Here is a 72,089-nt window from a genome sequence, read left to right as displayed (position 1 = left end):
CGTCTTTATCCTACTCATTAAATAGAATTTTCTTGTTCTTTAAAATGTACGTCTTTATTTATACTTAAATATTTATATTATAAATATTTTTTTTTAATCAGATTTCAGCCATCAGACACGGATGTCATATGCTCAACAGAAAAACAGCATGAGAGCATCATCTTAAGGAAAAGTGTTCAGGGGGAAACCAAAACTTAGAGCTCAAACTGCAAGGCTCTCTAAACTGCTGTGAATGTCAGGCAGAGTTAGGACAGACAGCAAAGCTGCCAGATTTCACCCAGTTTTGCAGGGGGGTTCTGCTAACTTCAAGATTATTCTACAGGCCCATGATACCAGCACTAGATCCACCCCTCTACACTGCCTGAGAGAGGATGGTTGTTTTCTTTTTTCCTTTTTACAGAAACCTCTAAGTAGCAGACAAAGCTACTGTCTAAAGAATGTTTTTACAGCAGTGGAAATAATCAGTGCAAGGCTAGTTTTTAAAACCTGCTCCTAAAGTGCTTGGAACATTAAACAATTATTTATGAACACTTGAAACATTAGCTGTTCCACTTGAAACCATTGGCAGGGCTTTAATAACAGCCCAAGCAATGCTCTGGAAGCAACACCAAGGACTCTCACTAGTCACGAACCCTTTATTTCATTTTTAAAGCTGCTGTTGCTGTGCACCAAAATTAAAAGGTTTATCACTATGATTAAAACAAAACCTCATCACCAGCATGAGCATCTATTCCCTTCAGTGCTCCACTGAGACATTCCCCTCGCATTTTGACTATTCGGCACGGCTTTGCTTTTACTCTGCTTCGTTCTGAAATGAGTTGTTCCTGCAGAAATCTTGATGGGGCACGGCCTGCCCATTCTCCCAGGACTTGGGTGGATTTTCACATCAAGGAGGCCAATTGACACCAGGTTAAATAGATTTCCTAATCAGGATTGCAAACCCTTTGATAATGCAAGTACCCTAAACTTGTTTTATTTATTAAAAAGATTTTTTTTTCTTATAAGAGAGGGAAAGGGGAATTCAATGACAGATTACTCAGTGACAAAAAAGACCAAGTTAACTCAAGTTTGTAGGTGTGCCTTTTGTTTCTCCTACAATCTACCTTTCCCAGGGATAACCAGGAGTGTGTTCATTTTCATTAACATGAAGACCTTCCAACCCAAGGCAGAACTGCATTTCACAGGGTGCAGCAGGAGAGCGTATAGTCCTGTCCCTGGGGCAGTACATTTGAAGGGAAAGGAAAAGAGGTTTGCCCACTTACAATGCAGAAAACGTGGTACAGATCACCTGAGAACCAGGTATGAAGATGGATGCCCACCTCTGGGAAGGGAAACCATATCCTTTACCAACCCTGCTTTGGTACTTCCAAGCAAAATGCAATCCAAAATCCAGTCATTTTGGTATCCAGCAGCCTAAAACCGCCCTACACAAAGAGCTTGGGAGGAGACATTTCACAATCCTCTTGTAAATTTAACAAGTTTATACTTAAACATTTGTTTTTTGTGTGTTTGTTTTTTTAATCAAGGATATTGGAAAGCTCTGCACCTACTCCTGGCTTGGTAGGACAGACACCTAAGCTGTGCAGCATTAGCCAGCTACCAAGCAGGGCACATTTGCTATTCTTCCTCTTGCAGTTATGACATTGCTCATGATTAGGTTTCCTTTATTTCTTTTATTTTTCCTCCACTTGGGGATGGAGGAAGGCAGAGAGCAGAAAGATGTTTCCCACCTTGACAATAGGCACTGGTGGCCTGCGGTTAGGGAGCCAAGCAGTGGTCACTTGGCCACGTGCACAAAAAACGAGGCTAACAGAAAAGGTCACGTTCAGCTGCGTCTAAGGAAAAGCAGGCAACATGGTGTTAAGAAATAACTGAGGCAGAAAAAGCATAAAGAATCTGAAAGACATGAATGCCTGAGGAAATGCAGATTTTGGGGAATCTGTGAGTAAACAGGCATATGACTGACTGAGCCAAAATATATACAGGATTTCACAATATTGAAATCATGTATCTTTGTGTTCTTAAAAATAAATTAAAACTATACCAAGACTTACACATGGGGAGCTGACGCATACTGGGTGCTACTAAACCTGCAGCCAACGGCCTCATCCTGCAGCCCCCACAGAGGCAGACCCAGGAGCCCACGCACAGTCCCCGGGAAGCTGAACCACAGCCTCCAGTGGGAGCAGAGGGAAGCCAGCTGTGAGTTTTAAACTTGCACATGAAGAGCCCTCGCAGTGTTTGAGAATCACACAACAGAACGCGCTTTATCTGTTGTGGACCCCGTGCCCTCCTTTTAAGATGGCTGTTAACTTGCAAGAGCCACAGTGGCAAAGGAGTGTAAAAACGATTTGATCACATTCAGTGATATTGCTAAGAGCAACAAGGAAAGAGACGTTTGAAAAAGTGGCTTGCAGTCATTTATATACCTCCTTCCACACGTTAACCATTTTTACTTGCAATAACCATGCATCAGTGCTCCTGCTGCATTACCTTATAACTCCTTTTCTTCTTTATGGTCCTTTGTGGACACATTTTCACCTGCTTAAGTCTCTGCATATCTACTATGAAAAGAATGTCACACACACACACACACTCTTTCCTCAGTTATAAATATATTAGGGACATACAAATGTCATCACAACCTTTGAATGCAGCCTCACTGGCTCCTGCTACGGAGAGACATAGAAGAGCCAGAACCTGGGAAGGTTTCTAGGTCTGCTGCTCTTCTTTCATCCAGGTAATTTGTTACTCAGAGTGTGTTGATCTTATTAAAAGAACAGTTTTTTCCTTTATAACTGCTCACTGCTATGCCAGTTTTCCCTGGAGAGGCGTAAAGCCCACTTTGCTCCTACTGAGAAGGTGAGAGAGAGTAATTTTCTTGTTGCAACTCTGGAGTTGAAACCCTGGACTTACAAGGCTGCCAACAGCTGCACAAAGCAACACTGAAACTTAACCAGAATAAATAAGATTGGCAATTTAGATCTGGGGCAACATTCTTGTAGCCCTGAATCAACAACCAAAAGACAAGCAGCTGTCTGTGTTTCCTCTCCCTTCCCAGTATGGGTTCATTCACACCTTCCCTCTGAACAATTCTGTTATCTCTTGGAGGTGTTGGTCTCAACTCATCTTGCTCTTTCCTGACATATTTATACAGATCACAGAAGTCACTGCAACACCTTTTAGGCTATGAGTCAGCTGCAATTACTCTTGCTGACTTGGAAGAGATTTTGAACCCTACATGATATTCTCCGAAAGATCTCAGCCACCCTCTAAACACCTGCAATCATCACTTTCTCAAGAGACCTCTGCATCCAGAGAGGTATGCTCTTTGGAAGTCTGGCCACAACTGCCCCAGCTGGAGATGTTGGCCTCAATGCTTGTGAAAATCCCTGCTCTAGGCATGGAAAAATAAAACTGATAAATCTGAAATAGGTTCAGACTGAAAAAGCAGCTTACATCTCTCTCAGGTGCCTCTAAGCTCCCTGGTGCACAGATCTTACACAAGGCATTTTGGAGTTTAAAGATGCTCCTTCAGGATGGCAAGCAGCATGCAGTGACATGCTCCTTTTTCATGGGGTCTCTCTGGGGTGGTGTCAGTCATATCTTCTAACACCGGATAGAAACATTGCTCTGAATTTCATCAGGGTTTTGGGGAAACACGCTGCAACAAGAGACTGGATTCTTATCTTTCCCTGTATCCTTTCTGCAGTTCTTGAAAACAGATGAAGCAAGCTTCACCTGTGAGAAGCATTAAGGACAGCCGAGATCCATGCCTATGTGTCTGAAAATGTTGGATAAAGCACCTACACAGCAGCCAGAACTTCCTTCTGTCTACATGCATTACATGTCCTTAAGGACTGCCCACTGCAGGAGGTTTTCCTGACAGGTTGGACTGAAAATGTACGAGTGGCTGTGCAGCAAACAGCTTTATCAATGATTTCATTTCCAGTCTATAAATACCAAAAGGCTTTGTGATTCAGAATGTTAACACAGAAACAGTCTTAGGTCCAGAGAACTTATAACCTAGAACAGAAGGTATACAGAAAACAAAGGAAATGTTACAGATGCTTAGGGTGAAGGAGTACAGAATAAATTAAAATTAACCTAACCTATTTTAGGACACAGATTTCTAGCTGTGGTTCAACTCTTTCCCAGCTATCGAGTTGTAACTCACTAGTTCATTATGAAGAAGGCAAGACCATCATCTTACTATGTAAGCCTGAGAAATCAAAATACCAGCAGCATATGAAGTAGTTGGATTTCCAGTTATGAAACACACATTTGACTCTTTAGAATGCTGGAGGCTGAATAAAGGTTAAAAACTCAGAAATAATATTGTTCCTGCAACTTTTGCAAAATCTTTGAGAGATGAATTTAGCAATATGTGGCTTTTAATGGTGTTACATTAAACAGCAGGATTTCCATATGGCGTGAATCTGCTGAATTGTATCGAAGATGAGGATTTTGTTCCAAATTTCTATGGCATTCTGTGATTGTGTCATTAGATACCCGCAAGCCTTTGCTACAATGAAGAGTACAGAATGTGCCAAGTAAAACAATCTTGAGCGTGCCTTCCAAGGGAAAATACTGAGACTAAGGTTTAAAATTTCCTAGCCCCATTTTCTTTGAAAGGCAGCGAGTTCTTTTTGTTAGAAAAGGGTTAAATGGAAATGTGTCATTTTCATAATAATAATGTGTTTTATATTGAAATTTGTTCTTCGCGTCTTTTCTTTTCAGTGTAAGTGTTGGTGTGTATGAGTGATATGAGGATAAGTTTGTGAGGGCAATTACCCATTATTGTTGAGTAGCTGAGTAGTCCCCTGAGCAAACTCATGCATAATTTGTTTGTTCATAAGATACTGTAGAGCTGAGGCTGCAGTATCTTCTGTGCCCCAGCTTATGGGAAAATGGAAGCTTTTTCCCACTACTCTGCATTTCTTACCCTATTGTTTGAACTCTGATCATCCTTCTTGCCCCTCTATTATGGGCACCTTCGCTGAATAGGAATCGCATATCAAGTGGGTGAAGGTCAGAAATACATCATATAAAAGGGGAAACAGCAAATTCCTTTTACAAGATTCATTATGATAATCATGTCCAAATACATTATTAGCAGCATTAAAGAATCCTTTTCTAATTTATTTTTGTGCCTCTTCCTATCTGCATATCCTTGTTATCTAAGAGAAACAGTGTGGTCTGCAAAGTTGAGGTTACAAACGTGCAGTGGTCTTGGGAAAGACAGGGCTGGCTTGAGATACAACTTCAATGTTAAATAATTTTCCACTTTTTAAAAAAACTCTAATCTTTTCTTACATGTTTTTCTCCCCTTACAGCTCTCTCTTCTCTTATCTGTAAGAGGCCTTGCCCTTTTCCTCAGGTAGCAGCATCCCTATTACCTCTTTCCCTTACACACGCACGAGAACAGTGATTTCTTGCTTTACTGATCAGCTCTTCTGCAGCTTCACCCTGGAGATGCCCCACAATTTAAATGTTGCTGTCTGCAGCCCTTCTCCTCCAAAGAGCTGCATGTTTAACATTGTGCTAGACGGGCAATGTATTTTGTTCTTAAAATTACTGTAATGGGAATGTGAGCTGTTCAACGTGATCCACTAGCACTAAGAACTGTATGCCTGGATTTTTAAGGGTTTCTCCCCCACATCTCTTATTTTTAAGCCAGAACACTTCTATGCTATATCATCCTGCCTCTCTCCTTGTGGTAAACAAGATAACTATCAGGAGATACGGCTACCTGCATCAAGAAGTCAGTTTGCTACATTAATTAATATTAGTGTTACCCAGAAAACGCTTATTTTTTCAATGAGGGTTCACAAATTTTTCATCTGTAGGAAGTCAGAAGTTGGAGGTACCACCAGAAATGGTAACAATGACACATCAGCGTGCCCATTTGATATGTTTAGCATGCCATATTTTGGAAAAAATTGTTTTAGGATTCAGGCATTTAAAGTATTTCTACCAATATTGCTGAGAGATTACATACAAGAAATACAGCTATAATTCTTTGAGTACAGAACAAGACCATTTCTGTAACTGATTTTAGGTAAGATTTTCACAAGAGACTAGTTTTACAATACCTAAAGAGATGTTACCAGGAGTTTTATCCTTCCACAGGAGCAGTAGTAGGCCAACACAGAACATCAGATAATCCCAGCGTTACATTGTTGTATTTAGACAAAGCATTATCACCTGGAATAAATTATATGAATTCTATTTGTGTTCTACCTTTATCTAGTATATTTTTATCATGACAAACATCTTTTTCAAAGAAATGGTACAAACAGGAGGATAAAACATGGATATCCAAGTTTCAAAAATAGGCATAAAAGAGAGAAAACTTTTTTTTTTTTTTTATGGAAGATCACTCTTTTTAAAATGTTTTCAGGGTATTCACTCCTGCTGCTGAAGCAGGCAAGAAAGTATGACCACAGGATAGCTCTAACACAATTCGCAACAAGTTTAGGTGCTTCAGTTTGAAGAAATGCTGTATCTATACACGCATCTGTTCCTACATCATTGTTCTTGGGGTATGCCAGCATAAAGCATTTGTCAAAGCAGCCCTTAAACTCCCTCACACCTGAACAGTATGAGCTGAACCATTGATTCAACAATATACTTCGACAAGCAAGCAAGCGAGTTCCTGAACTCATTAATCAGCCTTTACCTGCAGCTTCTGGAAATATGCTAAATATCTTCATTCTCCATAGAAATCAATCCTCTAACAAATTCCAGCACAGCACTCTCAGAGCATCTCTTGCCTGATGAAGTTTCAGAATAAATAAATTAGTGTTCCAGGCTGATTTAAATGACAAAACCAGTTATTAATTTTGGTACAATCTTTGGATGAGCCCTCCAAGACTTTATGACACCTTCCTTCACACGTGGAACTCTGCCACCAGTGCTTTTATCTCCTCTTTCACTCTGGCTGACGTTATTAGTATCAGAAATGCTGTTTGGATGGAAAGAGGAAATGGAGATGTAGCTAATTTCTTAAGAAGTGGGACCATTAATCCTGTCAGAGGAATATTTGGATCCTAAGGAAGAAGATATTCTCAGGCTGGTAGCTGTCTGTTATAGATGAGCATGAACAGTGTCTCCAAGACAATGGCACCAATGTAATGCACTCAGGTGCAAGGTGAAGGCACCATCTTAGAGAAAAGGAGAAACTCATTCTGGGAATACATGGCACACCTGGGTTGGTTTAAGAACAATTCTCCAGCCTATGCTGGAGAAGAGACTTTCGACTTTCAAACACCATGAATAGGAAGGCAACTTGTTATGAAGGGAATATCAGTTTTTAGAATGTGATATATTTGAATTGAAGGAAGAGGTGGCAGTGGCTGTATGATTTCTTAGTCCTTGTGCTAAGAGATGCTAGGTGTGTGATTAAAGCAGTACACAAAGTCAACACGGCAAGTGTACCAGAGCACTCCAGGCTCGGGATAGCTTTGATGTCTGAGGCTCAAGAGGAACTGGGCTGCTCATGAAGGACGGGCTCTCTTCTCTTTGAGAAGAGATCCATTGAGATCACAAGAAAGTAGAGAGGTAGTGGGACAAACAGGCCAAACTGGTAGAAAACAGACTCAAATGGATAATGAGATACTGAGAAGATGGACAATTTTGCCCAGCATCCTATCTGGTGACCCTAAACATTGCTCTGGGAAGGAATGATGATTCCCTCTTCAAGAGGGAAGAAGCCTTCACATTTCCTGTGTCTATGCCTCTCTAGGACTTTGTATTACACGTAACAGTCAAAATTTAGTGGCAGTAAGAACAAAACCTGAGATGTGAGACACCCTCCTCTGTCTTTCCCCGTTCACTGTGTTCTTGTCTTCTCTTCTCACTCTCTCAAAGCATTAATTTAAGCAAATAAATGTCAAACAGCTTGTAAACATATATGGTGTTAGTAATAGTAGCCCTAGAGTCTGTATAGATTTTTCCTAACTACTTTAAAACATATGATCAGTCTCTATTTTACAGATGGGAAAAATAGAAGTATTTACCCTGATCACTCACCATGCCAATGGCAGAAGAGGGAGGAAACAATCCCATATTTCCAAAGTCCTTAGCTGGCAATTGGTACTTGCAATACCATGTCATAGCTCTAAACCATTATTAGTTATTATAATTTTTACCGTATTTTAGCGTGTTAGTGTATTTTTATTACAGCAAATCCCAAAGAGTGCAGGGAAGAATGCTCCAATCTGCCAGAAAGACTTGGTAATGAGAAAAATAAAAATATTTACATCGTGTAATAAACAGCCATCTCTAAAGACCAGAAATTTCTGTGCTGCAGCTATGTGGGATAAACAGCAACATCCTGATGTCTAAGACACCATACCTCAAAACTTAAAAGTAGTTCCTGATGTCCCATATAGTTCTGTTCCTCAGGAAAGAGCTCATAAGAGCAGAGAGAACACCAGGGAATCACTTGGAAAATATGACTTGCAGTTAAGCCCTTGATCAATCAGTGTAGTATAGGAGCAGTATCACTCTTCGGAAGTTAATTAGACACTAAGAGTAATACTCTAGAAAGCTTTGAGAGCAGATTGTGTAAAGACAGCTCCCCATATAAATCATTACTATACCTCAACTCTGAATTTCCATTAATTATTAAAGCTTTCTAGGCAAGCTAAGCAGATACTCTAAGATGCATATTTCAGAAATTTCCACATGTTAAAAATTAAGTACTGCCAAACAAGCCAGGCCAGGCAATGAGAGGCAGCCTTTGGAGGCCCTCACCACAATGTTCTCCTGTCACTCATTTCCAGCGGCTGTGTCAGGCTACACCATGCAGGCCCAGGACCCAACAGGCTGCCTCTGGGCACGTCACTGCCCTGTCCAACCAAGGTGTTTTGGTTTCTTTTCCACAGATTTGGGAGACAACCTGGAGACACGGGTGCAGCTGAGTGCGTTCACACTGCTGGGTTCTTCAGTGTACTTGGTGTCAGAGTTCTTGATGATGACACAAATTAAAAGAACTGGGGATATGAAATAAATGAGTGGACACATTGAGGCTACGGAGAGCAGTTTGTGTGAGGAATTAAGGCCCAAATGGATGACAGGAATGAGGCTCTTCCGCTCACTCCTCAAGTTTGCCTATGTTTTTTCTTGGTTTGGTGATCAGACACAGAAAGAAATAGAGCTAGACCAAAGACATAGTTTGAAAGACCCCTCCTGGCATTCTCTGGAGTCAAGGGAAGTCACATTTCACTGACCCTTGGCTTTGTTTTGGAGTTTAATTAGAAACAGAAGTCAACTAAAATGGTCTCATTTGGGATGACTGCATTAAGCCCCCTCTAAGTCCAACCTCACAATAAAGTACTGGGGGCAGAGGTCTTGTTGCTGTTTTTAATTAGATTAATTATTTTCAGTATTTTAAGCTAATACTACGAAAATCACAGCAAGAGAGAGATTTACATCAAATGCTAAAGGTAGATACTTCTATTATTTCTGCAGTAAAACAAAAGGGAAAAAAATCAAAGGATCTTATTTAGACAATAGCTCACTCATTCTATTTTGTGCGTCTTTTTTTTTTTTATATATATTAAATACAGGAGTTGTTAACTTTATTTGTAAATAATAAATAGGCTTGTCCTTCTGTTGGAGCAGACTAGAGAAGAAAGATCAGCAATGAAAATGTTCAGAAGAATAGGAGAGAATTGCAGGCTTTAGATTTGCATGCAAAGCTTTCAACGTGTGAAATGTACCCAAATAAAGTGTCTCAATTTTTGATTATTCAAATCAGGATATTGCAATATTTTTGGACATTCAAGACTTTGAGCTGTTTATTTATTCATTTTCTTTCTTTACTGTTTTTGTCCCCTGAGAAACCTAACATCTGAAATACAGCAACAGTGCAGAATATTTATTGGAGAAAACAAGCACTTAACAGGATTGCAAAATTCCAGGTTCTCAAGAAGAAAAAACAATAGGCTTTTAGACAAAAGCTGTTGATAGTGTACTACTTTCTGATGGTACTGATATTTTGCTTTTAAGAAGAAACCTAAGCATAGTCAAGTAAGAGCATTAGACTTTGTTTTTCCAAACTACACTACAAGGAGACCTTTGCAAAAGTACATGAGAAGGATGGATGATGCTTTGCAGCTAAACCAAGGTAAAGACTGAGAAATGGCCACTCTCCAGAAGGGTTGGGGGTAATAAGGTGGTCTGAAAGCCAGGTGGCTTAAAAATCTGATGTTTCCAAATGTGAAACAGGAAAAAGAGGATAGTCAATGATTCCTAATCAAGGGAGGAGAAGAACTGGGATGGCAAAGTAGAGAAGTCTGAGTAGAGAATTCAGGTGGGACTGGTGCAGAAAAGGAGAAGAGTCCATAGTGGCAGAGAGCTGTCTTCTCAGAGAGACACTGCCCAAGGTGAAAACCAGATCAAAAGAAACAAGTGTGTGAGGTCATGAGTATAGCTAGTGAGGTGCTTGGGGTGCTTGCAAGGGAGAGACAGAAGAGGAGGAAGTGTGGTCCTAAAAGGGCAGAGAGTCTCCATGCTGTGGCCTCACAGAAAAGCCGTTTTTCTAAGTGTAGATTTAACTGTTATTTGACAAATTTTTCAGAACGGCCACATCCTTCCCGCTCCTTGCATTTTCAGAAAAACACGCACATTGCTTGCAAAACACTACAAAACCCCGTCCCCAGGCTTTTCAAAACAGAAGCTGTCTTGCACATATCCTTGTCTAAACCCAAGGTATGGTCTGAACTAAAAATTTAGTAGCTTCAATTATACAATCACCTAGCATGTTAATGAATGAGGGACTAGAAATAAGGTTGCCTGAGCAACCTCATTTCTGGCATTGCTTAACATCAGAGTACTTGACTAAGCAGTGGGAATAATTCTCTTTTAACACCAAGTGGGTTTCCTGGACAGATCTAGAGAGCACACTGCCTTCATATGCTTTTAGAAGTAAGAATAGTTCTTTTTTTCAGAAGTATTTACAAGCATACCTATCTCATTTCTACTACGTGAGAAAATTTGGAAAGAATAACCCCAGTGCAGGGTCTGAGGTTGCCATGGTGCAAAGCAGCACATCCAAAGCATTGCCTGAGCTTGCACCAGGACGAGTCATCCCACAAAATAGCCCCAAAGCACATTTCCACTCTGCTCTGGCTCTTCCCTGGTTTGTCTCACCAACAGAACCTCATAGAGCACTGGAGCAGGCTTGGTGGATTGGAGATGAGCTGACACTCAGGACAGGTTTTAGTCACTTTTGTCTCACTTGCATACTGTTAGGATTGATGGCAGTTTATTTTCTAATGTTCAGGTCTAAGGTTGATTGCAGATATAATTTTCCTCTATTCTCAGCTGCATGCTTTCTATATATAGCACTACTTTTTTTTTTTTTTTTTTTTTTTTCCTTCCAGCAACTTTGACTTTTTTTCCCCCTAAGTTCAGGATGGAAAGAAATGCAGTCTTCAAAACAAAACAGGAAGTGAGCCTGTTTCAAATAAAAATATGAATTTGATCCTCTTTCACCTGTGACACTTTCTCCACCCTCTTCCAGCCTCCAGCTTGTTATATATTTGAAAGAATTTGGTACTTAAAAATACAGTGAATATGTACAAATAACTTTAATCCCTATGATTGTTTTTGAACTATCAAGCTACATCGAATCAGACAATTCTTCTCTTTCATCTACACTCCAGAGAACTGCGCTTTTTTCCCTGAAATTCTCTAGCATTTGAAAAGAAATGGTCCTAGTTTAGAGTGATAGCGCTCCAAACACTTCTTGTGTTTTCCATTAATTTTCAGTTGTATTGGTATTCTGTTCCAATTAGTCTCTGTTAATGCTTCAAAGCTCTATCTTATCTGTAGATAACATCAAAGATGAGAGCTTCCAGTTTTAAATTTGGTTTGTAGTTATTTTAAAGATACAAAGGCATCATTTGTGAATAGCTGATCAAATAGAATAAATACTTTCTTGTTTGGGATCCAAAAGGGCCAGAAAACCACTTTTTATTTTGAAGTTCAATTTCATTTAGACATCAGGCCTGATTTTCAGGGTGCTGAACTCCCAGAGCTCATGTTGACTTCAGTTATCATTGTATGTGTGCAGACAGGAAGCAGATTTCCTCTTCCACAAGACTTTGAGACTTCACAGTTTTTCTCATTTCACTAGTTCAAATCACAGATATTTCAAAGCATCTTACAGAGGCATTAGCAAGAAAGATCCCAACTCCCATAATGACCAAGCTATCGCTTCCTTTAGGACAAGAAGTTCTTAATCTCTCCTGTTGGAGCTGTTTCACTCCAGCTAGAAATGAACACAATCATTCAGAAGGAGTTTGAACTGAGGTTTCTTGTACCCCAGGGAGATCCTGAGAGTTCACAAAGTTTTTGTTTTTGTTCTACTGCTGCCTTCTCCCTAGCCTGAGAAGTATTTAAACAAAAGTAAACTTAGCAAGAGAACAGAAGAAACTCATTTCACCAGTGGTTAGCTTAGAAATAGCAGGGCTGAGTGCAAGGCACCTAGAATTTCCCTTGACATCTTCCTGAAATAAGCCAGCTGTTTAATCTAATCTTTCTGATAAGAGTTATGCAGACCCAAAAAAAGTCTTCCCCAGCTGTACTCAGCACCTCCGAGAAGATGACCACATTTCAACCACTGTTGGGAAGTGGCTTACTTAAAAGCATGAGAGAAAACTGTCTGAAATGTTTTCCCTTCTGTTTGAGAAGCGCAGTGCTTTCACTGACATCTCATCTGGGATAGTGCTGTTTAGGGAGGTGCTGTCAAGCTTTGCCAGTCAGCAAAGGAATCTGTAAGTGCTCAGATTCCTCTTCATTACAAATACTTGCCACTAGCTTTTTATGTGTGATGGAACACGTACCAAAACACTGTTGTGCCTACCTGGCTTGTAAACAACCTTGAAGATGGTGTGCACTCACCGCCAGCAATCCCAGTTTGCACCCTGCAATTACTGAGAGCATAAGGGATTTTTCTCCATGTCCCTGCATGCCTGCTTATACACTCAGAGGTGTCATCTTGGCATTCAAGGAGCAGTCCCTCTTGTTTTTCTAACCATGAAGAGCCAGAGATTGAAGGGACTCATGGATTCTGGTAAGAAAGCAAACCATGGGGGAATATATATACCATCCATGAAAGTGTGGTTTGGAAAATGTAATGCTTCATATTTCTGACCTACTCCAAGTGCTTATGTAGCAGCAATTTCCACAGGAGCTCTGCAAACATCCACCAACACAACCACAACACATTGGGGCTAGAAGCACTTTAGAGGACAGGGTGAGAATTCAAAATGATCTTCACAAACTGGGGAAATAATATGGAGAAGATTGGAATGGAGTTCGGGAAGCACAACTGCACAATGTTATGCTTAGGTGCAGATAATCGGTTGCATAAACAAAAGAGAAAACAACTGGTTATGTTGCTATGCTGAAGAAACTAATCTGGGGAAGAGGATGTATTATAAACGACACATGAGTAAACAGTTTCATGCTGTCATGGAAATGACATATACAGGGATGGACAAAGAGGAACAAAGACTGTAAAACATGCAAGTAACCTCACTGCTTAATCCCATGTTGGCAAAGTCTTAGGAGGAATACGTGACCACTTTTGGATACCACATTACAAGGAAGGAGAAGATCCAACAAAGACGACAGGATCCATCATAGACTAATGAAAGTGATACACACACAAGTGTTGGAAAAACAACAACATCTCAGAATATGAGCATGCTCCTTTATCTGATGAAGGGCCTTTTTCAAAGGGGTAGGAAGCTCAGCTTTGCACAAGCAGAACAGAAAAGACAAGAGGTGAAGGGCAGCAATAAACTGTTGCAATGAAAATACAACCTACATTTTTCACATCTGCTACACAAACTTCCCTTCACCCCCATGAAAGTCCTGTAGCTATTGTTGGTCACACATATCTGCCAGAGGATACATCCCACCCTTGAACGCCACATTCCTGTCTCCCTTACACAAACATGCACTCAAAAAACACAGCAGTGACACCATGAAGCTTATTTTCCATCTCATCTTACTCAGTCTTTCCTAATTTTTGCTATAACGGCCCAAAAGCTTTCAAACATCTGTCTGGAAAGATCTCATTCAGCAGGTCTCTTTGGCCTAGGGGGTCCACCCAAGGGATCTGTACTTCCACCTGCCTCACTAAATGCACAAAAACTAAGCCTTTTAAGAGGGCAAGCTGTCCCCTGACATTTAAAAAAAATAATAAATAAATAAATTACTGTGTGTTTAAGCTACTCTCCACTCAAATACAGCCACCCATGTGCCCACCAGTGCAGAACCATCCATAAGGACAGCGTACACAGAGGTAACAGATAACTTGGTTCATGACAGACAAAACAACGTGGAACAGCACAGGAGGATTTTCTGCTTGAAGCCAGGGTACACAAAGCTTCACACACCTCACACGTTACTATAAAAACATTATGAAACCTGGGCCTTCATTTCAATCCCAAGAGTTTATAGTGGGTAGGAGGGAAGTTGGCCAAACAATATTTATGCATCCATAGCCCCTTCCCCAGCTTGGACGAGGTTGGAGGCTGGGTCTTTCCTAGGTCCTCCCTACCCTAGCATCTCACTATCATTTGCTCAACTTTATTCCACACCTGATATTGTCCCCTTCATCACTTTTTAGCTCAGTCCCTCCTACCCTCTAGAAGGATGAAACCTGTAAGCTCTTTGCTGTCTTCAGACACTTGGCTTTGCTGGGGAGTGAAGTGGTTTTGTTGACATGCAATATCTCTTTTTCTTTCCTGTTCAGCATGGAGTATTTCTAATCTTACTAGTTTGTAATGTTTCCTCTACATTATTAGTGACCTCTGTGTTCAACAGCCTTTGCAACACTTCAAGATTTTATTCCTTTCCCCAGTCTAAACCTATTCCCAGGCATTCACCAATCTAGAGTGGCAAGGAGTGGCAAAGTGAAATAAAGCCTCATGTCTCCCCTTGCAGGACACAGTTACTGAAAAATTATCCAGAGTGTCCATGAGGCAGAGTGATGGGGAGTAAAATCTGACTGTCTTTGTACTGCTCAGAGCCTCTGCAGCATATAGATCATTTGTCAGTGCCAGTTTGAGGTAGTCTCTATAAACAGGCTGTTTTGCATTTGAAGCACTCACAGGACATGATGGTTCGGCTAAAAAACCATGCATTTTACATGTAATCACCAGGATAATTTGGCTGTATATCGTGTTCCCACAACTTAATATTCTACCTACAGATGCATGATCAAGAAGAGATTCCTTAACTTTGACAGGGCACATCACATTATACTCACTTTATTATTGGAAATGATCACCCCAGGGTGCAAAACGGAGCAAAGGCAGAGTTTCATCGTGGTGTGGTTTTTTTTTTTTCCTTACACATTTACTGCAGTGTGGGGTATTCCAAAGCTACAGAGCGCCACTTGCCAGTGGACAAGGGGCTACATTTTACCTGGACTATGCAGAAGAGAAATAACTGCTTAATCCAATGTTGTGCTGTGGAAATTGTGCATGATTCTACTTCCTGGAAATGAAGTGTTGAGGCACACAATCCATCTCTTCAAGTAAAAAGTCACTTTAGGTAGTGAAATATAACTCTGTAAATGCTGTACTCATGGATATAACCAAAAACCCTCCTGGCTAAATCTTCGCATCCTCCCTTAGGGCAGCACTTGATTCTGGACTCCTGACCTGATGTTAAGCACACAAGGAAATCTTAACAGCTCTGTTGCTTGCATTTTCCTCTGCTTTGATGGTTACTACAGTCTATTAAAGTTTCCTGTTCTCCAACTCTACAAAGACTTGAATGCACTCTCCTAGTTGAGCAGACCAGAAGAACACACTCTCAAATTTCAACAAAAACTTGATACAGTACATTTATCTGGCAGCTGATTGACATCATACCTATTTTGGCATTATGATTTTTTTTTATTTTTATTTTTTTTATCCTCCATATAATTGCCCTATTTCACAATCTGGAAGAAACAAGTGATGGCCCATAGCTATTTAACAGCTATAAAGTAAAACCTATAAAATAAAAGTGAAATGAATTATCAAACCATAAACTAAAGTTCGGTGTTTAAAATGGGCCGTGGCTTTAAAAATTCAATTACAGCTTTAATAGAAACAAGTTTACTCAATATTTTAATGATCTTCTTGCATAATGTTTTTTTTTTCTCCTCCTTTTCAAAGTCTGGCAATATTGAGGATGCATGGTAAGCCTGCCTTTCCTCTAACTGCTTTAAGATTGATTAGGAAACAGAAATATTGATGCATTTATCTGAAATAATTAAATGAGGGAAAAAAATAGCACACAAATACACCTCAGTAGAAAACTAGAGTTGATCAAGATTAAAAAAGGTTATATTTCATGTTTCTGGATTGAAAACATTAGACCATTAATTGAATATCAACAATGGAGACCACTCCAAATAGAAAAGTCATATAATGTTTTGTCAACTAGCTGGTGAGATCTTTCCCAAGGTTCAGATTCGGTAATTTCTGAGAGTTTGCATGTTACCAACAGGCGGAGGAATCCTACAAGGCATCTTGTCTGAGAGTAGCAGATGAACAGGTTATCTCAGAACAGGAACCTATGTTATTCTTGCTGAACCACAGATTTAAAGCCAGGTTTTTATTTGGTTGATTTGCTCAAATCAGTATTGTCATGGCTTGGGGGAGATGCTTAGAGATGAGCCATTAGCACATTGCAAGTGGTGCTGGTTTCTTGCACTCTTGGAGGCTGTCAGGAGTTCTAGCTCCTGCTGGTTTCAAGAAAAGCTTAAGTTGGGAAAAAAATAAAAATAAAAATCTAAGGAACAGCAACTTCAGGAGCTGTTCTTTCAAGCAACAGCAGCTATCAGGGCTGTGGCTTTGGATGGGCTTTTCTTGGTTGCTTTACTATGGGAGACATTAGGATTTTGACAAAGTCTATAGAAAAACAAGAAAGGGGTGCTGAGTGAACGTATAGAAAGAATTTTCTCTCTAGTTTCCTTTGGAAACAAGCCATTTCTTCATTTTAAACAGTGCTTCTGAAATGCCAATTAACATCAGGTCCAAGACCTATAGGTCTATGCTGACCCATACAGAGCCCAGGTGATTTTATTAGGACCCACCCCCACCAGGAGCTCTACAGACTGTCCTGGCAAATACAGCTGCAGAATCAGCACCACTGATAAATTTATAGCATTACAGGTGCAACAATATGGAAAAAATAGGAAAGTGTTTCTGGGAGAAACAGGGGAACGGCAATTGAAAATACATGACTCTCAAAGCTGCATCCAAGGGGAATGGAACAAAGATCTTAAAATATTACCCCTAGATGTTTCCCCCCTGTGGTTGCAATTATTCCCAAAGTACCCTGCTTAAAATAGGTTTTCAAACCATGCAAGACTAATCATTGCAATTTGGAGATGTAAGTAGGCACTTACCATGCAATTCACAATTAGCTAAAGATGGTAGAAGAATCTCAGGCATGTTGGCACAGGAGAAGTAGGAAGAAAAAAAAAAAAAAGAAAACATTTTTTCTTGCAAGAATGACATGTGATGGGAGAGTAGAGGAAGATAATTGTCATAACAAAAGGAATATGTTATTATTTATTGGCCACACTTAAGCACTGGGATCTTGGATTATAGTATCTGGTGACAAACACTGCTTGAAATTTTGTAAATATTGCTTAAAAGGTAAGAGAACTGAGTAATTCCGAATGTACTCTGCAACTAATACTTTTGAAACTCAATTTGGGAAAGCAGAGTGGCATTTGCTTTTTTGTCCTATAGAAAAAGTAGGACAACATCTGAGTACCCTGAAGTTTTGTTCGCTTTGGGCTTGACCCTGCTCTCACCAACATTAGAGCAGCATTACTATAGCAAGTTTATAGCAAGTATTAACTATAGCAAGTGAATTTTAACAGCCAGCTAGTAACAGTTAACTATTTAATTTTTAGTGTCCAATAATCACCTTGACCTCCACATTGTTGACCATCGAGCCCACCAGCACAAGCACCATCCCCACTTGAGACCTCTTGTCCCTGTCCAGTGCTTGTCTGTGCCCACCTGCCCTCCTGGGTGAGGATGGATTTCTGCCTCCTGAGCTCGAGGGATTCACAGCACTCAGCTCCCCACAGGATTAGATCTTTTTCTTTGCCAATGTGGCAGCTGTAAATAGGCACTCAGGGTCTATTCATTATTTTAACTTGCATTTAGCCAAAACATTGACACATTTATCTGATTTGTCACTATTAATTTCCTGGTTCCCTTTTTACTTTCTTTCTCCCCTTGCAGATCCACTGGTTTACGAACTGCAGTAATAGCCTTTCCAAACCAATTTTTCTTTCACAAAGCTGTTGATTTTCTACCACTCCACTAGTGCTGGGACGCTGATTACCCCCTTCTTCCCTACCCTACCCAGCTCTAGAGGTGCATGCAAACAAAAAGGGAAAGAAAAAAAAGAGAAAAAGGAAAAGAAGAAAACCTCAGCAATAAGTTGGCTGATTCTGGCAGCAAGACAAATCTAGCACCACACAGCAGGCAGGAAGAGAGTGCACTGCTCATCCTTTCGGTTTTGTCAGTGTATGGGAATGCTGGACATCAACACACAGCGAGGGATTCGGCCGAAAGCACTCCTCCTCAGCATCTGAACCCTGCTGCTTTCACCCCCGTTTGGAAGATACAGGTAAAAATAGAGAAATGCTTTAGCTAACTGGATTCAGTGAAAATATAAAGCAGTTAGAAGAAGCCCGGACAGCCTAATCTTATTCCTAGCAAGCAATGGAAGTAAACCTCAGTGTACAGGCTGATAGCTACTGTATGCATAATACCCCCAGGTACTGTAACTTGCATGTGATTCTTCTCGTTACAGCAAATAAATCGTCGCAAGTGGCAGTAAAGGTTTTTTTGGATACACTTGGTTCGAGTTGCCTTTATAAATATTTATCATTATTTACATAATTATACCTCTCCGACAGCAGGCTTTACAGCAACTTTGAACCACAATAAACAGGCAGGCTGGATGCCTCCTCTGTAGCCAAATCGTATCTGTTCTGTGTTGTATGTGCATCTCTTACCAGCATGCTACGACTGTATCACTCACTCCTTTCATAACGTAATTTATAGTAACCTTACAAAAGAATCCATCTACAAACAGCAACCATGTAATATTGATAAAGCATTTAGGAACAGAACATAAATTTAATGACTGAGATATTATATAGTATAAATAATCTGCAGGAAAAAAGTGTGTCTGTGTAAGTAAACAATCTATTATAGCTGGAACCTAAACAGAGAACACAGTTGTCAGAAACTTTCTTTAAAAGAAATCCTGACATCCCCAAATTCTTTTCTCCCCCACAGATGTCAGAAGCAGAGACAGAGAAGGTAAAAATCAAACCAGCAGAAAGTTTTGAAAATGACAAGCAAAATATTTCTTGGCTGAAGAAAGGTAAGCTGCATTGCTGAGTTATTAACTACTGGTTTGTGTTTGGAAAGATACACAACAAATTTTGCAGTCTAAATTATGGCAAGGAATTTTTACCATATTAATTCCATAGTTTAACACCTATGAGATGTACATGTACATTTGGTTTTGGTGCAGAATGGCCTAAATTACCAAAATTTAGAGTACACTGAAAGCTCATTTTTCCAACGTTTGCATTCCTTTGGAAGCTTTATTTAAGATCTATTACAACACTAATATGTACAGACCATCCTCATTCCTGATGAAAAGTTGCTATTAAATCAAACCACTACTGCATTGGATTCACATTTGTTGGGTGTCCTCAAATTATTGGGGTAAAAATGAACCCCAAATCTTTGGATTTGGCAGCATGCTAACTTAGAAAAAGTCGCATCAGTTGTCATCAGTTTGTGGAATATGGACTGCCAGAAGTAGAAGTATTATAGAAGATGTTATAGAGGGAATTTCCAATTTTAAAGGCTGAAAATTGACCGGTGTTAAGTAGCTTGTTTGCTACAAATAATTGTCAAAGAAAGGCATTTCAAAAATTACGTTCTACTTGTTAAAATATTTTAGAAGACAGGCACGTGATTGTAAAGGTTTTCCTATTGCATACCGCTATATGCATAAAAAGGGAAGGTTAAAATATATTTTTTGCTGGAAAAAAATATTGGTAAATTAATATGTTGCTTATTACAAGACCCTTTATGTATGTTTGTTGGTCATAGCAGAATCACTTTATTGCATGTCATACATGTGCACACAAGAGAAGTATATGAATGAGGAGACTTTCAAGGATACAAATTACATATCTACAGTTAGGTGCAAATTTGGGTTTTAAAATGAAAACAGTTGTATTCTAATCCTAACTGATGTGTATTGGAAAGACTCAACAAGTGACCTCATTTTGAAAACATCAACTAGGAGGGTATTGAGGAAAAGGCCATTTATAGCAACTGATTACGTCATCTGTAAAATGCGCATCACTATTTTAAACTCATGTTGTTAATTATATCTTTTAAGCTGTGATAGGGGCTGCATTAAAATAGACCTAAATTAAGGTCTCTACCTTGCATTTTTCATTGTTTATGCAGCACTTCCACAGAATGAAAATTGCATGCCTAAGTAGAGCTCACTGGCCTTGTTTGGCTGGACAACCAAAATCCTCCACTTGCAAGGTGTCAGCTGCACCAGTAGAAACTCTGCAAGATTTGCAATTTGAGCATCACAAAGAACGATATAGCTGATTGAGATCTGGGTCTGATCCTACAAAATAGCTTTGTACTTTACCTTGTAAACAGCAAGCACTTAACTGAAATGAAGATTTATTCCATCAGAATAGGGTACAGCACCAGAGACTGCAACTTTACAAAAGGGGTATAGAGGGTTTTAACTGGTCCATGGTAAGAGTCTCTGAGCAGGGTAGGCATGAGCCCTCAGAGCCCCATATGGTTTTTTATCCTCTGCACTAGACCTACTCTGGTAGCCAGTTACATCTCTCACACCTCTATATTCCTGAGTTCATTTAGCTTGGGTAATGCTCATGCTCCATCTTTTATTATTAATCTCCTTCTTACAGGGGCCTACAGTTCTGCATTTCTAGCTCATTAGCAATATATATATATTTTTTTTTCTTGAAGGCAGTAATCTCCTTCAGAAATCAAGCCAAATGCTGTCTCTTTGCACCCCTTCTCTAAAATGCAGAGAAATGGACCTTGAAGGCCTTGGACAGCAGCTGAGTCAGTAGGTAGCTGAAGTGTCTCAGAAGAGAAAGAATTTTTCCTTGAGATATGAAAATGGGCATTATTTTATATTATATTGAAATTGGGTTGTTTAAAAAGCATTATTGTGTCTTTGCTTTACGCACTTCTGTGGTACACATCAGGTTCTTAGAAAAAGGTAAACCATACTGTCTGGAGCAGAAGCTCAACTTCTATGTTTAAGTGTTTTAAAAATACATTGCATATAGATTTCAGGCATTCCAATAAACAATGAATTGTGGAAAACAGACTTGTACTGCTTCCGTCAGGCACAGTAAGAAGACTATATGTTCTTTTAGCATCCAGTTTTAAAGAAAAGTTATTTTTGTTCATGGTTTTTTATTGATTATTTGTTCCTTCTAAAAGAAACAATCATGAACCACATAGTATCAGAAATAAACATAAAAATACAGGCGAGGCTGTGGCTTTAGTATCTTTTGTAGACTTCTGTTTTTTCCCAATGCTTTGCAAAGTAGTAGTTCATGGACTAGTAGTGCAGTGGGTCAGAGTATGTTACCTGTTGGTTTCAACATTAGAAGCTGTTAGATCAAGGCAGGGGGAAGGGATTTTAATTTGGCTGCCAGTTATTTATCTTCCAAGTTTTTTGGAAGAGGATTTTTTTTTTTCTATCTTCCAGCCCCTACAAACTGAAATCAAAGCCTCATTTTGAAGGAATACTTTCACAAAGCAAAACAGACACCTAACCAGCCATGTAAAAAGTATTACAGAGAAACATTGAGCTGTGCTTTTAGGAACTTCCTTGGGCAGGAAACCCCCCCCAAAATCCTACTCATGCCTCAACCTCTAAGCCATTTGCACCCAGTGCTGCACTCATTTCTCTTTTCACAAGTGCAGTGGAAGACTCCAGGGAGTTAAAGATGATGAGGGGAAGAAATAATGCTGCTCAAGCCAGAACAGTCTTGGAGAGAAACATCTACATAATTGTGGCCCTAGATTATATTTTTAAAATGAACAATGACATATTTACCCTCTCCTTTAATTTCTTGCTTATAAAAGCCTTTTAGGTGGAGGGCCTGAGGTCCTTCACAACATATAGGAGAATGTGGAACTACAGTGATATAATAAAACTGTACGCACGGAATCAGACTGGCAGATATGTGGTCTGGTTTTGCTAGGCTATCGAAAAGACCTAAAACATTCCTATAACATCCTAAGTCACCTAGCAGTGAAGTCTGGATCTGAACAACACCATGAGACACACCCTGGTCTGAGGGCCTGAATGAAGACAGAGGTGGTCACAGTCCTATCCCGAGAACTAGCAGGGAAAAGAATTTATACCAGCAATCTTTTCTGATAGTATCAACCTTTTCTGAGCCTGTTTCTCTGCGCTGTTATTTCTGAAGATGACACAAAGAAAACCTATTTGGAGAGCATGCATCAGATCATCAGGTGCATCGGGTACAAAGCAATGAGAAAAAGGCAGGTATTGGCCTTTTTTTTTATTTGTCTGACCTTAGCATTGGTGAGAACCAACTCAAGGAAAGCCAAGACACATGAGTAAAGCCAAACAACTGTTATTTTCTGCAGCAGCAAAGACAGTTATCTCCACTTGCTTCTTCACATGGAGAAGAGCTCTTCACTGGAGAAGGAAAGCAGGTTTAGATGGTGGTACAGATCTCCCCATGCAAATGTCTACACAACTTCAGGTCAGAGTGAAACATGGGCTGATTTGCAAAGAAGCACTGGCAAAGTTATCTGCATTGCTACCCTGAGAAACTAACGCAGGAATCCTCAGTGCATGCACTATTCCTGCTTATACTTGTTTTGCCCTGCCATACAGAAGTTATGTAAATGACAAAGCGTAAAAAATAATTATGCATATATGTAAAGAACATTCAATCTAACTCAAAGGAAACATTAAGAAACGTCCTCTGCATGGGCATGAATCCCCTTCTGCATCACACCCAGAAGATGGGCAAGCAGCAGACCGTCACACCCCAGGCAAGAACCATCTCTGCAGGCTCCTAATCCAGCACAGCTCTTAGAGGAAGCCCTATGAAATCTGGAAGCCACACAAGACATGCCCTCAGAAATGCAGTGCCCAAGGATGAGTAACACTCCCAAGGGACTGACCAAGGGATGCTCCTAGCTCGTGCATCTCACTCACAGCCACAGATGTCTCCTCCACGTGGACCAGGGCTCCTTCCACCACCGTGGTGATCCTGCCAGAATAGCAGCCATCTGGTGGGAAGGGAGGTCAAAGCATCGCTAAATTCACACCAGCTTCAGCATGTGGCTTTTGGAGATCCTTACAAACATTTAATCTCTCAGCATCACTTGATGATTACAGCCATATGGATACATGGGAGCAGGCAGGAGCTTATCTGACTGATGTTAGGCGGTAAAAGGTGGCACTGATTTTGCACAGGGGCCAGCAGTGGTTTCTTCACTACTTTTGCATCCATTGCTAAGGACTGAGCACAAGGTAGAAAGTGCGAGGGCCTCATACTGCCCTCCTACGGTTACATCCCAAACTGTCCCTGGCAGCCCAGGAACGCAGATCCAAGTTGCACAGAAATGAAATTTCATTTCGGGATATTCTCACACAAAGCCCTCCTGTTTTATGCTGCCCAGCTGTGTACACAAATGCCCTCCATATATAACTTCCAGTGAAAAGTTAATGAAATGGCTTCCTTGCTCTCCTGCCAAAAATATAACTGAAATGCTAATTTCAAGACTTTCTCCAAAATAGCCCCTTTCTGCACTAAAATTCTCATAAATCAGAAACATTTTGTCAAAAATAAGCCTGTTTTCATTGTCTTGCAAAGAGTAAGGAGTCTAACCCTGATTTCTTTAATCGGCTGCTCTAGCCAGCAGATTTTCGCTGTAGGCTAAAATTCAGCCCTGTATTGAGGGTCAGTGCAAGGTCAGCACTTAAACCATAAAATAAGGCTTAAGTGGTAAATAGAGCCTCTGTTCGGGATTATATTTCACCCCTCCAAGGACCACAGTTCATATGAAAAGGGAGATTTACTCATATCAGAGACCTGGCTGTAGTGACATTATTCACATTATTCAAATAATCCCTTACTCCAGAAATAATCCCATTGGGTGAGGTTGTGCCACCCTTCTGAGCGACACATCCCAGAAATCTGAGGTGGGAGTAGGCAACTCCTAACTGCACCCTCCCCATAACACCCCATAGCCTTACCCAGGGATATATTCCTGGAGGAACTGCAAATAAACTCATCTCTTGCAGCACTCAAGCATCTTTTCCGCAGCATACCCTTCTCCCTGGATACCTAGGGGTTTTAAGAGACTTTTCCAAAAAGTAATGAAGCAGGAAGGATACCATGCAATGAGACTGGTTTTGCACAGGGGGAATTAGCCTCCAAATCTCTCCAGGGTTTCTCATTTCTTTCAAAACCTTCCAGCTTTCCCCTGATTTTCAGGGGCTGGAGTAGCCAGCATGAGGTTTGCGCTTTGGGTTCAGAGAGATTATTCTCAGCAAAGTGTTCCAATCCAACTTGCATCACTGCATTTAGGTAGCTAAATGTCATTTCCATAATTTATTTCTAAACTCAGAAGTCAATGAATGTAATTCTACATACACACTTGGACATTTGTTTCCTGCATTTTGCTGACTTGGGTCCAGAAGCTTTTTCTCTTTTCTTCAAACCTGAATTAAGTCATTGGACTGAAAAGCTTTATAGAATACCAATAGCAAAAAAAAAAAAAAAATAGCTCTCAGTTTCATGCAGCAGAAAACACCAAATTCTTATAAAATGAACACTGTTATCTAAGCAGACTGTTTCCAGATAAGAACCACAGACACACACACAGAAAAACACTTTTAAAAACTGATGACAAGGACCCCAGGGGGCTCAAATGCCTGGAAGATGCCTTGTCAGCTTCAGGACTATGACCAAATGAATTAATTGAGACAACCCTTCCTTTAAGTTGTAAAACAGCAGATTTAAAGACTCTCTTCCAATGGAGAGGAAGTATATGAAACCTGCAATGGTCCCAGCTCACCACTCCTAATTATGGTTTTATAAACTGAGTGGTCCTTGATCTTTGAACTGGAAAGCCCTCAGAGATGTAAGACTTCAAATACTGCCACATAGGTGGAATGAATGTACAGTAAGGAATGGCATTTCTTTAGATGGTAAGGTTATCTTAAAGTCACTCTCCCAGGCTAGACACTTGTTGTAAAAATGTAGATGCAAGGTTTATTTAGGGTTGTCTAAATTTTGTGAATTTCCACAAATGGATGAAAAAGATTGTTGTTTAACTGCCAGTGCTTAGGAAGACCTGAAGATGTGGTATGGTGGTGGTTTTTTTTTAATTCTATCATTCACCACATAGAAGTCTTCCAGAAGAATCCTATTCTTCATTACAATAGGGCAAAATTTTCAGGATTTTCCCACTGGTTGAATGAGTGCAGCCAAAAAAATTGTAACTCCACATTAAAAACACAGGTAGTCAGTAATTAGTTTATTTTTAGTAGTACGTGTGTTACAGCAGAACCCTCATTTCTCCTCCTATATTCAGGACTAGACCATCTCCTCCTGCTCCATCAGGAACAAGGGCTGGTAGAGGTGCCCAGTGCAAGTGGAGCATTCAGGCTGCCCCTCTCCTCAGCACCTCCCAGTAGTTTTCCCTACTTTGACTCCTCTTGTTCCCACACCTCTCCCTTCAGCTTACTGCTGCTCCCTGTTACTTCATCCTCTGTGTGTTGAACCTGGGAGTCTGGTGCCTGCTGGGCAGAAAAGCATATGCAAAAACTAGGTGCTAAAACCCCTGGTGTCAGTCAAGTTTCTTTATGACTCTTACTACAACTGAGATTCATCTCTTTGAAGAGAATTGCACAAGGCTTCTTTACCACCTAAGAGATACTTAAGTGGCACAGAGATCTTTGCTATCCCCCTAAACTAGATTAATTTTTATTTTATAGGAGTGAAACAGTCTCTTAGGGTCTCCTGATTATATATAGTCTCATTCTAATTTCAGTCTTTAATCTGAATAAACATGTTAGAAAAACACAGACACAATTAACTTAATCATAAATTCAGATGGATTGTTTATTATCTGTCTACTTAATGTGCTTATGATTGCAGCAGTTAAACATGATAATGTTTTCTCTCACACATAAATGAATATACACAGTGCAGAAATATGTGCAGGAAGAAAAACTTCTGCCTGAATATGTCAGTAGGCTTCAGGGATAAAGTAGATGCAGTGCTCACTGTTATGCTCTGCAGAAAAACACAAACATTGCCTTGATAGTGTTGAGACATCTGAGAACTGATTACTGACAAATTATGTTTCTTCATATCTTTGAAAAAAGATGCCTAAATGCAGTTTCAAAAGAAGGAAAATGTTATTGCAGCACCAAAGATGCAGGTAGCAACGCCATTCTGCTATACTACCGCACCTGTGTTTAAGAAGTAGACATGTAGATTTGGGTAAATAAAGTTACTTCAGTTCTTCAGAGCAAAATACGGGTTTAATCTCTATCCTCCTACTGAAGCAAGCATCAAACATCAGATTTACAGAGGAGAGCTGTCTGTTATGCAATCTTCATAGACATAGTCGTCAAAAAAAGATTAAACCCTTTTAACACCGTTGTCCCTTTTGGTTGCATGTCCATGGCAACTAACGTGTGGCAAAATACAATCACATCCTCAAATACTTAATGTCAAAATTATAGTTAGAATCTGATTCTTCTTCCTGTTCCCACAGGATACTGAAAGTAAATAATTTCAAGCATGTGTTCAGTTAAATCTGTGATTATTACTCAAGTAGGCTCTTCTCTGTCATTAGGGTAATTTTTTTTAACAGCCTCATAGTATAACACAGTGAAGTTACACTTGGCTTTGAAATATTCAACTTTTAGCTAAATTTAAAACGCTACTTTCCCCCCCCTCCCAGACAAAAAACATTTGTTTCTGTCGTCTCACTCTTGATTTTCAGATAAAGCAGCACTCACCCCCATTGTTACTGTATATCACTAAGCCAAATTCAGCCAGGTATTTCCTACCTCTAGCCTTCCTAGGGTTTCTGACCTGTGTGTTGACAGTTAGAATAAAAAGTGCACTTCCAGGTTAACTCTCACCACATTTCATGCTGGTTGTTTGCATGATTCTCACTAAATACATGGAGCTTAGAAATAACTTGAGGAGTCTTCGAAAAATAGAGCCCATCCTCAGGCAACAGAAACTTTTATAGGACTGCTTCTTGTACATATTTTTATCAGGTGCACTTCTTTCAACTTTCCATCCTGGGAGCTACACTCACATTGAAGCCATTGAATGTTCAATGGCCAAAAACACACTAATTTTAACTTTGCTTTCGATGATTAACAGAAGCCCAGTGTACCAGGAAATCCATATTGCTACGTGTATAACTCCAAATTGACTCTAAATTTAAATTTAATGCCTTATAGTACTGTCATATGGACATATCTATGCTGACTGCAAGTCCTAAACTTACATCATGGTTGATAAATCAGTCAGTACTCCTGACTGAAGAGAGGCCACTTTTATAGTGCATGGGCAAAAGAGAAGAAAGGGGAGGATAAAAGAACAGAAATTTGGAAGTAAATGCAAGCCCCTTCAATTTCCCTTCACTTCTTCTCAAGGATTGCTGTCACATTAGTACAATAAAAGTATATAAAATTATATAATTTTTCCATCCACTAATTAAATGGAACAAAGTTACATTACTAGATTTTTAAATCTTTGAAATCCATGCTTATACTCTGGGGATAATACAATAAAAAACATGGTAACAGACAGAAGAAGTCAAAATAACCACAGGAAAAAAACCTATGGCACCTGGTGGTCATTCTGGTTAGACAAAGTTGTGACTGAATGTATCGACTTCAGATATTTTAAATGTTTAATATTTTAAAATACTACTGCAAAACAAGACAAAAGTCAAATGTGAAGTCCATTTCAGTTTCCAGCTAAGCAATGATTTTTTGTTTGTCTGTTTCCAGTTTATTTATCATTTAAAAGGAAAGTGACCTATGAGCTGCAGATAGTCACTTTGGGGGAAAAAAAAGTTTAAATTTCTTATTTCCAACAGAACAGCCAGAGCTGTAATGACTTGGGGTTTTACTTATTGTCATTTCTAGCTGGAAGCATCATCCCAAGGTGTTTACCAGAGACAGGGACATTGCACAGAACCCCAGAGGCTGTCTCCAGAGATTCTCTGTTGAACCCACTCAGATTTGGGTCAGGCTTAGGCTGTACCAAAAAACATGCATGCACATACCAAAAAAGCATGCGCAAGCAAGTAGGAGGCAAAGGAAGCAGAGAGGCAGATGTTATGAATAATATTCCTATTACAAAGATAAGCATAATCAAAAAACTGATGTTATATAAATACACTGAGCCTGCTTCACCTAAGGTTCTCTGAAAGCCCCTTCTGCAGATGGACACCCTGAATTCAGGATGATTTTCCTCGACTCACTCTTTGTCTCTAACTTTACATTCAGACGTCCCAGCAGAGATGGCAATCATCATGCAAAGAAAATAACTATGCAAAGAAATAGCAGAGGAAGCTTCCCCAGCTCTCACTTGGAGGGAATCACCAACAGCTGGAGAAGGATAGTGAAGTCTCCTTGCTTTAAAAAAAATATTCATGAAAAATAAATAAAATATAAAACTAAGCAGCGGTTTTTACAGTATGACACAGCAGTATTACTTGCATTAGGCCAATTTACCACTTATGATAGCAGTAATAGCACTAAAAGCCAATAAAAGCGGTCTGTTCGTTCAGAGATTGGCTTTTATGGCTTATTCTAAATATTATCAAGTGAATAAAAAGCTGTCATTATAGTGTCTAAAAAGCCTTCGTACCTTGTAAGCAAACAGTGTGACTTTGACAAATAATCATTAATATGCCTGTGTGAGACCAGGGCTAAAAGAGAAAGAAAAAGGAAAACCCAATATTTCACTTTACATAAGTCATTAAGATCATTTCAGTTAAATTTCATACAAAATAAAACAGTTTTATATGTAAAACACCATTGTTTTCCCAAGTGTTTTTTTTCAGTATGTGAATATACTTTCACGAAACAAAAACTTGTCAGATAGCTGAGCAATGAGTGGCTGAACTATGGTGATAGTCTCAACAACCTTGGGAAAACAAATAATGCAAATAATGAAAGGTAGCACCTTCCAGGTCAGCCAGGCAGGTGGCATCACCCTCTCACCCTGCCTGCCGTAGGCCCTGACGAGCACAGCATCGTTCTCCCTCTTCTTGCTTCAGAAGAAGACATATTCCCATACCCCTGGAAATGTGTGATTTACGTTCTGTCTGATACTTGGCCAGTTGCTCTTCCAAGAAGCTCAGAGGAGCAAAACCACAGCTCTGGCAGCTCTCAGCTGCTCTCCACCCACCTGGGTGTCAACAGCAGTGCCCAGAGACAGAACTGGGCTCTGCAAAACATAGGCAGGGCAGGCACTCGATGGATAGGATTTCCTTGTCCATAGTGAACAGAGAGCGAATCCTTCTCAGAGGAGGATTGCATGGCTCAAATCAGCACAAAATGTCATTTCTAGTCTTTGAACCTCTCAAACAGAGGTTCAAAGAGGTTCTTACACCTTTTTTGGTGTAAGATCACTAAGAGGATTTGAAAGCCCCAGCTCCTCTCAGCACCCCAGTGGGACTGCAGTATGTAGTGCTTCCTCAGCCCCCAGGAAAACCAGAGACTTCTTCGCCATGCTTGCAAGCATCCAGGCTCTGAAGTCAAGACCAGGGTATGCAACTGGGACAAACTAAATGCCTTGGGTGAGGCACAGCCACCTGTCAGGTCTCACGCACTGAATACAGGCCCTGGGCAGTCAGCTAAGTGTCCACGGCCTTGCAGCTCAAGTGCTGCACCACAGTTTTCTTGGCTATTTCTATTTACAGTTCTTGGGGCCTCACTGGAATGGCAAGCTAGCACGCTTGCAGTTGATGGCGTTATGTGATACGCTGTGCAGCTGCACCGAGCACACAGGCTAGCAGAAACATGTGGTGCTGCACTGCCAGGGGAATTATTCCACCTAACGCAGCCCTTTAAGGGCCACGTGTGCTTTGCAGACAATTTATGTGAGCAGAAAACCAACAGACCTCCCCTTCCAAGCTTCCAATTTCTTTGGCTCTTTTTTTTTCCTCCCCATAGATTAGAGATCTCTCCAGAAACATTGCAGTAACAATGAGGTGCAAAGATCCCAGGTAGAAACTGCTGCACAAAGTTTTGCATGAGCTATACTGAAGGACAGTAGGAAACCATAAGGATCCTCCACCTGCTTGCATTTATCCAAGGAAAAGTGAGTACAACTCTAAGTCTATAACAAGTAAGGCTTCTTCCCTTAAAAGAACAGTAATTATGGATTTATTTCAATGAAAAGAGCAGGTAAAAGCGGTTTGCTCAGATACTCACAAGAATTAGATTTTGGTCTCTTTGGACCTTGTCTTTCAGGCACGGTGTCTGGCAGCTATTGAGCTCCCTTCCAGCCCCATTACACAAACTGAGCATCTGCTTTTCTGTGCCCAGGCATAATCTGGTTCAACAGAGGATCAATTATTGACACTTGGAGAGCAGAAGCTGCACACTGAAGTGAATAATACCAGTGTATTATTCTTCTGCTGCCACCAGTATTTCACAGCACTGATTTCAATCTCAAGCATCCCTATAAAATGGCAAGAAAAGATTTTACATGCACAGAGTTTTGAGTGGCTTGGTCTGTTTGCTTTTCAAGTCATGGGTCTGCAATGTGTGTATTCATCACGCACAGTTCTATATTATTTTTCCCCAGGGTTTAATCCCCCCATATTTTAGCTCCACCTTCCTCTCTGTCACACACAAGTCCTTTATTACTGCTGAGGAAAATCAGAGCAGAGGACTCTCTGGGTTGCTGTGCAACCTGAAACAATTTGTGCAACACTGACACAAACCAAGGCAAACATTGGATACCAGTCTTTTAACCAGGATTTCAAGAGCAAAGTCACCAGAATTACTCATAAGCTCAAAGTTAGGCTTGTGCTTTGGCATTTTGCTGAATCTGCTTCTTATAGAAGAGGAAGATGAAGAATGCCTTGGCCTAGATTAGAGGCCACATCTTGGGTATGTTGTTGCCCTGTTTCTAATTGCTAGCATAGCCAAGAAACTGTATCCTTTCCTCCACTTTAGAGACCACCTGCAGAAATACATTTTTCCCCTCAAACTCTACACAAGAGCCCAAAACTTGGCTTTAATACAACACATATTTTCCATTTTTTTCTCCCTCTAATGAGACACATTGATATTTTTACCTGCATGTACTGTGTTTTGTTAATGGGAAATTTTTCAAACACTATGTGGTAATGGACTGTGGGATATGGGATTATATATTTATTATTCTCAAGAGCACTCTACACTGTACCAGTAAGTTACAAGCAGGCTGGCAGAACAGGGTTTGAATTTTGGCAGAAGACCTCTCCTGAGTTTTCTGCGATTTGCCCATTAGGCTGTGTTTGGCTCTGCTTTAAAAGCCTAAAATGATTAAGCTATGGTTGCTTTGGTCAACTGTGCTACAACCAGGCTGCACTGAGCACTTTGTTCTGGACTGGTCATGTCAAAACTAGGGTGAGGTGGTGGCCAAGGGCTGGCAAAAGAGGAGCAATGCAAGAAGTTCATAAGCTTCTATTGACAGAAAAAAAAAAAAAATCTGCTCCTTTAGATTGTATTTATACACAGTGGTGTCTAAATCTGCATTTACAGAAGCATACAACAGTCAAAATACACCCTCACCTTCTCCTTGCCATAACAGGTTAGCCTAGGTTTTTCTATGTGCTGGCTTTTACAGAAGTAAAAGGCTTTTTTTTTTTTTTTTTTTTTTTTTTTTTTTTTGCACAACTGAAAGACTGTCATTTTAAGATAAAAAGCCTGCTTTTCCCCCTGAGGGAATGTTGGAGAAAAACTTTCATGGATTTGCCCTTTGTAATATTCCGGTTTGTCTGGAGCAAGAGGAGGAAATAAAAACCTAATGGAAAGAGACATTTTTTTCTTGGATCAGAACTGAATACTTGGAAGAATCTGCTCTCAGACTACACTCATAAATGCCTAGTAGAAGAAACAATTGTTAGGTCAAATGAGTCACAAGGTCCAGCTTCACTAGAGCACTCAATATTTACCTTTCCTAATGAGGCTAAGGTGAAAAACACGTTTACTTTTTGTTTGAGAGTCTTAAATCCTTTTCAGCCATTAACCATTTAAATAGCCTACTCACTTCCTGAAGGTATTAATAGAAGTTGAGGTGAATCAGTTACTTCAAAATGTGAAAATTCTTGGCTAGATTTGTACATCAGGTTCAACACTTAGTCTACAGCAAATTAAGTGAAAGCTCAGCCCAAAGCCTTTTTAAACTCAGAACAGATCATATCCCAGCTTTGCAGGCTGGTCACCAATTATCTCAAGGCATTCTATGGGCTCAGTAGCAAAAACTTCTGTACCAATGCTAACGTAGATTTGCTAGATGCAGATAATACTTAGATATTCTGAATATCCAGCATTCTGAGTAGCTGAACATCACCGACTGATCACCCTTGTTTGTGGTTGCCAGTGCAGAGTACTTAAAAATGTGCTTTGCATGTTTCTAAGAAAAAATAATTGTAGCACCCAAAATTTACTAACTGTAGGTGATAATGAAGATCAGAAAAAAGACAGAACTTCTATTGACCTCAATGACAGAACTGTTGAGCCCTTAATGAAAAAAATCAGTATTGAATTATTAGAATATGGCTTTCTCTGATTCAGTCTTATGGAGTATCTGCTTTATTACTTACCCAACTCTCCTCCAGAAAAACAAGTAGCAGCACCTTCTTTTTTGGCCTGTGATAACCTAGTTTGCGCAATGCCAGCCCATTCAAAATCTTCCATTTAATTTTATGAACTTTGCATTGGGGCCCCAGGATTGTTGCTTTATTAAAAAAATAAATGAAGTTTCACTCCACAAAATAAAGCCTTCTTAAACCAGCAGATGTTAATAGCCTTGTGCAGAAGTTTTAAGAGGTCTCCAGGACCTGCCACACTGACCTTCTCCTATCAGTATCCCATTGGAACACGGCTGCATGAAAACCAACAAGTAAAATCAGAACTGGATCTTTTGAGAACCTCTAAATCCTTAAATTCCTTTGACTTCCAGAAAAGTGACAGCAGTTGTCAGCCAGGTACAACACTGCATTGACCTGTAACTGGCCTTGCAAGGTAAGTAGATGTACCCTACTAAAGTTAGCCAGTCCTAAAGTACTTATGAGGTACATTATGGACACCATACATAAAGTCAGTATTTGTCCTATGGTGAAAGCTACCTAAACTACAGCTGGATATGAGGTATATTTGCTTGGCCTAAACAGTATAGGCTATGCCATATCCCATGACCGTTGGTAATATTAGTGTGATCTTTTATCTTCTAATACATATTAATTTGTAATATACAAAACCATTCAAATAAATAACTGTGCAGACTGAATAAAAAAGCAATTTAAACTTTTTTTCCTTAACTGGAGACACTTTTTACAAATAGTTCTTTTAAGTAGTCTTAATAGTATCTCTTTAATATTGCCATTAAAATTCACCAGAGTTCAAGAGCAGAGCAAATTTACATCTGTTAAAATAATGGAATTGACACTGATATTACATCATTGCTATTTTAAATAATCATTCTTCATAATTCTAACCTACTTGCTTTAAGTTGCAAATACAGGGCTTGTTCCTACTTCGATGAAAGTCAACGGCAAAACTGCCTTTGGCTTTCAGGGAGCAGCACATAGCTTTAAATGTGGGGGTCTCTGGTTATACGTGGTGGGGTTTGACTGTTCACTTATACAGGGAAGAATAATTCACTCTGAAGGAAAAATTACTGAAGAAAGTTCTATGAACTCTATCAAGCCCTGGTCAAATGGGATAATTGTACTGGACAAGCCTGTTCCTCCAAAATCAGCGAACTATACTCTACTCTGAATTCCAAGGGAGGTACAGTTCTGTTTAGTTTCACAAGAAAGCACAGTTTTATATAGGTGTGCAACTTTGTGGGTTTTGTTCCTATATTTTGGGAAGGTTTGTTTTAAGAGAAGCATAAAGGGAACCCTCAGAAATTCACCTTCTCTTGGGAGAACATTAGCAGTTTCACTGAAATTAGGTAAATATTTTTCTTTGAAGGTTTCAAACTGAACCTAAGGAATTAAAAAGATACACCATACACAGATGGAAAGCCACCTAGAAAATGAATCCACATTGCCCTCTCCCTGATTACAGGAGAAAATGATGCAAGGCCTTTTCAAAAATTAAAAAAATAAATAAATAAATAAATAAATTAAAAAAAAGGAAGATGATTATAACCAATTTGAAGAGTATTTAAAACTGGAGAAAATATGGATTTTTCTATCCATCTAACACCCTAAAGAAAGCTTACCTGCGTGATCATCAGGAAAAAAATGAGCCAGTATCCATGCTGTAGCTTATCATCTGCAAAACCACCATGACTCCATTGTCTACACAGACTTACATAGTTTTCAGGGACAGGAACTTCTCAACTGTATCTGCACTGAGCACCTAGTTTGACAGATTTTGGCCGTGGCAGAAATCACCGGTCACTACAGTTAACTTTGGACTATCATACTACTAAAATGTGTCTTCTAGGTTTACTGGACAATAACCATCACTTGAGTCTTCACCATAACTTTTCACTGCGGTACAGGGCCTGTCAGTTGTTATCTGGGAGCCAGAGAACTTTATTAGCACTATCATAAAAACTGAAACAAGGTCAATCCCTTGTTTTATTTATAATAAGCCGTGCCAGGGATAATAAAACATCTACCGAATATCTATCAAACCTCAGCAAATTAAGAGTTGAAATAACAATTGCCTTGGCATCTTTAACAGTTACACATTTTTTAAAAAGAGACATGACAACAAAATGCAACCCTTTGCTCTGAAAGCATACACAAGCAGCACCACCAAGAACAGGGAGAAAAGATCAAGTTATTCCAGAAAAATCAAGTTTTGAAGACCCTGCAGTGCTGAGTGCGTTATTCCACTTGGAATTATTTACCCAGTTACATTTCTTTCCACTTCCACAGCAGGACACATTTGGGAGCAGAAAAAATTTAGTTTGGATGGAAGGCAAATGTCTTCCGAGAAAGGACGATTAGGCAATACTCTGCCTCAGGAAGAGTTTCAGGCATTGTCACTTAGTGGTGTCTCAGAAGAAATGAGAGAAGACACCTAAGGGGTTAGCCTGCAGAGACTTTCATGCATGCAGGCTGGGACTAGCTGAGCTCGAGGTCCTTTCCAGGCCCATCATCTGTGATTCTTCTTGGCATCATTCTTCGCCTTTAAAATATTGCGTCTTCCCCCCAACTGTGGCAGTAACACAACATGATGTACACTGCAACCCAGCCTTAAGGATAGCCTAGAATCACACAGTAAGCCAGTGCTGTGCCCATTAAATAAGTTACAAATATGGCTTTTTGTAAGCAATTTACTTTTTTGTAGCTTCCCAGCCACAGCACCGAATGCTAATAAGGGAAGAGGTGTACACCTGATGTGGAGAACAGGTTGTTGGCAGAACACTCATGGAGGAAAGCAGGAATATACAGATATATCATTCTAACCTTATCTACTCAAGTGTATATATAATACAGAGACTTTTTATATTATAGTCTAGGTTCTTCATTCCAAAACTATTATTTCCTTCCACTAAAACCTGTTAATGTGAAGCTTTTACCTAGCTGCATAAATCTTCATGGAAAGAAATATGTTTCTGTCATCTATTTTTGACTTTCCATGCTGTGACAGTGAAGGTTGGCCTGGTGTTGCTAAATATGCACACTGCTCAGGTAGCAGAATAGCTACTGCAGATTGCCTGGCACCTGCTCGAGGATGAGGTGAACAGAAAGTATTTTTGTTCCATTGAGAACATCTTGGCCAAACGATATTTGTAACAGACAAAAAAAAAAAAAAAAAAACAAGGAAACTAAACTGAGTGGGAATGGAATCTTTTAATATTTGGGGATCATGAAAGGGTGAAATCAGTTCTGAACCTGAACAGGTTTAAGATGCAGTAGGGGAAAAAATGGCAGGTGTTGGGGAAAAATATCTTCCTTGGAAGAAGTATTTTCAAAACCTGGTAGTTAGATTTTGTTAGTTCTAATCTGTTTTTAATGCAAAAAACTTCTGAAAAGGAGATAAAAAAGCACAGAGCATCAATGCCAACAGAAACATATTGTAAGTATGATGCATTATCAACAGTTCTACCGCTACTGGGTTAAGAAAAAAATAATGCACTTAAAAGCATCCCCTTTTGCTTTCTAATATATCTTTGGAAACATCTGTGTTTTATTTTATTGTTTTTAAGTATAGCAGCTACTAAGAGAGAAACTAATTATGATTTCATTCTTAAGGACCTGGATTTCCTCTTGCATGTATCAGTCTAACTCGGGAGTAAGCCCATTCAAGCAAATTAAATGAGGTTGGTGTGAACGAATTTAAAAGTGATCTGAAGCAGGCCCTCAGATATGTATTGATGGAGTGAGTCATTCTTGTTCTGGTCGGTTGATTACATCAGTGGAGAATTAGTATCCATCACGCAGGGCCTGACTCTCCTTTCTCTTATATTACCATGCTTCAGATCATTGTGTGGAGCTCAATGATATTTTACTCCTAAAACCAGTAAGTTGAAAGAACTAAGCACCCAGCCCACTAAGCCTGAAGTGCATTGACTGCAAAAAGCCACCCCCAATTAAATCTAGGGATCATATGGTCTCCATAGTCTGTTTACCAACTAAAGCTTCCATGCAAATTGTTTTAAGACATTTTACTCATTTAAAATTTTAAGTAACTGTTGTCATAAAACAACACATATTCTTGCCTGGCATCACACTCAAGAAGCAACTCTTCCAGCTGTTTCCAGTGACAGAACTACATAGATACTTAGGAGAAACTGAATTGATACCATGAACTTGACTAGTCCTACTCCCTCCTCACCAAAAACAGTTCTGTAAGAACCCTTGAGCAGTCCAAGCCCCTGAGCATTTTCTCATGATTTGTGCATCATTTTGTTCTTTCAGGCCCACACCAGGTTTGGGGATGCTGGAACCTGTGATCCTCCCATATTGTCTCTCAGAATAGGCAATACCAGGAATTCAAGAAGCAGCCCCTGGGAAACCTTTCTGTGGATTGCTGTTAATACCTGAGCTAGATTATAGGAGAAGAAAAAAAGACTGGAAAACCTTCAGCCATCATTGGGCTCCCTGAGAAGGTTTTCCCTCTTGGCAATGACTTTATAGCTAATCAGAAGTAGAAAACCAAAGTGGCAGCCTATGAACTCCCCAGACACCAGGTTTTTACCAGGAAATCCATTCTCCAGCCTCACCCCATACCTGTTTCTCTACGGTTTCTCTAGGCCTCTCCCCCCATCAGAAGCAAGGCAGCCTGCCTTCCCAGTATGCCTGTGTACTTCTCACCTCTGGGAAATGAAGACTAAAACCTCCTTCAAAGTGGAAAAAACTGAGAACAGCTATTTCTTGGATCCAGCTCAGCCAGTCCAGAAACTGTCTGGGAAGCATAACAATATATACCAGCTTACTCATAGAGAAGCTATATGAGCATCCCACAGAGCATCCTAGTTCACTGCTATACTGTCTCTGGTCATGGAGTAGTCCAGCAGGGACACTGAGCTGAGGAAACCTGACTTAAGACACTTCCAGTACAGACATTTTACTTCCTACCATTACACCTTCTCAAGATATTTAAGCACCAAGCACTGTAGGTATCATGGTTTCATATTCATATTACAAAAAGCTAATACTATCTAGAATTTCTCTGCATTAAATGGTGTATTTTATCTTTTCCAAGAAGTAAGACTTCTGCACCATAATGTATCCTACAGGCAATTCTTTTCATATCTAAATCCCAAGGATGTTTGGGAATAAAAAAGGAGATTATATTTATTCAGAAATTAAATGAGATTAATAATTTTAAAAGTAATTTACAAATAGCAATCAGCCTCTGCAATGAAGGTCAAAAGAAAAAGGACACATTAGCAATTGAATATCTTCCGTCCCTTTAAAGTTTTAATACCTCATACCTGTTAATAATAGGAAATATTCTTCTTCAAGAGTAGCATTTTCAAAAATTGGTAGGATCCTTTTGCTAATTCTAATCTTCTTTTAATAAAATAATTTGCTAAAAAGGATTATAAAAAAGCATGAAAATGGAATGCCAATAGAAATGTACTGCCTATACAATAAATAGTTAATGTATTTTCTAAATGAATGATTTAAAATAGCTATTAAAGTAAAGAGAATGAGCTTATGTTTCTAGTAATGACTTCTCTGCCTCAGAATGAAATCTGTAAATCCCCGATTGCAATTTCACGTCCCAAAAGAACAAGCAGTCCTGGGACCAATGCTTATTGCCTTTATCGTTAATACTAGCATACCACATATGTGATTTTTATATCACTGGTTTGAATATTTAGATTTATACTTATGTGTGCTTTTTATTTTAAATCTCATACAGTTATTCTGTCACGAAAATAAAGCTCTCTTTCAACGAGGCTTTTTTGTATGTACATGCATACATGTATACACAGACATTCAGTATAAGTACAATTTTATTCATAAGAGTGCATAATGATTCAGGCTGTGATTGTTAATAAAAATGCATTTCTAACCATCAAATTTGAGTCTATTATTCTAAGTTAATTGCATTTGCCCTAAAGAGACTTGCGACTGGCTGTCAGCCTATTTGTGTCAGTTCCATTTTATTCATCAGTCAATCTTGTCTCCTCTTTTTTCACATCCCATATATTGATCAAATAGATTTGTTAGCATGCCTCCGCAGCCTTAAAAAAAAAGTTTGTTATTTGTCAGGTTTATTTGATTACTATATTAGTTTGTGTGTTATCTTAATTGTTATTTCAATAGAAAATAAATGGCCTTTGATAGCCCCACAAGATTCCCATTAAATATAATCCATATAACAAGTTAGTGGATGGAGTGAATGCGGTAAGAAAATAAACACATTAAACCTATTTTAGAAGGTGGTATTAATCTGCAGCTGTACTGTACTTGATCCAAAAGACAGGAATAGAAATAACTACAGTGTGAAACAATTTTGATAAACATCAGTGCCGTATCATTGCATATTATGCTATGTATAAAATACTTTAGGAAAAAGAAGTGTGATATAAAATAAACTGAGGTCATATCTGGAAGAGTGGGTTTTGTGGTTAAGTGTGAATTGGAACAATATTATATATGGCTTTAGACACTAGAAATTAGGCTAGAGAAACTGTAAGTAAATGCAGGTAGAATTGTGTTACGTGGGGCAAATTGTTGATCAGGACAGAAAAACAGCTTTATAGGAAAGTACTGGAGAAAAAGATGAACAATAAGCAAGATACATTGTGTAAGGTAATAAGAACTTAGCCATATTTAAAAAAAATAGAAATCAAAACAGCGTCTTGTCTTTACAAACACTTTTACCTCGACCTCAAAGCAGAGGACTATGCAACCATTTCCCCACCCATATGATAGTCTCAGAAAACTGCCTCTGATACCTTCACTATCAGTGAAACTACATAACCCTGGCTTGTTGCTTAACTTTGAATCTGATCTCCCCAGGTGGTACCTGAGATTACATACTTTCCAAAATAAACACCACATTAAAGTCAGCAAGAACACGTGCTTGCCAGTTCATTTTAAAAATAATACACATGGACTCTTGAATCAAGATAGTTGCTCAAGACACAGGAGTGCTGCTCATAAAAGGCATTAGGAAACAGTCTTTTGTTTTACTTAAAGGCTCAAGGAACACTGACAAAGCCCCAGTTTTTCAAAATTGAAATGTGAGATTAACAGAACTTTCCAATCTTCTTATGAAAATTGGAAGAATTTTTTTTTTTTTTGTCAGGATTAGTCTTTTTGTTATCTAACTTCAGTCACTTACACGTTTAGCTTCTGGTATGGGCTAATTTGTTATTATTATGCTGGTAGCCAACTGCTAGGTGGTTTCACGATGGGGAAGAGGGACAAAACATTTCTTCACAAGAGCAACTTATTCCCAGATTAAGTTTTTTCTGTCAAGAAGTAATGCCTTGCCAGCAAGACAGGCTTGTCTCTTCCTTTGATTATTGTAGAAGTTTAGGCCAGGCTACAGCTGCTATGATGAACACCACCCTGAGAGGGACGTATCCCATTATAGCAGAAGCATTTAAAACGCCTGTATCTAGCTGCAGACACTTGAAAAGCCCAACTCCTAGGTTATTATTTTTCATCTGGAACCTCTTTAACTGTATTTCATACAAACAACCACGCTAAGGCTTCAGATGACCTAAAATAATGCTCGAATTTGCAACTGTCATAGAGCAGTTAGCAATACCCCTGCGATTCAGAAGCACACAGCATGATGATAGCTTCAAGCCAAACTGTTATGACCAGCTAGTATAGAATATAAACAGGAACAGATGAGAAGAATACAGCCTCAACATTTGAGACAACAAAGAAAGAGTGAAATGATTGCTACATAAAAGACATTTCAAAGACCTCCCTGAAAAGCAGGCATAAAAATCCCCAATAAAAAGGCTCAGCAAGAAAACTGTCACACCCCCTAATCCTCAGCAGACTTTAACAAGATGTTTGCATGAGCCAGAGATTGTCTCCTTCCCCAGAAGACAAAAGGCACAGAAAACAATACTGTCTAGCATAGGATTAGGAGGCAAGAGATAGATAAAAAGGATTCCTTAACCTTACAATTAGAAACCCCAACTCTCCAGCCAAAGGGATAATCAGAAACAGACGGCAAACCTGTGTCACAATAATTGCCACATCTTTTTTTACTCTTTGAAAACTGATATATTTTCTGATTTATTTTTTTTTTTAATTTATTGCCACCCCAAGAAGGGTTTTGATGGCCACTTAACTACAAGACAACTGCTGCTACCAAACCACAATTCAGCACACATGGCAATAACCTTTTATTTCCCATTCTTTATATTTCCATCACCTCCAACCAGGCAAAAATTAGATTACCAATGCTCATACCAGCTTTCCAGTAAATATACAGCTAAAAGCAAAATTACATGTAATACACTTGTCTTCTACCAAATGATTGGCGTACTGTGCCCTAAACCAGACACACAGAGAGGTTCTTCATGCAAACCTGGCATAAGCACTTGCTCTGGTTAAAAAGGAAACAACTTAGTCGTTATAATGAGCATCTCTAGCTTTATTTGGTATTACTAATGCCTTTAAACAGAAGGCGGGGTACTGGCAAGAGCAGAAAACAGACTTGGAGGAGGAGAAATCCTGCAGGCTGAAAAGAAACTACAGTCTGCAAAATTTGACCCTCCTGCTGTAGTTAACTAGTGACCATAAACTGTAATGGCCATGGAAGTTAACTGCATAAAAGTTTAAGACTTTTTCTGAAGCTGAACAAGGCAACCACAAGACATTGACAACTGCATTTACGGGCAAATATTAACTTACAGTCATGACTTCAGTGCCAAAGCAATCATATATGATTAGGAAGTATACATGTCCCTGCTTTGTAGGGGATAATTTGAGGCACACAGGATTTGAATGATTTGTCCAAGCACTTCTGAGGGACAGTCAGGGTTTATGCAGTCGCCAGCTCCAGTGGGCAGTTTGATATTGCTAGCCTTTCCCAGTCTTTGGGTGCCATCAGGAAAGGAAAAGCCAAGCAACTTATTTTTTTTTCTTCAGGTGCAGCACACTTGCAAACCATTCATCTGTGCTCTTGTGATTCTGTCTGTTTGGGACCTTAAATTTCCTGCCTTAAGTTCAGCGGCCTTGTTCCACACAAGTTAGACACTACCATAGAGCTGCCTCATATTCTGGGGGAGATTAAAAATCCCCCTTTAAGTAAACTAGTTGAAACCACATAGAAAGAGGTTGTCAGAGATGCCACCTTAACCATTTCTGGACCTTGGTACAGGCAAAAGCAAGTAACTAATACATCCCCGAGGCAGGAAGAACCAGCACACTAGGCAGAGCAATACAGGATGCCCATCAGTGTAGGGTAGGAGAAGAGGGTCATGTGGTTTATATGGTATCAAAAGCAAATTAATCTCTTCAGCAACACAGTGATCCACAGACTCCAGGTCTTGCTTGTGGTGTGGTGTTGGTGACCCATGCCATCAGGAGCTTTGCTGCTGTCCTACAAAGACCAGCTATGTTTGAATCAGGAACCTGGAAACAGGGCTGTGGCACCCTGTCTATTGTCTCAAATTACTTCCAGATCAGTTTTTCCTCATTTTACAAGTAAGCTTCTGGTTTCCACTATTACAAGCATGACCTGAGATTTACAAGGTAGGTTAGTGTTTTTCCCAGTTCACACATACAGACCCAGATTTACTAAATAATAGTCTGATTTATTTTTTTTATGAGTGACAGCTGTGCAGCACAAATTCCCATACCCTATGGCATAGCAATGCCACCCAAGTATACAGCCCCCCAGTCAGGTTGTTACTTATGTTTTCCCCTCCAAGCAGAGGAGAAACACACAGTGTCACAGACACCATTAAATCTTCTGCTTTGGCATCATTATTGATTTTATCAGATATCCAGATACTATGGTGATGAAAAACAGTGCAAAACTCTAATATAGCTAAAAACCTAGGAAAACTCATTCAACACAAAACAGAAAAATAAAGAGAGGTGATCTAAATTTGAACCCCCAGTATATCACGCAGCCTTGACTCAGAAAACTACACAGTATGTATTAGAGCTTTTTGATAACTTACTCTGCTTGATTCAAAAACTTCAAGTCCAGCATCTTCATATTTACCATTGACAGGAACAGAGTTGTGATGAAGCACACAGTAATGAGGTCTATGTTCAGGTTCATTAGCAGTGTTTTCCTTGGTTGTAATTATTTTAATGAAGACTTTGCCTAATTAAGATTTTCATGACTTGGCATAGGAAGCAGATACAACACCTGATAACAGTATGCCCTGAAGTTAAACATCTCTATCAGCTTTAATGGGCATTAGAGTGGTCCCTAACAGCGTAAGGCAGAGCCTTTTCGCTGAACAGGTGAAGACAACATAGACATGAGCCAGCAAAAAGACATAGCCAAAAACATAAGCTTTACTCACTCAGATTCAGAGATGAACACTGCACCAGCCAGTCAGGATCCTCAGAGAGCTGCTGCTCCTCTGCTTAAGATGAGTTGTGTTGGTCATACGAATATTGGTGTGTCCCCTGAGGAAAAAAATAAACCTCAGTGAGGGGTCACAAGATGCTAGATTTTTATGGGGAAGAGGTACTTCTCAGCTTCTATTAAGAACTGTTTTTCCTTACTTGTGAAGTCAATTAGGGGATGAAGTCTCCAGCCCCACTAGCTTCACTTCTCACTTTTCTCTGAAGAGAACACAGCACTAAGAAGTTTAGAAAACACTGCTGCCTATGTGGGACAGCAAATGCACCTCACTAGCTGAGGAACTTCTCCCTCTTAGTGAAGCCTTCCTTTCCTACTCTTGTTTTCCAGAGCTGGACAAGCCCATCCTACAGCCTCTTGGAGATTCAGGTAAGACTCCCTGCCTCCTCAGCTACTTCTGCCCACGATATATGGTACCACGTAAACATAACTACTGAAGTGGCCCTTTTCATGTAAGAAGATGAGCTCGGTTATCCTAATTCCATGGGGAATACGAACAAAGTATTGTTTGCCTTAACATTGACATGCTGCATTTCAGATTTAAGCTCATTTTAGAACAAGATTATTTTTATTAAGATGAGTTAAGGAAATATTTCAACATTTACCACAAAACAGCAGAACAATCATAGAAGTGCCATGCAGTTGGCTAAGCCTACACAGTTTAGAGTACAGTGGTGTCCAAGACTGCTGATGCAAGCAAAAGGCCTACACCCAACAGCTCGACATTTCTTTGTGCTGCATACACACACACTATGCAAACTTTCTCTGGTCATTAGAGGACACTGCTGGGGCTTTGGTGGGCAAGGTCAAGACAACGTTAGTCTGGCCTGATAAAATATGAGGAGGCAAATCATTCTGTGCCACTCAGAAGTCATTCAGATGGTACTTTTGGCTTTTCCGCCCTGCTTTTGTTCTGTCAGTCTGAAGAGAACAGCTCGTGTGATGTAATTTAGAATGGAGCTTTTTTAAAGCTTTCACTCAGGAAAAGCTTCAGGAGCTCTGGGGGTATAGCTTAGCTCTGAGAAATAGAAAGAAAGCAAGTTTGCATTGACAGCTTGATCCCAGAGAGAGGTGGCTGCCTGCTTGTCTAACAGGTCCTCTGGGTCTGGATGAGGCAGAGACAGAGGAGCAGTCATATTAAGTGAACGTGCGCTGCCAATGTTAAAGGAACAATTACCATTATTCTGCATAGTTCACTGTTTGCTACTGCTATTTCCTTCAATAAAACCTCTTTTCACTTGCCAATTGGAGCTTGTCATGTAACAATATTTCTTATGCACAATACACATACTAAAATGCCCCTGTGTTTTTAATACATTTATAGTTGTTAACAATAGTGGTATAGTGACAGAAAAAAAATGTACTTGCTTTGAATACGGAATAGACTGGAAAAAAAAAAAAAAAAAGAACAAACTAGAGGCCCTGCTCTGAAGGATTAATGGGTGTTAGATTTTGCCTAATCTCAGAGTTAGAGCGGTGACATCTCTTCCATCTCATTTACACCCAGTTTTTCCTCTCAGGGCCTGCGCTGTGACCTCCTTGTTTAGAAGGGGTTGTCCACCTGTGAGACTTTTGATGTGAGGAAGCACTGAGGAGGGAGATTAGCAACTCCAGTGGGTGCTCTCACCCGCCCCGTGTCAGGCAGCTGAGCGATGCTGCCCATCGGCCTTTGGCAAGCTCAGTGCCCTGCAGGTTGCCCAGCCAACCCTTTGGTCCTTGTGCATGGCCCAGTGGCCACCGCTCACATCAGGCACTAACAAAACTCCTTGGGAGTACAGTTTCTTATAAAACCGGACAAACAGCTGGTGGTAGGGAGAGTTTGGCATTTCACTGAGATTTCAGGAACTCTGCAGCTCTCCTCTGAAAGCCTGTACAATGAAGACATTGTGCTAGCATTGCACTTGCCAATATTACAAAGCCAGGCAGAAATGACCACAGTGAAGGTGCCATGGTGAGAAGAAATTAAGTGCTTGCTCGTGACCAGGCTGAACCTAATATTTCATGCACCCAAATGATCAAGCAGCTGTTCGGAAACCTTTGGAGCACAGTCATGAAGGAAACTTTCTTCTGCCATAAGATTCATGGTTTCCAAGAACACTATTTTGTTCCAAACAAGTTAATATACACAGGGAGAGACATCTTGAATTTCACTGGTCTCTCCTACACTATTCAGGATTAGTGGTAGGCTGCAGTTTTAAAAACATCCTTCCACTGCAAAATGAGATGAGTGTATTTAATGCTGGGAGCAGAGCAGTTACCATGTAAATCAGAGTTTTTGCTATGAAAGTCTAGAAGACATGACTCTCACAGATTGCCACTCATCATTGTATTTAAAGAAAAAAGAAAAGTTTTTATAACTTATTAGAAGGCATGTTTTTTTATAGTTATATACTATCACATGCCAATTTACCAAGAGCAGAGCTTTAAAGACCCTTCTATATTAAATGCTGCATCTTCAGTGATTTGCAGCTCTTTTTGACAGTGCTTAAACTCTCTGGGTGTATTTTAAGAAAACATGCTGCTTTGATGGCATTTACCCCCACCAGCATGCTGACAGCCTCAGAGCTCCTCTGGCATTAATGCTGTGAGGATATCTTTGTGACCATAGCTCTGTATAACACCTGCTTTGGGAATAAACTCCAGGCAAATAACTTCAGCGTCATTCAGGAAGTGACACGGGTGACAAAGACCATGGGACATTAAAGAAAGTCACCGCACTGTCTTTTCAAGTTCACAAATTCTGCCTGGAGTTGCCTCTAAGATTTCCGCTTCTCATTAGAAAGAGCTTACAAAAAATAAAACCAAAAAATTAAAGTTCTTTCCAAATTTAATTGCAGAGAGTGTTAGGTGGAAAAAAATCATTTGTAATAAGAACAAAAAAAAAAAAAAAAAAAAAAAAAAAAAGATAATATAGAACAGAGACTTTATTTCTCTTTACAAAAGTTTTGCAATAATATGCCACACCACCCAGAAGAAACAAAAGGGTAATCTGGGGCTTAAATTCAGCTTTAGAAGTTGCTGCTCCCTCAGCACATAGAGGTGTATGTGAAACACCACAGGGTCTGGCTGCTCACTGGCAGAGCCTCAATTACTATAAGGAATTTTTATATACATTCCCAACAACCAGGACATGAATAGAGATGCGAAGCAAAATTTGGTAGGAAGGAAAACAGTGTCTGAAGCAGAATTGGAAGATCTGGTATAGAAAGAAACCCTGGGGGCTCTGGCACAACTCTCCCGGAGGATGGCTGTATCCCACACCCTGCCCCGCACAACCTGCTGAGGTTACATTTCTGCTGAAATTCATACCAAAGCTGTGAAGTTCCTGTGAAAATCCAGTGATAATCCAGGGCATATCAACTGAGGGCTCTGGAGGGCCTGGCACCAAGCTCTGACGCAGAGCGCAAAGAGCGCGGGGCTCTGGGCAGGCACCTGCAAACCATCCTGTGATGGTTTGCACAAAAGCACAAAAGCACCTGTGAGTTCTGCTATTATGTTCGTTGTGAGCATGAATTATGTCTGGTGTCTAATGCAGATGATGATGTCTGATGCAACAGGCACTTTTCAATTTGCACATAAAAACCTTTTCGTATTTTTTGGTCCCCCCCTTTTTTTTTTTGCAAAGTCCGTTACAACAATTCACACTGATCCTTTCAATTCTTTTTTAAGCATCTTTAAATCCACCCCAGCCCCCTCCCCCCCAGCTGTACACCCTCACTTTTTAATAGTTAAAAGTAATTTTAAAGCAAAAAAGAGCATAAACAATATACACTGACTCTTGACACTCCATTGCTTTTTTAAACTAGAATAATAAAAATTTGCAAATGAACAAAAGAGTGGGAGGAAGATATCTGATTTACAATGTTTTTGAGATAAAGAACACTATAAAAAAAGATCAATGTGAATAATAAAGCATTGTTAACTGAGTCATGACATTTCTATTCTCAGTGAAGATTTGAACAGTAGAGCTCTGCAAATGAGCACCTTGTGCCATTTTCAAAGTGGGAGGAAGACATATAATTATAATTTTTAAAGTGAAGAGAATTTTTTTTTTTAAATCTCTGTTAAAAAGTTTATTGAAAAACATATCGACATATCAATATGACATAAATTACTTTAATTTTATTAAACTAGGAGGGGGGAAAACCTCTTTTTGAAGACTGGCTGCAGAAAGCATTCCTTGAAAAGAATTTTCTTTATTAAAAACTCTTTTGCTAAGATGAAACAGCACCGAATGTCAGCACTACCGTATATTTATTCTGTAACTCTTCCAACAGCTGAGATCCATAAAAGAAACATATTTTCAAAACAGTTTTAACCTCCATTGTCTTGATCATTCATATTAACATTTTTCATGTCACCTATTGAAATCCCTTAAAGGAACCTTTTATTCAGTCAAAATTAATGAAGCCATTTTCTTAAACAGCCTCCAAAAAGTAAAAAGGACGTAATGTTGTGCATTTTACTTGACATACGTTTTCTTCCATTTCACTTATTTGTGTGACGAGAGCAAAACTTCATGTTTATGTTATCAATTCTGCAGAGAAAAGTGATTTTGAGTGAGAAGAAAACTAACTCTGCTCTTGCTGTGTGTGCAATTTAAATTCAGAGCAAAAATACAGCATTGATCAGATTACTCCAATTGAATCATTTAGTGCTTTGGCATTCCTGAAGTTAGGGCCCAGCTGTGAAATCATAGTTGGGGCCAAACTTTGCTGTTAGGTGAGTGCACATGGCTCCCATTTTCTTCAAAGGGAATGACACACATGGCCAATATTTAACTTTCACCTCTTCCATTTTTCAGCTAGCAAAGCCAGAACCAGTGCAGGCAATTTAATAGAATTAAGAATATACTCAAGATTTTCCAGGACTTACTAGTGATTTGGACTATATAATTCAATACACCTCAAAGCGCAGATGCTCAGCATATTCCGAAAATCAGGCCATCTCGTATGTCTTATTTTAAGCAAATAAAATCATAAATCATTTTGAATATTTTGGCCATCTAGCAGCAAACAGGGTGCAGGATACCTCTTCAAAATCATAAGCTCCAATTCCTGGTCTGGCTGGGATGCCTAAGAGACTTCCACTTCCCAACTCACTTTGGGCACTGGGTTTGCATTCATTTCTCCTCTGCCATTGCCAAGGGGGCTTGACAGCAGTGATGCCCACCTGCAGCAGCTGTCTCCTTAAGAAAATGTAGGGTACAGTCCTGTGAATCTCCTGGACTGCTGGCTCAGCTCTCAGGACATTGAGGAGCAAGTGCCACTGAGGGAAAAAAGGATGCATCCCAAAGCAATATGTAGCTGCCCCAAGGTACATGCAGATCTTCACTTCAGCTCAAGATCAAATGGAAAACTTTCCTTCCATCCTTCCTGACTCTTCCCTTAGCTTTCCCCCGATTCCATCTGTTCCTCGCCCATCTCCTTCATTCCATGCTCGCCTCCCTCTTCTTCCTGTGTCCATCTGTTCCCTCCTTCCTCAACGCGAGTCAGGGAAGGGAAGTGAATTCAGTCATTCACTGAACAGATTTCAAGATGAACCCCCTCCCTCTCCCGTTCTAACTTCATTCATCATGGTAAAAATTATAATGAATAGAAATGTTGAAGGTGAAAATTTATTAGGGATTGTGTTGCTTTCCTATATCAAAAGCAGTTAAAGCCGCATATAAACATTGGCTTCATTCATTTTTTTTTAATATATGGTATAATTAGCAAGAAATATTAGTGGAAGTGCTCGGTATGCAGTCCATCAACACATGCCCGTCAGAGTTTAGGATCTGGGCCAAAATTTTTTGCTAGTCCTGTGATAGATTTATAATAAGCCTATCGAAGGCTTTACAGTCAGCTGGGTCACTAATTCATGAAGTTAAAACGTATGCAATGAGGTCAAAAATTCACTATTGATAAAATGCCCCCTTCGGGGATTGCACCATTAGCTTTGGTACTGCAAAAGAAAAAAAATTTAAAAGGTAAACCCAAAGCTTCTGTGAATTACCAGTCCATCATCGTAAATCAGAAGAGAAGCACTTGCACAAGTTCGTGATGCCACATGAAGCCCAGTATATATTTGTAGCCTTGTGTACCATTTCCTGTTTCCCTATAGCAAAAATAAACCACCCCATCCCACTTTGCCTATCTGATCCCAGGAGGGAGAAGGAAGTGGGATTTAATCCTCCAAGCCCTGTGCAGGTGGCAAACGTAGCTCAGCACCCACAGGAGGGCCTTGGGCATCTTGTGCAAGACAGCTAAGCCGTGGAGGCTTGTGTTTGGAGGTGCATTTTCCTCTCCCTTCCTTTGCTGACCATTTGGGAACTTTATTTAAGGTTTCTGGGGTGCTTGGGCATGGATGATGCCTCACAGTTCATTGCAAAATGTCCAGCCCCAAAACTTTCTGTACCTACTCCAAATGGGAACTTCTGCTCCTGACAGTGATCCTCTGTCCCATCTCCTCAGCTAAAACTCTCTCTCTTATCAATTTTTCTTTTGGGTTATTTTATCAAAGCAAGGCATAGATATCAAAAAAGCGTACGTTCCACTGTAACCTCCCCTCCCAAGGACGCATGCTTGCCTCTATTTCTCCCCAGAGCAACAACTTTTAAAGTAGATTACTTACTTTCAATGGCTGGTGGTGATTTGTGTGCTGAACCATGTTTATTTACAGTGTGCCTCTGTACTGTTGTGTTGTTTTTCCACCAAGACAGCTGCACCAGCTCCCTGACTCTCCCAGTGCTCCCCAGGGTGACGCTGAGCACCGAGAACTGCCCAGGTAAGCTGCTGTCCCTGCGCACCTATTGCACTATGTGTGCATTCCCACTGCTGTAAATTATAATTTATTATTACTTAAAGAACAAATAGTGTCCTTTAGACTGGTTACCAAAAGTTTCTTTCTTTTTTTTTTTTCTTTCTCTTTTTTTTTTTTTTTCTTTTAAAAACACCCATCCAAACCTGGGGCTCGGGTTTTATTTTGCTATGAGTCTTTTCAAACCAAGTGAGTTCAGTTCAAGCCTTTAAGCTTACAAGTTATCACCCATCAGGTCTGATGTAGCTCTCCCGGTTCCATCTCAGGACTGAACGGACATGGCACTCAGCTCTTCGAGTGATGAGCACGCGAGATATTAAATAGACAGGCAGTGACAGCAGTACGTGGGATAAGGAATGGCAGGGAGATCAGCCCCGCGTTCCTTTGGTGCTTTCTCTGCACTGATACATGAAGATGCCTTAAGGTGAAATTAAGAAGTTACACGTCCTAAACTGCCAGAGTTTCCCACAGAATTCACCATTAAACCTCGGGACTCTTTGCCACAGGAGCGCAAGGCAAGGGGCCATAGCCAGAGCAGCCTGGGAACAAATGTCAGTGGCGAGTAGAGCCACAGACACACACGTCCTTTGCTGCAAGATGTGTACGAGTCCTACACAGGGCGATAGATCAGTTCCTTCCCTTTCCTTCTCTCTCAGAGGCAACTGCCCTCCTACAGCATTACCTGGCTGCAATCCAATTCAAGACACTACTGTCTTGAATTCACCTCGCTTAAAAAAAAAAAAAAAAGAAAAAAAAGTCTCTATACTCACATGAAATTTCCATCTCTGTCTTTACGTCTTTACACGGGAAACATAGGAAAGCAATCCCAGTGCTCTGCAACAACAGTCAAGGCAAGCTCCAACTTCCCCAGCTAAGGAAGAAAGTTGCTACTCCAGAAAACACTAAAAATGGTACACTAAGGGTGTTTACCTCTGCCTACCTCTAACAGTCTTACTAATGCTGAATAGTCTCAGCTTTTTTCATCACAATTACCTATTTTTCCCCTTCTAATTAAGTTCAGTGGATGATTTCTGCATGTTAAAAGCAGGTCTTTGTGGGCATGTGAAACTGTGGACACAGGCTATTAGAAGACAGTAACAAAGTCTGACCTCCTGCCCATCTCTAATTGTAATTTAATTCTCCTGCATTCTCATTTAAAAGTAATCATAAATAATCAGTTGTACATAATATATATTTAAAGCCTATTTGGCTCCACTTATTTGTTCCAATCCCACAACCTATTACTGTTCCATGCAGCAACAAACTATAAAATAGAAAAAAAAAATGCTAACCACTTTTTTTTTTATGCTGGTCTAGCATAATCTTTATTTCTTTAGACACTTTGTGCAAACATTAAATTGATAAAAGACATAATGTAGATGGACCAACAGCTGAACTGAAGGTAATTGCATAAAAATGAAATGGAGACCTATAATTGTACACTGCTTTAGCCTCTCTCGCACTGTTTTCTGGAAGCAAGGATCTCGCTTGTCATAGCAAGTTGCTTGTTACGGTGATTGCGTGAAGACTTGATCTAGCTGTACAAGACAAGTATAACATTACTTAAAGGGAGCTTTTCAAACTAAGAGTCTGACACTAAAATGCACTGTATTTTCAAAGATGTAGTATGCTTTAACAAACAGAAGAGTCCTTGAATGACAGCTTTTGTTACCCTTTTGTTTGATGGTGCTGTATTGAAAAATTCAGGTTATGTCTATGCCTTTCTATTTCTGGTTTTGATTTCTCTTCAACAGCACTTCAAGAATAAAAATTGACTCGAAGCATGAATAGTAGAAGTCGGTGGATACAGTAAATGTTAGTCTGGCATTTACTGATTACTTCCGTCTGATTTTTTTCAGTCTCATTTGTTGAATGCTTAAATGCTTTCTGTGGACCATTGTATTGTGGCAAAAATGGGAAACTGAACAGATATATTGCAATTTAAAATATATCCAGATTCGACTTTAGGGCCAATTTTGAAAGGGGGAAATGATAGAAAATGCCATTCTTCCACAGACCTTTCAATCCGACCTGTGTGTATTCGTCTGCTCAGCCCATGTATGGCTCTCAGCATGGACAAGCAAGATCCATTTGTAAGATTGGCACCTGAATACCAGGTGGGGCACGTGCCTTTTGGACCCACAAATCAATTATTATCCAATAAAACCGATGCACGAGCAGGACACTGCTTCCTCCAGATCCCTGCTACTTCAATTAGCACAGCCTTTCCTGGAGATGTCGTGTTATTGAATGAAAGCACAGGGAAAATTGTGATATGTCATTGATTTATAAATGCTGGAAAATAGTGGTTACTGTACCTATAAGTAAATACATCCAAAACTCATGAATTTTCACATTTTTGGTTTAAGAGTCTAGACAAGAAGTCAGAGAGGAAAAAAAAAAAAAAAGCTATATTTACTTACTCTAAGGGAAAAGCCATTGCCAAATTTTTATAGCCAAGCAAAATCACAGATGTGCTTTGTCCAGGACACTGTTTTTTTACATGCAAATGTGCAACCTACAGCCTTTGCACTGCTGCCTCCCACCCAGAGGAGCCACTGCCTCTCCTGCCCTTCCCAAGCCTCACCTGGGGCATTCCATCCTTGTAACACTCACAAAACCTGACAGCTGTAGGTTTCCAAGACTCCTTTCTGTGCCACCACTGTCTTACTTCTCTTTCTTTCTATCCCACCAGTCACCCCTTCCCTAAGGCCACCCCATAAACTCTGCAGGACAGGGGAAACTGTTTCCTTCACATCAGACCTTGTCATTCCTAGAAGTTAACAACCCAGCCAAACACCTGCCAACAAACATTCTTATGACAATGACTTTAAATGAAAATAATAGCTTACTATTTTCTCTCATCCTCTTCAATGGTATTACTCCGCTAACCTTCACCCAGTTTTTTCACTTCTAGAAATTTCACCACATGAAGATGATCTAAAATAGCATGAAGTCTGACTATGGATAATAGTTTAAACAAACTGTTCGCTCATTCTGTAAGTGGAACCATAGAAAAATTATGATTGGAAGGGACCTCTGGAAGTCATCTCATCTGGACTCTTCCTCAAACCAGGGCTAACTGCAGTAAGAGCAGGTTGCTGGGGACTTGCCTGCTTGAGCATAATTTCCAGCTTCACCAGGGCCTGTTCCAGTGCTTTCCAGAAGAAGAAAACAGTATCTAGCACTGACCTCTGCCTTCTCTTCTCCAGGTCAAACAAGTCCAGCTCCCTCAGCTTATTCTCTTACATCAGGTACTCCAGACCCATCACCACCTGGGTTGCCTCCACTAGACTCTCTACAGATACCAGTTATACTCAAACTGCTTCCCCCCACTAGGCAGAATTTCACTTACTTTGCAATCCACTCATCCCATCCAAATATCCTCCTTTTGGCTACAAGTGGACACAACTGCAATTTCACACTCTATCAATCTTTTATTGGCTTTTCTTTAATATACAGCAGGTGTCAAAGGTATCTGAAAAACAAGAGAGATGCAGGATCTCTCTTCTAGCTCCTTGCAGCAGAACACAGACCAGCTGCTTTTGAGCACTCACTGCTCCCGTCAGAAAGCAATGTTTGCAAAACTGAGGTGTTTGTAAAGATTGATTTCCTGTATATAGCTTAAGAGCAAGAGTATCACAAGATTTAAGTAAGATAAAAAGTGAGGCTGTGCTTGATGTGAGGTGCAGGAGTTAATCAGCTGTAGATAAGAACTGACGAGGTTTTATCATCCCAGCAGTAGAAAGAATGACTGTGTTTCTTGGCCTCTTGATCACTTTGGAGAATAAATGAAACTGTTTATCTACCCATGTTTATCTGTTCCTGAGAAGTTCTTCAAGAGCAAATTGAGCTCAGAACTCTTCTTAACCTTTCCCCTAGTTGAGGCTTAAAAGTAAGCTCTCCCTCTCATTTTAGAGCTGCCTCTCTGGCACACTGACAGCATGTGGAGGATCCCATCTTCTAGTTGACTTCCAGGCCAACAACACAAGTGGGGAAGAAATTACGAAATAACGAATCAGGATGTTAAAGAGAGACCATCTGGCTTGCTTTGCAACAAGACTACGAACCATGGCAAGCTGGTACATCTGCATCTAGGTACCACCTACACACACAACGCTGGCTGTAAATTTAGGGAAACGAGCTGCTGTTGAAAAATAATTGTTTTGGCTTTCTTGCATGTCACAAATTGCAACTGGGAGATCACACTCCAAATGGATTTCAACTGAGCCGATAGTTCTGTTCTCCTACCTCACCTGAACCCGCCCAATGGAACTGAGTAGTCACCCTAGCCTATAAACCCCCTGGGTTTAACAGAAAATTAGGGGTGCAAATATATAAATACTTGTTCTATGAATAAACTTCTCCAAAGAGACTGAAATTGTCAGATAAATAGGGTTAGGCCTCGGAAGTAAACACCTGTAGGCTTGGAAATTCTGCATACGTTATTCCTTCAGATCTTTGCCTTAGTATCACAAACAAGTCTTTTTTCTCTTAATCCCACCAGATAACCAGCTTATAAATGAAAAGCATGCAGATGAAAAGCCTGTGAGAAGTATTGTTATGAGTACTGTCGCAGAATTCAGCATCGCAGATGCTTCATCAAAGGAAACCAAAAATGAGAAGAAATTGTCAAACGCGAGCAGATCATCCATTGCTTCCCTGGAGAAATGCAGAGAGTTCACCTACATCGAAGATGATGCATCAGTACGTCAGAGAGACAGCGATGGTATGTTTGATAACACACATTGCATTTAAGCTCATTTCTAAACATCCATTTCAAGAGCACTATGTGTACCTAACTTGAAATAAATGCTTACATGCTGAATAGGAGATTCAAGACCATAGTCAAAAGCAGTACCAAGTTGCCTTGTAGACACATTTTATGATACATGAGAATCTGTAGATTATTATCTTAAATTGTCAGTGATACTAAATTCACAGAAGAACTTAGAGCCTATGGAGCTGTTGTGCAATGGAGCTTTTGTACCTTTGTAAGCAGTGTTTGCACGGAGCTACTAATGTCAATATCAGTTTAAAGTGTCAAACATGGGCCTACTTCTTCCCAACAGCAGGGGCTATTGCTTTTGCTATTGCAGCAGCTGCTGTGGTTGATGAACAGATGGTGTGTTTTGTGGGCTGGACATGTCCTATAAGGACTTTTTACATATGCAGTTGTACGGACCATTACATCCAACCCTGCCATTCTGCTGGTCCACCACCAAATCTCTCCTAAATCTCTAGTCTACTGCCTACGCTGCAAAACTCACGTAGTTGGTCAAAATGAGGAGATCTCTTCAAGCTCTGCCATGATTCTGTAGAAAACTGTTTCTGATGACTGAGCAAGGTGGATATATGTGGACAGGACTTTGGGTTAGCTCAGTATGGTCTGCATTTTGAAAAAACATACTTGAAAACAAAGCATTATGAAAGGTACCTACAAACCAGAACTGCAGCAGAGCCCCAGTAGCTCAAGTGCATTTTTTTTCCACATGAACACTACATATTGCTAAAGCAATTTGCTCTGGGAATATTAATCATTGTTACCTTTTCAGAAAGGAAGCTGAGCCTTTTTATTGCAAAAGAGCACAAGTAAAGGAGCAGAATGTTTGCATTATTTTTTATTAGACTTTCATAGACAATAGCCTAACCAAGAGAAAAGGAAGAGAACTGGTTGTGCCCATTACAGACCATGGGCCATGACTCCTGGTCATGTAAATGCTGTACCAACCCTGATTTTAGTGAAATTATGCTGAGTACCAGCACCCGAGGAGCTATTCCTGGTTATTCACATGGGTGTGGGAAAAAGTGCTTCTGTGAATCATTTTTTTGTTTCTTACGTATGCCTTTTGCAATAATGGCTTAGTATCTTATATAAAGTAGAGTTGGGTTCTATCATGCATTTCATATTAATGATCCCCAAATTAAGAACTTCTAAATACAGATCATCACAATAAACTGCAATGCTTTCAAGGAACCATTACCGCCTCTATTGTAACACTGATCCCATAATAAAAGGAATGTCTCTGGTACATCTATTAGAATGCATTTAATTTCAATTAAGGCCATGAAGTATTTATTCCATTTAAGGGACTCATCCCCTAGTCCAGACACTATTTTCTAAGTTTACTGACTATTGGATCAAGCCCCTCAATCGCACACAGGTGAGTACCATGTGATGCAAATAACAGATTTTGTACTCCTTAGAAAGCTAAAAGTGAAGGAAATTAACAAAAAAACAAGCTGTGCTCAATTAATAATGTTAAGGGCTGGATGGAAGCCAAGAGAACCAAAGGAAGCCAGATTTGTGATTGTCACTGCATACTCTGCTCACTCTACTCTGACAAGTTACTGCTTATTTCACACACACAAGGCTAAATCTTGCTCGCTGATGCATGGAGAACCTCTGAAAGCAGAGCAATAGCTGAAGAAATCGTGGACTTGCTGAGAGGGGAGCAGATCCAAAGCTCATAGGCCTCGCTGGGGTGACCCCAGTGGCACGAGTGAACTTTGGACCAGGCTCATACAGAGCTTCATCTGTCTGAGCAGAGAGTGAACTGACAGTCACCAGACAAGAACAGGAAAATTTAGAGATGAGGCAGGCTAGCAAAATTATTAGAAGTTCTTCTTTTGTGGTAATTAATCTACTAATGTAGAGAACGAGAGCTGAGGTCATTGTTCTCACCGAGATAAATTCAATAATGCCTTTTCGCAAACAGCAGGGAAAACAGAGGAGAAAACAGGAGATTGCATCTCCTTTTATGCAGTTTGTGGCTAATTTATTTTCAAATATATAAATGAATGCATAGGAATGGATGTTTAATTGCTAATATCTATTATTTATATACATTACCCCACTTAAAACAGGACAAAAAAAAGCCTCACACATGCAGATTTTTTGAAATGTGTTACATCCATTATCACAGTTCATGGTGTGTGCTCTGATGGGAATTTAAAAGCATCTTTACTGCACATCACAGACTCTGTGCTGAAACATTACTTTATTATTAAAATCTTGTGCTTTTTGTGTGCTCCCTTTCCTGGATGAGGTCCTAAGAATTGTATCTATTCTCTTAAGATTACATAAGCACCATTATGGCTAACGCATTCAGGAAAAAAATGTTATTAGAAAACAGATCTTTGGAGAGAAAAAAAAATGGAAAGGTATAGGAAGGAAATTTCATAAACATAAGATACTTAAGAAGAATAGTCTTAATTACACCATGGACTACTGGATAAAATGATTACATTTTCTACACTGTAAATTTCATACAATTAAATGCAGCAGTGTCACCTTATAAAATGTTTCAATTTTATAATTATTTCAGTTCATTTACTTAGAAAAAAATATAAGCATGAATTTACTAAGTATCACCAAAATCCAGTCATTCTTATTCAACAGAACTGACTTAGAAGTTAGTTGTGCTTGTCTGAACTCAAATAGATCTTGACATATTTAAATAAGTATTAAAATTGATAACATTGGTGATGATATGCTACTTAGAAAGAAGTTCAATCACGTTATTCATTCTTGCTACCTGCTATAGCTGCTTTATATATACATGTATATAAATATAAAGACATTGGCATGATTTCTTAATTTTGTTTTTTTTATCAAGAAAGCTTTCTTCAAAAAGAAAGAAAAAAAAAAAGCGTAATTCTGGAAACTTCCTGGCAGTGAACTTTATGTTACGTGAGACAGAAAATGCCACAACAGAACCAATGCAGTTGAATGAGTTCACAGTTAGTCATTCTAGGGCAAGGAATGCGGTTATAACCATATGCTTTCCTGAAAGAACCAATGAAAAGACATTCATATTGTTGAAGGCATTTTTCTTTTCCAAAAAACAAGGAGGGAAAAAAATTTGAAAGGTTTGGGTCTTTGCGCTCCAACGAGATTCACACAGTCAGAATCTCACACCTGCTCAGAGCCCTGCTGCACTCCGAGGCACATTCCCCAGATGCTGTTGTTTGAACTGTGGGTAGTAATTAATTGATTTTTGAGAGGAATGAATAGAACAGAACAGAAAGTTTTTGCCATAGGCAGCCAGAGTCTGGGGAATACTCGCTGTCTCCACACAGACGTCCTAGCTGATACTATTTTCCAAACTTTTGTCTCATTGCCCAAACAGTTCAAGAACACTTGCTCCTCTGCACTTCACCTCCCCAGAACATTTTCACCCAAATTATTTTACTATTTTCATGTCACTCTATTTTTTCCCCCAGGACAAACAACGTAAGAAATACTTCCATAGAATCAAATGAAAGCATTGATCTCATTTCTGCGTAGTCACAGTAGCCTAAACGTGGGTAATCAAGCAGGCCCTTTTTCTTATGTCTTGCTGCTTTTCCTTTTTCTTAGATGAATGCGCAACACTTATCCTGGCCTGCTTGTTCTGCCAGTTTTGGGACTTTCTTATAATGCTGCCTGATACCTGTGAACATTGGCTGACAGATACCTGTTGTCCATCCAATAGATACTACCAGACTTCCAACGAAGACCACTCCAACAACGACTGCAACTGTGACTGTGACATTGATTGCAGCCTTTTTGAGTCCTGCCATGAGACTGGTGAATGCCTGGAACTTGCCATGGAGATTTCTGAAGTTTGCTATCGCTAATAGGAAAATATTAGACACAATTCCTGAAAATTGCCTGGAAGGAAAATGGCAGAGTACAAAGGAGATTTTTTTTTTTTTATTAATAACAAAAATAACCAGAGTGTTTGCCAACCAGGACTATGTGCATCATGCTGCTCCCACCCTGGAGGTCTGTATATCTGTACCATACTGATTGTACAATAATAAAGGGCAAAAAAGGGTCTCCTCCTTTGCCATAGACAACAAGAGAATTCCTAAGTGCCAAGCGTACTCAATGCTTTATCCACTTTCAATGCAATGCTTTTATAAACCCCTAATTGCTTTAAACATGGATTTTCCCCATTCACAAACACAGGACAAATTAGGACATTCTTTTAGGACTGATATATATTAGTTCATCTTCCTAATGGATTCATACATAAACATGTATTACACATTGTTGGTTATTATTAATAATGTATGATACAGCATCATTTTATAATTAAAAATTTATTTATTCAATCTCTTAAAACACACTTATATGCTCAGTTTAGGTAGAAAAGAAAATTAAATGAATTAGAAACCATGCTAGCTGTAATTACAGCAAATGTCGCTAAAAATCTCCAGTGAATTTTGTAGAGGAAGCATTTTAACAGGGTAGTGCAATTCGACAGCGTATTAATGTGTGTGCCTATGGTTATGTAATAACAGGTTATGCCTATTGTTCATTAGTTATAGGAAAGGGCTCCTTAAGTGTAATTAGCCTAAATGGGAATTGACTGCACACTTTCAGAGGAGAATTACCCCACGGATAGCCAGTAACTCCTTTGCCTGATTTTCATCTGTAAGAATTCTGCAAGCAGCAGAATATTGCCATCTACTCTAGTGGAAACAGGCATCTCCACCTGCGCACAAAAGATTACAAAATGACAGTATCTATCCTGGTTGTGCTTTCAAACTCTCTCTATCTCTTTTCTGATGGCAGGTCTGATTAATAAAAAGGAAATACATATTGCACATTACACATATGACAACAAAAGCATGTAAATTCAGCCGCCTCAGGGTGCAGAATGATTGCATTAAGCACAGAGGAAAATACAGAGTTGCTTGCTCACATTAGATATTTATAGACTAACACCAAAGACCATGTTTGCTTTGTATAGTCACTAAAAGTTCTCGCTAAAACCCCACTGATCTCAATGCAGAATTGCCTGGGGAATCCCAAACAAGAATCCTGGACAAGATGCCAGGACACTCAGCTTTGCTGAAATCATTGAAGCCACTTGTTTAATAATCCGAGTCTCAAATCTCTAGTCCTGACACACAAATATTTAATGAATGGAAACAAAGACTCATGTGAATTTCCATCCTCCCACCCCCTTCTGGAAATTCATGCTTTCAGAAAATTGGAAGTAAGAAGGAGGTAGAAACGCTAACGATCTTTGTCAGATATCTTACAAAGCTTAGTGACCTCTTAGCAGATTAAACACTTTTTTATATATATATATAATAAATAAAAAATGAGGTGGCTTTGAGGACAACAAACCTTAGAAGCGCAGCAAACAGCCTAGCATACCTTGTTTCTGTACTCCTTCCAGGATATTGGTGGGGAGTAGGATAGCTTTGCTTCTTCTAATTGCAACATCCCTTCGTGAGTTGTAGTCACCTGAAGGAACAAAGTCATTAGTGCTTAATTGTCATACCTGTGCCAGCCTGCCAGATGCGATGGGACCCAAACACAGAAAGTGCTCACCACCACCATCTGCGAGGCTCTGAATTTGTGCACCCTGGGCTGAGCAATGCTGATTTTTAACGCTTCAGCTTGTATTCTCCCACGTGTTTTTGATCTTAAACCTGGCCATACCATGACTAAATTGTCAGGGCAACATACTGGGAGTTGGTCACAGGCTTGGATCAGTCCACATCTTGCTGCCACAGGTCATCTTTGACAAGTTGGCAAGCAGACACGTGTGACTACAGACATTGACCAAAACCATTTAAGAGTCAGAAAAGGAGAAATCTTGCCCCACATATAATTTCTGAGAGGAGTACCAATACGCACAGCAGTGATGCACACAATACTTGCTGTTGATGCTGCCATCCAAAAAGTGGGATTTCATAGGTGCAAGGGCTGGAAGGAGCCTGAGAGGCAAGCAGTTCTCTTCGACTGTTTTCATAGTAATCATTATCAAAAAAACTTTATGTTGTAATCCATAGGTTGGCAAACTGAGGTCATGTCTATTATAGGGCATGGGTAAGGTCAAAGACAGATTTACAATGGACATGACCATAGCCATGGCTAGACAGGATGTCCCAACAATATGAATTGAATTACACTGTGAAAAATATTAAAAACTGCTGATGTCATGAATAGGGGTGTTTTAAACAGTACAGCAATATCTTCTTGACTAAAGTATACAAAGACACATTGCTCAGTTTCCTGTTTTAGGAAGTAGATTTTCAGTGGCCTTCTGTATAAGCAACGAAATCTTGAAAAATGTGTTAATATTTTTTTTCCATATTTAATAGTTTTCATACCTTATTTCATGTAGCAGAGGAGAAGCAGCTGCTCATGATGACTTTGTTTTCTGTAAAACTGCTAATTGTACTGTTATACTTTCATGACACAGGGACCACTCAATACACTGTTTGAAAGTCAGATTTTTTTTCCATTAAGCATTCCAGAAACTGGATTTCCTGTTTGGAGAGCCACCCTATTCCTATATTAAACTGACTTCCTCGGCCAGAGAAATACCCATTTATCAGATAACAACATGGGTAGACATTCCAGTTAAACACAAATATCAATATCAAGGAACAATTCAAGGCTCTCTCTGCATTTTTTATTTACTGTGGAGAAAGGCCTGAGCATGCGAGTAGGAGGCGTTCGGGTGGATGGCTGTTCTGAACATGTTGGACTCAGCTGTGCTCCCAGAGAGATGTCAGCTCTGCAGTGTGTGAAACCGGCTCCTCAGAACAACAAATAAACGTTACCATTTTGCAAACGGGAACATCGCTCCGACACGACGCCTCTCCTCAGCACCATAAATGAGCTGACAGATTGGTTGGGGGAAGAGAGAGACGGAGATAATAACGAGGAGCTATATTGCTACCTTCTACAGGAAGGGACCATAGGATGCTCTCTAAGGATCTCCTCGTGGAAATGTCTCACCAATCTCATCCTTTAAAGGAAAACGTCCATCTCTTTTCTGTGTGCTCACAGGACACAATACTGATTTGGATGCAAATTCTTTACAGCAGAAATTGTCATTTGCTAAATGTTGTACTGCACTCAGCACACAGAGGACACGATCAAAAGGCTTCAGGGGGCTTCTCAAAGGTAAAAGAGAAGTTATCTTAAAGGAAATGCAATTCTCCAACTGAACATGAGCCCTGCCACTTGTAGTTCTGGTGCCTTACTCTCCATGCACAGTAGGAGTCCCTTAGATATTGGGTAAACAAAGATTAGGCTGCGTAGTTCTCCGAATAAAGGAACGGAGCAGATCATGTTATCTCTTTTGACTTTCCTCTACTTCCTAGAGCATTTTGATCATTCATATTCTCTTCAGCAGTCACAACCAGAATAACCAAACTCTTCCAAATGTCAAGACAACAATGACTATTTCCTTAACTCCAGCGCTGCTTAAGAGATTCAGGCTGCATGCTACAGCAGAGCTCTAGAAAACATTGTTTCTCAGGAAGAAAGCAAAATATGGGAGCAAGTAAGATGCCTGCAATCATATTTCACCTATTGTTATGCCTGTATATATTGAAAACTTTCAATACTGTTTGACTAAGAATGTGTAACTATTAAATTTATCTTTTAATTACATGAAATGGGTGGTTCCAATCTGCCTTTTGCACTGCTGTAATTTTCACCTATGTCAAGCTGTATTTTAACTCTCTTAAATGCAAGGTAAGTTTCCCATTATGCAAGAAAATCAGGTTACCACACAGACTGGGACCACCAGGCACTGCTCTACCATAACTCACAGAAACTGAGTATTAATCATGATTAATAGTCTATCATTCCTGTGGTTAAAAATATGAAAAAAGGCAGGTTATTGAAAAACTGTACTTTCTCTTTGCATACCTCATATAATTGCAGAGCAGATTATACGGAATTCAATATTCTGCCGGTAACAATCTAGATTTCCTTCGCGTTGCACGCGAACAGGAATCGTCACCATCTGATGTGTGTTCTGTGGCCTGTGCGAAATGAGTTGGTGGGTGCAAGCCAACTCATAATGGATGTGTGCCCATCTCACAAAAAACACCATTATAATTGGTACCCTTAGGAAAAATGCCAAGGCCTGAACGTAAACGCAGTACTTTCTGTCCCAAGTGCTAGCTCTTCCATGGTCAGAGCTGAGGCACAACAGAAAGAGCAATGCTGAACTGCACCTACTGCCTCCATAAAGGGCCTTGCTCCCCTGAGGTACCCGCTGGCACCTCAGATTCCCCTTAAAACCAGGAGAAAAGTCACCTTTAAGGGTCATACCCAGCATACCTCTCCCTCCCGCCCCTGCCATGTCATGGAGGGTGCAGGAGCAGGAAGCGAAGCAGAGGAAGTGGCTGTCAGGATATAATTTGTCCCCTTTTTAGGTGTGGAAGAGAGCTAAGAGAAAACTATCAGCACTAAATATAAAGTATTTATTCAGGAATCCCCATCCGAAATCCAAGAAAATGTTGAAAGGCAGAAAGTGTTGAAAGCCACAGTTACGATTTTGTAGGGCTTTCCTGTGGAGAGCCACCACACACCTTGGATTTCAGAAGACTGTAGACTTCTAACCAGTTCACAGGCCACACGAGTATCCTGAATAAAATAAAATAAATAAAATAACATATCTCTCATAGACACTCTGTTGATGGCCTGCCTGAGCAAAGCAGTTTAAGTGACAAAGTAATATTGGAGAAGCCTGCTTCCTTGTCAGAGAACCTTGCAACTGAAACAGTCAGTCATGTCCTCGTGCCAAAGTATATTAAAATGACCATGGTAAAAGAGAAAGAAAAAAAAAACTATACCTTGTACAAGTGCACAGGAAAATCACCATCAATATCATTAAGATGCAGACTCAATTTATATGGCCAGTTTTGCCATGATTTCTATGAAGTAGAAAATAATGCCAGAGAGCAGTGAAGAAAATATTATTAGATCAACTGTATAAAAAGCATGAGTGATTCCATTAGCAAGCACAGCTGAGAAAAGACAGGATTTAAATCAAATCTAAATATGATAAGATTATACAGCCAAAGTGACATGTCCATTTTAGAAAACACACAGGATGGGGAAAGCAGCAGCAAAACAAAGTAGAGTTTCTGCTTTATGCTGTAAAATGTGGTGGCTTACACAACATTCAAAAACCTGATAGAAGCATCCTGCTAGCTCCTCAGTTTTATGCTGTACTTGTTCTAGCTAAGTAACAAGTGTGAAACTAATATACAGGAAGACCTTTCTTCATCTTTATTTCGGTGTATTTGTATCGTTCATTTCCTCAAAGTGTCAATACGCCTTACCGCTTGGTACAGTCATTGCACACACAGACGCGCCTGCTCAGGAAACAGCAGAGCTGCCCACAGACCCCCTGTTTCAGATCCTAAAAACTTTGGGGATGTTGTACCACATCTTTGAGGACAAAGAAAATGTGCTGAAAGTTGGCATTGAATAACAGAGACAATCATTTAAAATGAAAGGCCCAGGTTTTCTGATCTGTTCTCTTTTGGAATAGAAGAGCTTGCCCTGGATTTCAAGAGAATTTTCCTTAAAAAATGTAGCTGGAAAAATCTCTCTCCAAATAATGATTTTGGCTAGTACAGTGTCCAGCAGACTTTACTGTATACAGACAGTGACAAGTAAAGAATTCAGAAACAGAGAGATATGGCATTTCTTTTGGTAAGGTCACTGATAACAGTTGTTACAGGTTGTGCTCTCCAATTGCTCCCTGGAGCAGGTTTCTTTCCAAGTCATCTTTGTGGCTTCTACTGCATCAGAGGCAAATGAGCTGCAGAGCGCAAGGAGGACAAGCACAGGTGGGCCTTTGCCCCAGCTCCTGGAGCTTTCTTCTTCCACACCACTGCCCACTCCTTTCCTCGTTTACTTCCAGGTGGACTCTCTGAAATAAGTCTCATTTGTAAGGGATTTCAATGCTGTTCAGAATCAGGAGTGGAAAAGGACATGCATCAACATTCGCCTTCTCAAATATATAATCAAATATTGATCCATTTTCAATCCCTTGATTTTACTACGCATTTCAGAGTTTCCTATATTTTGTAACCCATACACACCATAAAGTCATCACTGAGAGGGGAAGCTGGAAAAATCCAGCTACCTTTCCAAATGGAAATCAAAAGATATATTTTTAGCTACGTTAAGCCAACTGCATGCAGCTCTGCACACTTATGTAATTCCAACATAAAAATAATCCATAATATTCCAGAGGAACAAATCCAATTCTTAGTCATATAAATTTTCATATAAGTCCATCAAAACCCATTCCAAAAATGTCTCAGTCTCTCTGAGCACTAGAGCTGGAACAAAAGAGCAAGTCCTTTAAAATGCCTTTGGAGCTTCCAGGGATGTTAAATCTAATTGCCCTTAGCACAGCACCGATCCACAAAGGTTTGAGTCATGGAAAATGTATTTTACCTTTATGCAAGATATACTATGCAAAGTTTATCGTGGCACAGTAAAGCTAGATCTAACTTTGTGCACATTTCAGACAGAGAGAAATTAACCTTTGATGCTTCACTTTGACTGACTAATCAGGCCAGAAAAATGTGTCTTCTCATTGCAGATATGCAATACTATATTAAGTTATATGACACAGTACAGTATGATATGATAAAATATCAATTTGTGCACTTGAGTGTGTGTGTACGTAGAAATCCATATTTATACTCAAGACTATTTATAGCAATGCCTCTGTGTTCCAAGAAGCAAGAAATGATGGAGAGTGGGCAAAGATTAATTGTGATAAAAACCTTCATAAGACAAAGCCAGATCAGCATTATTTGTTAATACTTTTAGAAGCTGTATAATTATCAGAGCTAAAGTAGAGCAGAAATTTTCCAATAAAATGGTTGGTCATGACAGAACGATCATTTGCTTAAATTGACCTTACAGCATCACAGGCAAGAAAGTGTTGGGAACCGAATGTTTCCCTGGAAAGCGCTGCAGGGCTTTGGCAGCCCACAGAAACAAGAACAACCCAGTCACTTTCCTGGGAGCCTGGAAGTCCTTGGGATTCAGGTCAACCATCTGTGCCATTGCATTCAAATGTAAAATAAGAACTAGAATAGAAACCTTCCTTTTTTTCCGGAATAAGTTTTCTCTGACCATCCTTCTATACGAGCTCTTTCAATTTCTAAGGTCTATCTCAAGCAGTATTTTTTCGCCAAACTTCAGAATCCCTGGTGGAATAAAAACCCCTAGCTTTGTGTGTAACAGCTGTGTCAAGACCAGTGTTTTATAGGCATGGGAGGAGACTACGTCTGACCCAGAGGAGCTCCTAATTTTAAAGACAGAAAGGGAGAAATACAAGACTGTACAGTCTGCAAACAAGAAATCAGGACTAAGGGACCAAGGGTGGATTTCTCCCTGGAGAACTTTATATCCTCTGCTAGGAATCTGACCTGTATCAAGGGGACCCCAGGGATGAGACGTGTTTATAATGCAGCCAAGGACTCTGTTTCCTAGGTCCAATCCCCTGGCGCACTCAACACTCCTAAGAGGTGTCTACTCCATAAAGACCCAAGAAAATTTAAGAAGCCTTTAAAAAAAAATTTGCAATGGCACGTCTTCTTAACCAACATCATGGAAAAGTCACGCTGCTCTGTATATAGCCTTCAGGATTGTGTCTGCAACACTTGAAATCCTGCCCAAGTCTGGCTTCGCTCTCACTAACAGGTACTCTGTGTGCTTCTGCATCTTTTCCTACAAGCAAATGTTGCAACTTTCCTATTGCGACAGCTGTAATAGGCATTCACTTTACTCTGTTTTTCCTTAACACTCCTGATTCCTTTTATATCTAGTTGGGAATACGCTCAAGCGCTAATGGCACTTGTTCAGCCATCCAGAGAAGGCACAGCGTCGCCTTTCTAACTATTTGTATTTCTTCATCTTGGAAATCTGGACTTTGCTGAGATCCAAATGCCTGATATTTAACTTAGATTCATCCCTCTTAAGGTCAGAAGACACCATTAAAATTATCTGGCAACACAAGATCAACATCTACTTGGAGAGAGGAGGTTTTAAATCAGTCATTCCTTCCTCCTATTTCTGTTTGGGCAACGAGAGGAGCCCAGGTGCCAGATAATTAAGTCACCACTGACAGATGAGACAGGTGATAGACCTGCATCCATATGCTGTCACTTCTAGTTTGGTAACCTCAAGGGATGTGGCTTGCTCTGCACGATAGCGATCTGCAGCTGCTGGTGTTTGCTCATCGGTCAGCGTGGGCTCCTTCTGCCACCACCTGATGGAAGAGTCCCCAGAGCCTGAGCAGAAATGGAGCTATCAAGGCTCCAAAGACATCACTTCACAGAGAGGGACCTGCTCACTCTCTGTGCTTCTAACCTGCTTTGTGCTCTTGGCCCTATGGAGAGGTTCAGGGCATAGGGAGCGGCACCAGCACAGCCCTGCAGAACTGCAGACAGCCTGAAATCCCTTGCAAGCCACTTTCAAATCTTTGAATCTGCACATGAAAAATGTCTTGAACAGTATATAGGAAGAAATGGCACTAATAAGCCCTATGAAACCCATTGGTAAGGTAAAGCAAGGAGAGCTGCAGGGGAGCTAAGTGAGCGTGGTGACAGCCAAGGAATTCAGAAACTCCTTCAGCAAACAGAGACGTACCACCACCCAGGCAGGTCTGACATAAGGGTTTTGAACAGGAGCCTTCAAACTTTTATTACTAGGCTTCTTTTTGTAAGGCAGGGCACAGCAAATACTCCATTTAAGGCTTCTGTGGAGTAGAACCAGAAATATCCAGCCTTGCAAATATCCTCAGCAGCCAAGCGCAGAGCCGAGACATGCAAAATGAGCGCCCGTCAGCTCGGTGCCAGCACAACAGAAGGCAGAAGTGCTTCAAGGAACTTGTGACAGGTTCTCTGGATGCACCAATTCGAGACGGGCCAATCCCTGCTCGAAATGTGCAAACTCTCACACTCCTTGGCATGACCGCACAGCCAAAATGCACATTTTTTAAAGGATTCAGAGAAAACACAACCAAGGGGACAGGAACGCAGAAGAATTTGGCAATGGGAAGCAGATGCTTCCCAGGGAGGAGACAGGACTTAGTTCGAAAAAGGTTTGAGGAAAAAACTTTATATATAGCAATGAAGTTGCTGAAGTCTGTTGTGTTGTAGAATATCTGACTTAGAGGGAGGACCGGGCTCTAAACAGCCACACCTAGGAAATCAACTCTTAAGTGGCACAAATATCAGTGCCCTGGGTTACCTACAGCAGCCGCTGCTGGCAAACACCACAGACATCCATCACAACCCAGGTTCCCCAGATTTTGTCACTCGCTGCTCCTGACAACGCCTCTGAAACCCTGGTGGTGCTGTACTGGAGATGCTGACAGCCTGAGGGTGAGCTGGTGCAGGGCTGGAGAGAGAAAGAGGAAGGGAGGGGATTAAAATACATATAAGGCACATACCAAGCAGACTCCAAAGAATCCCAAATTTGCTGGTAAAAAAGACAAACTTGACTGCTGGTTTTAAGAAGGGCAGTGGTACAGCTCCATCTTGCTCCTGGCTAGTGGGGTTCAGTTTTTGGTTAACTTTGAGCAAGGAAGCAAGGACTGTCATGGTGCTGAGCACTGAAACCACAAGGGAAAAAAAAGGGTGATAGGCTGACCTGCGAGGGATGGAGTTCCCTACCTAAAAGGGACAGACATGGCAGATTTTAGGGGAAAAGACCTAGTACAGGGCAAAAAGTCCTAAGAAAGAAGGAAGAGGAGGGGAAAAAAAAATAATAATAATGTTCCTGTTCTCCTTTATTGCACTAAAAAGGGCTTGACTCCATCCAGAGGGATCTTGGTTGACTTTCTTTTCATAGGCAAGTACGAAATACATTATTCAACATGGACTTCAGGCACATCCCAAGTGGAGCCTTTGCATCCTTCAGTAAAAAAAAGAATGAGATGCTCGCTGTCCTCTGGGCTTCAGTCCTTTTCATACTGGTGTTAATTTTATTTTTCAGGCTGAACAAGATCACTCCTCATTCACATCTTAGGGCCTCCTCATAAAATTAGCCTGGGAAAGCAAGACTATTGGACTGAACGTTTTTGGACTTGCCTGGACTTTGGAACACTGTTAAAAATCTCGTGTTTCCTTGGAAGCCCTCACCCTTCGACCAAACTAAACCTGCTCTATTTCCACCAAGTGTCACAAGCTTGTTCCCCTCTCCAGCGGGACCGGAGAATTTCCTTCCTATAAAGCAGGGTTTAAAGGCCAGCTGCACTCCCGAGGCTTCAGCAACAGCCCGCAGCCTCCAGCACACCACGTGCCAGAAACAAGCATCCACACAGGCTCACAAAGGCTGTAAAACATCTTGTGCAGAATGGGGAAAAAAAAAAAAAAAAAGTTAAAAAAAAATGCCAGGGAGCTTTGCCAAACACTTTCTGCTTATTTGCACCGATGCCAAACGCTTTTTAATCTTTTGCAACGGGCATCAGAAAGTCACCCCGCAGCAGCCCCGGGAAGCGGGGACGTCTGTCCTGCTGGGAGCCTTGGGGAAGGGCTGGGGCTGAGCCCGTGCTCCTGAGGAGCTGTGGTACCTTAGAAACGTCTGCTCAGAGATCAGGCTGCCTGGTACCCCTGGTGGAAAAACTTTTGTCTGAGACACAGTTTAATTCTGGGCCTGTCCCAGAGCCTTTTTGCAGCCCTGCTGTCCCACCCAAGTGCCCTGCCTCAATTTCCCCATCCAAAAAACCATCAGTATGTCCTTTACCCAGCTCTCTAGGGCACTGAGGGGACACCCACTTCTAAACTGCATGGTTTGGAAGCCAAGAAGCAGACAGAAAGGAAAATACAAGACTCGAGCTGTCCTCCTGCTGGAGATGACTTCAGCTCTGCAGCGGTTGGCACTGCTGCCCACACCGCCCCGCAGGGAGCTGTGAGACCAGCCGTGCCCCAGACCTAGCGTGAGGCTGTGCCTTCAGGAGGAGCATTTTTTCCCAATCTGGAATGTAGGAGGAGGGCCTTACAGGTACAAAGAGGAACCTTTTACCAGAGAAGTATTTTTATTTCTTGCCCAGAAAGAACAAAGACTGGAGAGAAAATGAACCAAGGGGTTAGCTGGCTTAGGCTATGCACTTTGCTTCTCTGTAAGGAGCTCAATTTGCCTGTTGCAGAGAGAGAAAGAGGCAGTTTTAAGCCCAGCCCTTTTAAGCAGCAGAGAAAAGCTCGTGTCCTGGCTGGGGCAGGCATCCTGGGAGCATCCTGCACCAGGAGCCCCAGGGAGAGCCCCAGGGAGAGCCCCAGCAGCAGGGCAGCCCCAGCTCCTGCACTGCTGGGAGACAAGGGGAAGCTTTTCATCATGCAAGAGTCATTTCTTCTGCTGGGGGAGCATTCAGAAGCCACAAGGGGCCACACAGACACTCAGGAAGCCTGTTTGAGGCAACACCACCACAAAAAAAATACAGGAGAAGGCACGGACAGGGGGATACAGGATGCTCTGGGGTTCAGGCAGCCAGTCATTAACCCCTTACTTCAGCGTGGTTTTATTTCTCTGTACTACCATTTTTTAACCAGCCTCAAGAATAAAACTCAGCCCTTCTTCAAATACACCCAGAACACTCAGTTCTGACAGGGAAGCACGGAACAAAGAGGTCCCTACATATCAGGGCATCTTTGCCTCTCTCAGAAGGGTGGCTCCCAAAGCACTCCCAGGTCAGCCCAAAGCCGTCCTTCGGACACCAGATTTCAACCTAAAACACATCTGTGCCTTCTCCTGGCCTCCCGCAGGCCAGCACCCACGTGCTGAAGCAAGGATGTCCGTGCTCACGGATGCTCCAGCACCATCCCGTGCTCCAGCACCATCCCATGTGCCTGCCCTAGTCCCTCGCCACCGCCCCGTGGCTGCTGACGCAGGGCTGGCTTTTGTCAAAACCCATCACCGGGACTCGGTTTCCCCCCTGCTTTGAACCTTCTTACGCACAACATTAAAGCCTCAGATTTGTCAAAACACGCGGAGGTGCTGCCAGAGGCTGAGCAACTCATTTTAGTCCCTTTACAAAGCCATCTTAAGGGAAGAAACAACATGTCAGGGCGATGCCAACAACTGACTGTACCAACAAGGAGAGATTTGACGTACTTCTCTGTGCCGCAGTGACTGTTATAATAAAAGACAGCAGTGCATTAGTGAAAGATTTATGCTAGTATTTCAACAATGGAAAACATGAGCTTTGCTGTATCCTCATTCACACCGAGACAGGCAGCGAGGGCATGTCACGTCGCACCATTTCCAGGAATGATGTTCCAGCAGCAGAAATGCTGATTTGCCGGTGCAGGGAGATCGTTCCTGGAAGCAGCAGAGACCCTCGCAGTATTAGCGCTGCGGAGGGAGAAGCTCACTGCTGGAGCTCTCATCCCGGGCTGGTTGGTGGGAAGGAAAGGTGAGCCAGCAAGGCTGGGATTGCTGCCGCTGCGCCGCGGCCCCACCGCACGGCACCAGCCTCGCTGGCACCGCCGCCGGAGCCCTCCATGCCAGCCAGAGCCAGTGCCAGCTAATTGAATTTGCTAATGATCCATCCTCTCAAAACCCCTCTCGCGCTGCACCCACCGTTTTTGCGCTTGCAATTAAATCACAAGCGAAAAATGCCATGTGGTGTCATTTGACATTTAGATGTCAAAGGAACTGATTGACAGGGGGGAAGAAAAAAAAAAAAAAATCAACAGCGAAAGGCCCGCTTCTGCCAAACCGGCGGGGAGGATGCCAGCGGCGGTGGGAAGAGCGGGATCGGGGCCGGCGGGATGAGGGGAGGTGGCAGGAGGGCACCCAGCCAGGGGGTGGCGGGGACGCAGGGACCCCTTGCACGAGGGATGCTGTGTGCAGAGCCTGGGAGGACGGAGGTCTCCCTCCTCCAAGGGAGGCTTTGACATCTCGGTAGTTTTCACTGTCTCTGTTCAGGGTAAGGAATTGAAAAATTAAAAGAAATTTTTAAAAAATCTGAGCAGAGTTAAAGCAAATTATATACTTTGATCATTTTGAAATATATTCTGTAATTTTTTAGCTCACAAAATGCTTGGTTTTAGCGCAAAGAATAAAGCCACAAAATTTTCAAAACTTTCCTATTTTGCTTTAA

At 40.5% G+C, this 72,089-nt stretch overlaps 1 protein-coding gene across 1 annotated transcript; it reads left to right on the top strand.

Moving 5' to 3' along the window:
- Positions 1-19,352: 19,352 nt before the first annotated feature.
- MDFIC2 (MyoD family inhibitor domain containing 2) lies at positions 19,353-58,821 on the top strand (the record flags this gene model as incomplete). The annotated part of the gene is made up of 4 exons (XM_084292460.1): positions 19,353-19,440; positions 43,729-43,767; positions 54,707-54,928; positions 58,562-58,821. The coding sequence occupies 4 exons, from the start codon at positions 19,353-19,355 to the stop codon at positions 58,819-58,821; spliced, it is 609 nt and encodes a 202-aa protein (XP_084148586.1).
- Positions 58,822-72,089: the final 13,268 nt, after the last annotated feature.

This window comes from Netta rufina (genome assembly GCF_964035555.1).
Source record: "Netta rufina genome assembly, chromosome: 10".
In the NCBI taxonomy this organism is placed as follows: Eukaryota; Metazoa; Chordata; class Aves; order Anseriformes; family Anatidae; genus Netta; species Netta rufina.
This window is presented reverse-complemented; position numbering and strand designations above follow the sequence as displayed.